General features: G+C 39.0%; 2 protein-coding genes and 1 long non-coding RNA gene across 3 annotated transcripts; 2 read left to right on the top strand and 1 right to left on the bottom strand.

Moving 5' to 3' along the window:
• The first annotated feature begins 10,235 nt into the window (after positions 1–10,235).
• Positions 10,236–20,840, top strand: LOC145428262 (uncharacterized). The gene is made up of 4 exons (XM_080300304.1): positions 10,236–10,712; positions 13,806–14,314; positions 14,881–15,075; positions 19,489–20,840. The coding sequence occupies exons 1-4, from the start codon at positions 10,637–10,639 to the stop codon at positions 19,591–19,593; spliced, it is 885 nt and encodes a 294-aa protein (XP_080156430.1). The 5' UTR covers positions 10,236–10,636; the 3' UTR covers positions 19,594–20,840.
• Positions 20,841–20,849: 9 nt separating this feature from the next.
• Positions 20,850–28,704, top strand: LOC145428255 (uncharacterized). Its single transcript, XM_080300267.1, has 9 exons — positions 20,850–20,988; positions 22,966–23,046; positions 23,269–23,387; positions 23,467–23,539; positions 23,651–23,766; positions 24,098–24,172; positions 25,076–25,144; positions 25,393–25,461; positions 25,553–28,704. Exons 2-9 carry the CDS (start codon positions 22,974–22,976, stop codon positions 27,554–27,556), a joined length of 2,598 nt encoding a protein of 865 aa, XP_080156393.1. The 5' UTR covers positions 20,850–20,988; positions 22,966–22,973; the 3' UTR covers positions 27,557–28,704.
• Positions 28,705–34,340: 5,636 nt separating this feature from the next.
• Positions 34,341–42,355, bottom strand: LOC113019102 (uncharacterized). Its single transcript, XR_003271939.2, has 2 exons — positions 41,514–42,355; positions 34,341–37,929 (listed from the first exon to the last, which is right to left on the bottom strand). It is a non-coding gene; the product is annotated as an uncharacterized LOC113019102 (long non-coding RNA).
• Between the last annotated feature and the right edge of the window lie 13,243 nt (positions 42,356–55,598).

Here is a 55,598-nt window from a genome sequence, read left to right on the forward strand (position 1 = left end):
CATACATTCAGAAGATCATTCTACATGTATATATTCAGAATTTGATTGCAATATATATATAATATTTTCCTAAACGGCATTAGATAGATAGATAGATAGATAGATAGATAGATAGATAGATAGATAGATAGATAGATATTATGTAGGAGTATTTCAGTAAGTGTCATAGTAATCCAGAAGTTAATAAATGTGCAAATCATAGGGTATTAAAATAAGTTTTTTGCTTGTAACAGCATATGGTAAATTTGGTACAGGATGTGCTCAGGATGTGAAACTCATGATCATGGGCCTTATAGCGAGAACAACAGGAAACAGCTCAGGGTGTAAGTGAGATGTATACATACATACTTGTCTAAATGGCAATAACCCACCAACAGAATAATGAGGTACCATCCTTAAGACTGTAATTGATATTTAACAAAAAAGATACAAATCAAGAATGTTTGTGATAATGGAAAAAAAGTTTAAATTTTTATCTTGTCATAAATACACTAGTATTTATAAATAATATAAATACACTACATAAATACAAGAACAACAAGAAAAAAAAACAAGATCCAACACTGACAACCAACCACCATTCAAAAAAGTAAAAATAAACCAAAACATATATCAAGTAAAATATATATAATCTGATAGCCTTGGTAATCTTCAAATGACAACAGAAATCACAGGTTGCAGTTTGTAGTTTGCTTATTCAAACTGATCCAAAACTAGACAGTAGGTGACTCGTTTTCTGCAACAAACATCAAATAACGGTAATATGTTGACCTTTCAACATGACAAGTAAAAGTTTGTGTTGTACTGACCTTTCACTTGCACTTGAGGCTAAAGACCTTGAAATGGCTTCTTGGAGCTCGGGGTCATCTGACAGGTATTCTTCCTCAAACAGGCCAAAGCCAGAATGTTTTGTAAATTATTTAGTTATTAAATTACATATTAATGATGTTGACATAATTACATTATCACAATACATAGATTGGCCTCAGCATTATTAAAGTTGTGTGGGATCATCTTGACAGAGAACAGAACAAAAAGCCTGGAGAACTATTCCTGAACCATGCTTAAAGAAATTCAATAAAAAGAAGACATCGCCATCCAGAAAGCTTGGTTAAGAGAGTTCAAGACTAAAGTTGCTCATATCATAGTTTTGTTCTACTCTAATATACTGCGTTTCCATGTCTGTTTGTAGACATTATTTTGTAGACTTCAGTAAATCACTGCGCTTATTTCCTATTTTTACAGCAAAAAACAAAGAAAGAAGGAGTGGCTCATGACTTTTGCACAATATAGCTCAAAAGATTAAAGGATACAAACATGTACAAAACACTTTACTTGGAGCGACTTTTAGATAGGAATATTTACCACATTTGTCAGAATTTAAAGTTTCTGTGAAATCCTGCCTGCTTGTATGGCTACTCGCAGAGATTTCGCAGGTCTTTCCTCCCCACTGCTGTCAGACTCTACAACAAAGACTTTAACTGATCAAACACACACATCCACACATGTGCAATAACACTAAGTGCAATAATCTTTTCTGGCATCGTTGTATTTTTACTCAGTTGTATATAGCATTTGTATTCTATTTTTATCTTATTGTATATTTTATTCTATTTTATTCTACTGTATATAGTATTTTATTCTATTCTGTACAGTTGTGTACTGTATTTATTCTTATTAATTTTTGCTTCATAACTTTTGCACTGTCCACTTCCTGCTGTGACAAAACAAATTTCCCACGTGTGGGACTAATAAAGGTTATCTTATCTTATCTTACTCTCTCCATCAGAATATGTCTGTAAATTAAAACAGATAATACATTTGATTATACTGACAACAAAATGGCATAGTAAATATTCGTATTATGTTTATGTATTATGTATTAAAACATAACACAAGTGACCATGTTTAAGGGAGTTTAAAATCCGTCTTTGCCTTTTTCACTCTCATTTTATGAACATTCATAAATTTGCTGAAATGCTCAGGATTACTTACTGATTCATTGTCCTCACATAAGATGACCTTGTCAGGTCTGACATAAATTGACTTCTGATGAAACAGTTTTTTCACAAGGTCTCCATTCAAAGTCTGTTTGGAAGTGAGTGATGGCTCAACAAGTTTGGTGTGGCATGCTGGCAAATCTGTAGTCTGGGGTAGGAAAAAAACATAATGTATTTGAAATTTTTGTTAAGGCTAACAGACTACAATACAATACAGTACATTAAAAGGTTTCTAAAAGATATCAATCCAGTCATCCGACCAGTGCTCCCAGATCCTTTTTGGAAATACCCAAAGTTGACCTTTAATAGTATAATAATCTAAGTAACAAAAAAAATCTTTTTATCAAAAAGGATCTAAAGCTTGCCTGCATCCTACAACAACTGGCTGAAAGGCAGTCCTTATTGCCTGCATTAATAATTAGTCACAGTCACAGCTAAACTCCAGTGCAGATTTTAAATTTCCATTTTCAAAAAGCCAAGTTTTTTTGTTACGCCTTGGCACATGTGAAGTTAGATGGTCCTGCAAGACAATCACTTCTTTGGTGAAAGAATGTGACCTGTTTAGCTGTGCTGGAAACCTAATAGAGGATAAAGGCAAAGTAAACATTTCTGCATGTAATATACTCACACTCCTCCAATCAATGAAGTATATTTGATTTAAAAAAATTACACCATGCTGTACACATGTCCAATTTGCATTAATAAACACCCTCTAGCCCCATGGTAGCTAGGATAGGCTCTTGGAATCCTGAATTGGATAAGTGAAAGAGAATGGATGGATGAATGGGTGGATAGATGATGGAGTGGGATGGGTGGGTGGAGAAACTTAACAATCACATAAAAAAAAGTTCTTGAATTCACGGAGTACTTTTGTTGCTTTAAAAAAGTTTCATTAAATTATATACTGCCGAAAAACTATGTATTGTAACAACTGAATGATGTGCTTTGCTTTTACACAATGTTTGCAGATTAAGCTTACAGGACGTGAAGTATTATAGAAATTGCTTGTTTCTACAATTAAACAAATTAACTGTTGTGCACCAATGACTTGTGCACAGTTTAGTCTCCACATCCACATGATGTCAGTCTATCGCACAATTTTTTTGTTTTGTTTTTTTGTGATATTATTGTTTACTTAGCATTGTTGAGCAGTTGAAACCTACGGGCAATTACTAACCTTCCACTAGTCAGTTCAGTGCATTTAGTTCTGTTCTTACCTCTTCTGCCTTGGGCCTTTTCGAGTGAAAGGTCTAAGATTGTAGATGGGACCCGTTGTGGGGGACTGCTGTGATGTGGAAGGCACCTTCTCCATAACGTTAGCTGGATAACCAGAGATTATCTGCCCGGGGAGGTTCACTGCATTTCGTCTTCCACGATGAAAAAGTGAATAAATTTCTTCATAAGTAGTACGGTGCAGCATACTAGTACAAATATTAGGTTGTCCAGAACATGCATTTGCCAGGTTGTTAATTAGCTCCTCATTACTTAGAATTTGAGCCACAAGATTCCGTGCGGACTGGCTCATAGTGCCATTCCTCACAGGTACAAACAAGGAAAACACTAGATGGCGCAAGCGCCTCCTTGACATCAAGTTTCATTCCATACATTCAGAAGATCATTCTACATGTATATATTCAGAATTTGATTGCAATATATATATATATATATATATATATATATATATATATATATATATATATATATATATATTACATAGTAATATAATACATACATAGTAATCCAGAAGTTAATAAATGTGCAAATCATAGGGTATTAAAAGAAGTTTTCTGCTTGTAACTGCATATGGTACAGGATGTGCTCAGGATGTGAAACTCATGATCATTGGCCTTATAACGAAAACAACAGGAAACAGCTCAGGGTGTAAGTGAGATGTATACATACATACATACACACACACACACACACACACACACACACACACACACACACACATATATATATACACATACATAGTGGTAGTATTTTTTTTACAAAGTACTAACTTGCAAATACATCTGAATAGTGGGTGGATGTCCATCCCCCTAAAGCAACTGGGGTGCACCTGCCTTGACATAATAGTTCCACCTGAGGTGTTGCTCCATTTTTCTGTCCTTCTGTACAGTTCATGTGACAAAATAATATACTGCATAAATTGGTCATGTTTCCAAAGTCATTGTGAATATTCATAGTCACAGAAAATCACAAATAAACAAATTAAATAAATTACATTAAATGATTAACACAAAACTGGCCATGTATTTTGGGTGTGCCACATTTATCATTATTCACCAAGAGAAATCTGATTGGAGCTTTATGTGTTATTGTAGATGTTGCTGTATTTAGTGGAGAAGGCGTGCTGGACAACATGAGGGAGACTATTGAATTCCATGTGCACTCAAAGAAGGACATGTTTGAAGAGGCAAAAAAACACCATGTTGGCAGAGTTGCCTGATTTGATGGTTTGTCATGTTTTATAAAGAAATATTATCATTATTTTGTTACACATGTGCTTTTTAGTCACAATTTCATTTAAACCCATTTTACTCTGTGTTAGTGGAATAGGTCTATACAAAACTGTACGTTACCCCTGTGTATTAGTGGCATTGACCTGTGAGTATATTTGATACTTTGCTAAAGCCTTATAATACTCGTGTTACTTCTCTGTCTCTTATGTTAAGCACTTTGGTATACCGCTGGTTTTTAAATGTGCTCTATAAATAAAGTTTGTTGTTGTTGTTATCATCATCCTTTGTTCCTATCATTGCTTTGTATTTTTTAGATTTTACATGCGTTACTGGGGTTATAAAAGCAAATACATGTAACAAATTGTAAGGAAGAATTTATGATCGATCAACAGGAAGAAAAAGTGCTGACTGTTAGTAACCAATGTGGTGGCAGATTTCTTTTCTCATATATTAATCACATATTTAATCATAGTACATCAGTTATAGTAATATCACTTTCTCACTTTACTATAGTAAGAGCACTCCTGTCACTAGTTTACATGCATGTGGAAAGTTAACACAGTGAGGCCATTGTAATGGGAGACGTTAAACAGATAGTGAGACTCCTTCTGCTTATCAGGGATGTAAATCTTTAGGTGATGGGCAAGCAGAAAACAAGGTCATAATTCTCTCCGTGAGAGAGAAGGTATAGCCCCCCGTGAGAGGGGGGGCTATACCAACGTGTACGAGTTTGTGGAATGTTCTTTGTCTGTGTGTCTGTATATAAGATGTAAGGGCGGTGGCCACAATTCAGAGATGGTCCTGGTGTTTCACTGGGATGCTCTCTCCACATTGCAATGTGTTTATTAAACCCACTTCAAATCAAGCTCACTGGGTGTGTTGCAGGTTATTGTTAAATTTTGCACGACACCAACTAGTGGAAAGAGGGTGGGATTAAAAAAGCTTATGCTTATGCTATGCTTTTTGTTAGGTATTTTAGTACCATGGGAGCATTTACTGGATATTGTTTTATAGTGACATTATACAGGAAAACTCTGTCATTCAATAAGGCCCCTTTGTTTTAGTTATTTTTCTCTTTGACCCAAGAATTGATGTGTGAGAATCACAGGCTGGTACAAGGTTGAAATACCACAGAGATCACTCCCTCAGCTACATTAGTTTCTAAATCTCTTAGGAGACGCCTGTTGAAGGCCAGATGGTTTGTTTCAGAATTCACTAATGAAAGAACTCTTTATTTCGTCCCTTGAAAATATGTCGCTGAGATAATCACAATTGTAGCTGAACTGATAAACTATACAAAGGGTGCTTCTTCACCCAAGGGCAGGAAGACGCTCCCTTATCTTGGTCTGTACTGGTTTAAACTGAGAATCTGCTGACTCATGAATTTTTCCCTCTATATAAACTGTTGTACTTGAGAATAAAGTTGAGTCGATTTGGGAAGACAACCTGAAGCAGTCTCTGTTTTCTTGTTCTCCCAAGCTGCTCCCGAGCTCGTACTAACACGCTGAATGGCATGCTTGAATGTTACTTGAGAATATATTTGACTGTGTTACAGATTAAGGGACAATCTCTGCTGATAGGTGAAGGTACAATCTCTGCTGATAGACGCCCACGCCTCGGAGGAAGCCGATCCACGGATTAGGCCCTGGAAGCCGTTTCCTTCACTTTTTTCCCCTTTTTTTAAATAATCATTATTGTTTGGTTTTCCTTTTGTTTTGGAAAACCAAACAATAAACAATACAACACATTACAAATACCAGGAATGTCGAGCAGTTTCATTCATATGGACTTCGTTATCTTCTTATTATTTCCATCTGTCTCTCTCACTCTTATGAAACACCGGATCCGTTAGTGCTCTGGCGCTCAGCCTGGCGCACTGGACCGAACCAAATCATGAAATAAGGAGGGGGGGGGGCATTAGACGCTGACTCGATTTCATTATTTGCTGCCAGAACAAAACGAAATTGACTCCTGTAACGCCCCCAACACGTACCTTATGAAACAAACATGCCTTTATTCTAATAGGTTAATAATAGTTTTTAAAACTAAAAGTAATTGACGGTTTACTATTTTTCTAGCGCTCATGTTATCACTTTTCTCTTATGACGCCTCTGTTTGTTAGTACGGAATGAAGCTTAGAAAACGGGACATAATTGTGCGATTTTATCACTATTTTTGCTATATACGTATATAAGACAGTGTTCTTATTTCTTGTCTTTTGTTTTTAATCTGTAATAATCTGTAAACTTTAATCCATTCGATTTGTTTGTCACCAAACAAAACCGCTTTCTACATGCATCAACACCACTTCTTCATCTCCCCCACCCCCTTTTTTGTTTTCTCAGCTCTGCTTTTCCCTGCACACCCACTTTAGTCTGTCTAGGTTTAGCGTTGTGAGTAGTTTCAACTTTTAATCTGAATTGAATAAAAGTTTATCTGAATATAGAATCAGAGTCACTGCATTTAAGGAGCAGTTGATTACAAAGACCTCATTTTCAAGCAGCACTTTTAAAATTAAATATTACAGTTTATCTTTTAGTTTTAGTTTCTTGCATATGGATAATTTTGTGTGAAAAAATTGGGCCTAAGTAAGTGGCTGAAGAGATTTGAAGGTGAAGTATTGAAATGTGTCCCTGATGGGTACAGATATTGATACTGATGTGATATGTTAACTGTGAAACATAAAATCTTTTACTAAAAGTGCTGCAACATTGTTCTGCAGTCCAATGTAAACATTTTGTACATTCTCCAGAGCCGTGGGTTGTGCCAGGAAGTTGGGGGTGGGGAGGTTTAGGGTGTAAGAGATAAAATGTACATTGCATTCCTCTTGTCATGATCTAATGCGCTCTATAAAGTCTGTGAACTAGCAAACCCAGCTGCACACAGCACAAGAATAAACAGTATAAACTGAAACTGATTGGTCCGCACAGCCAAGAAATCATATCAGATCAAAAATAACTTTTTCATCCACAAAATGGGTGGAGGTGTTAGAACGGAAGAAAAAAGGATTGAACCAAAAGTGTCATATTAGCTGAACTGTTTATATTTGGTTTTTAAACTGTAAATATTTTTCTATCAAACTCAGCTTAAGTCTGAGAAAAAGTACTCTCCTCTCCCTCCGTTCTTAAAGTGCAAAAGTCTTTAAGTATTTTGTCAGAAAATTTTTTATTCTTTTTCCAGTGACATTATGTTCAGTTGAGGTGTTGCTGCCCATCTTAAATTGGGGTTTAGACAACTTGCCTCATTCACCGATTTACGCCCATTCATACAACCACTTTTTCTGTGCTCTTTACTTTAGACTTTCTGAATGCAGGATATTTTATTAAAGCTATTTAGCAGGAGCAAAGCAAAGGATGAGTTAAATAATAATAATTAATGTGTCCTGTTTGTGTCATGGTCTGGCTGGCAGACCGTGCGGATATGGGGGAATGAGGACCCAAAACGCATAGTTCTGCGATGCAAACAGTGCACTTTATTTACAGTGAAGGTAACAGATGCACAATAAATCCCCTTTGCTCCCTAGACTCCCATGTGTGTGTTCCCCTCCGACGTCCGTGCTCGTGCTCCCGGCAGTTGTGTTTCTGCACACCCTGTGCATGCTGCCCTTCTAGTCCCTCGTTCCACTTGGAGTCTTCGCTTAATGATCCCGTGCCGGTGGGAGCTCCAACACTCTCCTAAGTAGCTCCCCCGATGAGCCCTGATCACCAACAGGTGTGTGGCAGGAACTTCAGGTGTGGCCAGTCCTCCTGCAGGGCCACACCCATCAGGCCTGCATGTGGCTGTTCTCCATCCTCCAGCCACACATGTACACACCCTGCCTCTACATATGAGTGGAACACCGAACACAGCATAGTGCAGAAAAACACACATCCCCAAATAACAACAACAACAATAATAATAATAATAATAATAATAATCCATCCTGCTCACGGACCCCCAAGTCCTCCAGAGCCAGGTCCGTGACAGTTTGTGTCCCACTGCTTACTTCACATCTCCCTCAGCAGCCTTTTCCAGCATTACTTTCAACCAAAGGTGAGCAGTTTGAATTTTTAATCTGAATTTAATATCAGTGTCTCTGATTTTATATGCATTAAAGTTGGTCACAAATGTCAAATCTGTAAAGCAGCACTGTCTGGTTAAATATTTCAATTTATCCTAACAAACTTGAAGCATTTTATTATAGTTTTTTTTAGTAGACAGACAAAGTAATTTTAAGCCTCAGTTTTGTACTATATAATGGCCGTTAAGCAAACGACAGGAGCTAGAAAGGTGGCTATCATCATCCATTTTGTGAGGAAACGTGCTCAGATATATATATATATATATATATATATATATATATATATATATATATATATATATATATATATATATATAGTTAGCGCTTTATTATTTTTGGTTTATTATTTATCTTTTCCTTCCACTCTGTGACATTGAGCAGTACAGAATGTGAAATATTTATGTTCACTTTCATTGCAATAAACGACTGTTTTCAGAGGTATAACATTTAAAATACGTAACGCCGGTACATGTATTCTGTTACTCCCCAACACTGGTAATAAAGAAAACCAGAAACAATTTGGTGAATGCATTTAGGTTTTGGGAAGTTTTGCATTAGAGAGATTTGTGTATGAAAACCTGTAAATGGAAAGATGGCAGGATTTAATCTTTAGTTCAGTTTCATTTCCTTTTTATCAGAAACTGAAAGTGAGTCTTATTGTCGTACTCTTTCATTAAGAACATGACACTTTTTGCCTCCAGCAGGCTTCCTGACCTTGCTTTACGTGTGACTTTCCATAGCAGTTATTTTTCTGTTATCTGGACAAGGCTATTTTATTACATATTTTATGTGTTTAATCGTCACAGAGTTAAATATAAGCATCTTTTGACTATGCCTATCTATCTAAACAGCTCTGGAAGAAGGATAGTCATGCATCAACACCACTTCTTCATCTCCCCCACCCCCTTTTTTGTTTTCTCAGCTCTGCTTTTCCCTGCACACCCACTTTACTCTGTCTAGGTTTAGCGTTGTGTTATATGTAGAGATCCACTTTCACTTGCCTTTTGCCAAACAGTCAACTACACCTTTTGCAAAACCGAGTCTCAGTTTGTTTTTGGACTTTTACTTTTTGCTAGATTTTTCTTTTCACCCTGTTCCAGTGTGTGCCTCCCTGCATTTTTTTTATTTACTTCTCTTATTGTCAACTGTCTTTTCTGCATTACTTTAAACCAAAGGTAAGTAGTTTAAACTTTTAATCCGAATTGAATAAAAGTTTATCTGAATATAGGATCAGAGTCACTGCATTTAAGGAGCAGTTGATTACAAAGGCCTCATTTTCAAGCAGTACTTTTAAAATTAAATATTACAGTTTATCTTTTAGTTTTAGTTTCTTGCATATGGATAATTTTGTGCAAAAAAATTGGGCCTAAGTAGTGGCTGCAGAGATTTGAAGGTGAAGTATTGAAATGTGTCCCTGATGGGTACAGATATTGATACTGCTGTGATATGTTAACTGTGAAACATAAAATCTTTTACTAAAAGTGCTGCAACATTGTTCTGCAGTCCAATGTAAACATTTTGTACATTCTCCAGAGCTGTGGGTTGTGCCAGGAAGTTGGGGGTGGGGAGGTTTAGGGTGTAAGAGATAAAATGTACATTGCATTCCTTCTTGTCATGATCTAATGCGCTCTATAAAGTCTGTGAACTAGCAAACCCAGCTGCACACAGAGCACAAGAATAAACAGTATAAACTGAAACTGATTGGTCCGCACAGCCAAGAAAATCATATCAGATGTTCTGTGGCTAAAATAACTTTTTCATCCACAAAATGGGTGGAGGTCTTAGAACGGAGAACTTAAGACCGTTAGAACTTTTCTATCAAACTCAGCTTAAGTCTGAGAAAAAGTACTCTCCTCTCCTTCCGTTCTTAAAGTGCAAAAGTCTTTAAGTATTTTGTCAGAAAGTTTTTTTATTCTGTGTCCAGTGACATTATGTTCAGTTGAGGTGTTGCTGCCCATCTTAAATTGGGGTTTAGACAACTTGCCTCATTCACGCCCATTCATACAACCACTTTTTCTGTGCTCTTTACTTTAGACTTTCTGAATGCAGGATATTTTATTAAAGCTATTTAGCAGGAGCAAAGCAAAGGATGACTTAAATAATAATAATTAATGTGTCCTGTTTGTGTCCCACTGCTTACTTCACATCTCCCTCAGCAGCCTTTTCCAGCATTACTTTCAACAAAAGGTGAGCAGTTTGAATTTTTAATCTGAATTTAATATCAGTGTCTCTGATTTTATATGCATTAAAGTTGGTCACAAATGTCAAATCTGTAAAGCAGCACTGTCTGGTTAAATATTTCAATTTATCCTAACAAACTTGAAGCATTTTATTATAGTTTTTTTAGTAGACAGACAAAGTAATTTTAAGCCTCAGTTTTGTACTATATAATGGCCGTTAAGCAAACGACAGGAGCTAGAAAGGTGGCTATCATCATCCATTTTGTGAGGGAACGTGCTCAGATATATATATATAGTTAGCGCTTTATTATTTTGGTTTATTATTTATCTTTTCCTTCCACTCTGTGACATTGAGCAGTACAGAATGTGAAATGTTTATGTTGACTTTCATTGCAATAAACGACTGTTTTCAGAGGTATAACATTTAAAAGACGTAACGCCGGTACATGTATTCTGTTACTCCCCAACACTGGTAATAAAGAAAACCAGAAACAATTTGGTGAATGCATTTAGGTTTTGGGAAGTTTTGCATTAGGGAGATTTGTGTATGAAAACCTGTAAATGGAAAGATGGCAGGATTTAATCTTTAGTTCAGTTTCATTTCCTTTTTATCAGAAACTGAAAGTGAGTCTTATTGTCGTACTCTTTCATTAAGAACATGACACTTTTTGCCTCCCGCAGGCTTCCTGACCTTGCTTTACGTGTGACTTTCCATAGCAGTTATTTTTCTGTTATCTGGACAAGGCTATTTTATTACATATTTTATGTGTTTAATCGTCACAGAGTTAAATATAAGCATCTTTTGACTATGCCTATCTATCTAAACAGCTCTGGAAGAAGGATAGTCATGCATCAACACCACTTCTTCATCTCCCCCAGCCCTTTTTTGTTTTCTGAGCTCTGCTTTTCACTGCACACCCACTTTACTCTGTCTAGGTTTAGCGTTGTGTTATATGTAGAGATCTGCTTTCACGTGCCTTTTGCCAAACAGTCAACTACACCTTTTGCAAAACCGAGTCTCAGTTTTGTTTTTGGACTTTTACTTTTTGCTAGATTTTTCTTTTCACCCTGTTCCAGTGTGTGCCTCCCTGCATTTTGTTGTTGTTGTTTTTTTACTTCTCTTATTGTCAGAAGAAGAAGGAAGAAGGATAGTCAGATCCTGTTGTTCTGCTTTGTCAACAATGTGTGTTTCTGATGAAATAGTACATGAGAATAATCTGAATAAGTTGAAACAGCACCTCTGTTTGTCACCAAACTCATTGTTGCTGTTGTAAGTGATGTAACTTTTTCTTCTTTGTTATTTTTATTTAATTTATTATTATTCATTTTTGCAAAGTTTTTTTTGTTTTTCTTTCTTTACTTGACCCCTTTAACTCATTTGAACTTTGACATACAGACAACAATGAACCAAGACAGTTTCTACATTTGACAAACATCCAGCCACTCTCGTCAGCCCTTCCTGCTTTTCTCATTCCCTGATCGGCAGATCAGGTTTTACTTTGTTTCTGACCATAGCTGGACTGGCCATTGGGCATACCGGGCATTTGCCCAGTAGGCGGTGATTTTTCGTTTTTTGATGGGCAGATGGTTTTTTTGTTTGTTTGTTTTGTTTTGTTCTGTAACGGTATAAACAATGAAAGTTCATGGATTGGCCAAAGTGTCATGATAAACTCTGGGCTGGACCAATTACAGCCGAGGAGGTTGGATGCACCCTCGATCAATGATCAGCTGATCGTCTTTTCTGTCCCGTCTCTCGTGCTTGCCCACTTTGCGCCAGAAAGAGGAAACCAGCGGATGTCGAGTTAAACAATAGCAGCACGTTTAAGCTTGATCAGCTGTTGTTAGAATTTATTTAATATTAATTTCTAGTATCAGCTGATGTTTGCTGGAGCAACAGCTGTAAAGCTGCTGGTCATGATGTCGGTTTGGATATGTGGTCAGAGGGAAACATGAAGATGAAACCAGGAAATGTCCTTACTGAATCATCAGAGCTGAACAGGTGATGGAGAAACAGGTTTACCTTTTAGGTGACATGAATGAGTTGAAGGGAAGTTATGAACTGTTTCTGAGAGATAAATAACACCAGGATGCTTTGTAGCTGACAGCTGGTAACTGTGCAGGGGCGGATCTAGCTAAGTTTTGCCAGGGGGCCAGGTAGGGCATTAACAGGGAAATTCTCATTTAAAATGTCTGGTTTTTAATAAATAATTATCTGAATCTTACAAACAAAGTTTTCATCTGATGTAAAATGTATAAAAATCCATTATTGTATCTAGTAAATATTAAGTCTAATATATACTCTAAGCTATGGTAGTTTTTCCTTTCTGAAGGTATCATCTGTGCAGTCTACAATTATGTTGAAGAAATTATTATTTAATTATTGTAATGTGTTAATAATTGATTTCTGTGCATTTGTTTTTACATGTGCATTAAATTAAAGACGATTATGTCAATTAAGCATCACGAGGCGGAGGGTGGGGGGTGGTTCCCTATTTTTGGTTTTTTGTTTTTGGGGGGGGGGGGGGGGTAGGATTTGTCAACCCTAGGTTGTTTAATATTTCCGTTAAGTACTGTTTCGAATACCAGAATAGGGAGGAAGGGAGGATGGTGTAGGTTTAAGTTTATTAGATTGATACATATATACCAACAAGACAGTGTACATCATAGTGACAACAGTGTTTGTTTTCATTCAAAGGCTTTGTGGTTTTTCCTATATAACCTGGTGGGCCGGTCTCTAGTCAAAATGCCCGGGCGGATTTTTTGTCCCAGTCCATGCCTGGCTGGACCCAGAGTGAAATTAATTTGTTATTTCTTATCTTTCATCTGAAAAGTGTCACTTACGTTAATACATACAGGTGACTTTGTTTTAGAACTTTTATGGTGCGCTAATTACATTAAATTTCAACATATCATTTTGTGGCAGGTTGTGGTTTAGCATCAGGTGAGGGGTAGAGCGAGTTCAGGTGACAGTGGCAGGGGAGTCTGGGAGAAAGAGCTGATGCCTGCCACGGTGTGAAACGAGTGGCTTCGAGTTGTGAACTAAATAAAAACTATTAGTGAAACGTGACGCAGAACTGTCTCCTTGTGTGTGTCATAACAGAGATCAGTAACAGAGTGATACAGTGGTGCCCAGCTTGCCGCTACGACATGTCAAACCCACAGAATCTACAGCCAGCTCAGGCACTGGCTCAAATGATGGCCAGCATGGCAGACTTGCAGCAGCAGCAGGCAGTACTGCACCAGCGGCAGACGCAGATGCTACTAAACCTTTTGCCTCAGTCTGGGGCCGCTGCGAATCCGCTCCACCTGGAACTCTCTCCAGAAGACCATCGTCGCCGCTTCCGTGGTTGCCGCATGGGACCACAAGAAGGGCCTTCGGCTTTTGCCCAGCAGCTGCGGTATGACGCGGGGAGGTGGCTGCATCCTGGCAGTGGGGAGGCGCAGCTGCTGGAGGCTGTCGTTCTGGAGCAGTTTGTGGAGGGGCTCCCAAGGGAAATGGCGGACTGGGTCAAGTGTCGCAAGCCACCCAATCTGGAGGCGGCAGTGAGGCTGGCTGAAGAACACCTGGCGGCGCGGACGGAAAACCCCAGAAGATCGCAGCCAGGGGAGGTGAGCATCTGCAAAAGAGTGATTTTTGATGTTTTGGTTTTTTAAGTCTAATATCTTTACTTATGTTAGTAAATACACTTTAGTCAACAGGGTTTATGAAGGGGTTGTATATAAAATAAAGAAATGATCTGTCTTCCAAGTATCTTTATGACTTTATGCGTATTTGTACCCATATTGTCATCAATCCAGTTCTTTTTGATTATAGAACTGTGATGTTATATTTGTTATTTCTGATGCCCTCTTGGCTAGCTCTCTCTTGAAAAAAACATTGTTATTGTCAGTTACGTTTTACCCTGATTTGATAGAAATGTTCTCTAAGTTACTTGATATTCGTCATGAGCGATATTTTTTGACAGATTTTAAGTCAACAAGTAATTTATAACAGCTTAAATTTCTGCAGTAAATTTTTTGGCAAATGCTGGAAACCCCTTTTTGGCAGATGATCACTTTTTGGTACCCTACTGGCCCCAAGGAGCAAACTTTCCGTGTCTGTGCCAGTGACACTGACCATCGAGGACCACTGGCTACGCTCCAACAACCATTTCCTCTTTGCTTTCTATCCCCAGGTCCTGGCAGCGACAGGCGCTGTACCTGGCTCATTGGTGGCTGCACAGACACAGGGACAGGTGCGTGAGCAGTGTGGGGGCCTGGGACATTTTCAACAGGAATGCCAGGAGGACGCCATGGAGGTGCAGCAGGTGTACAGTGTTACCGGGATGTCTACACCCAACTCTGGTCGAGGAGGGCTGTACAGCGTTCCGGTAAGGTGCCAAGGGATTGTACGCAGTGGCGTGTCTAGAAAATCTTTGTTGGGGGGGCCAGGTAGGGGCACAGATTTGGAGAAGGGTGGCAGATGTAATTGGCAGATAATGTTTAAAAAAATTCTACCAACCATTAACCATAATTCAATAATCCTATAAACCTAATAACCGAATGAGCTTTTAACTCTTATTACAATGAGATTTTAACCACTACGGTGCAAAGTTTTTAGATACTGTGTTGATAAAGTACAAGAGATACAATCAGTGCTTTGTCAGTGTTTACTCAGCATTCAAGGACAGCAATATTTGCATAGTATTTTTACTGACATGTAGTGCACATATGTTTTGGGCAAAAACATTTTTGAATATTAAAATACGAACATTTGTAACAAACAATTGACAAATTAGCCAATTCCAATGTAAAACTTTATCTGCCTGTTAAAAAAAGAAGATAATCTTCTCACAAACTGGTGTTTGATTTTGAAACAGGAAAAAAGTGGAGAAACAACTGAAAAGACTAACATTTGAATAAAACCTGAAAGCAAGTAAATACTTTCTCTGCTGCCTTATGGTAAACTTTGGTAATATTGATAAAGAGCAACACTGGCTGATGATAAAATACAATCAGCTGGCATGGTGACACTGCCAGTATTAACCTGCAGGGCTGGACTGGGACAGAAAATTGGGAATTTTGACTAGAGACCGGCCCACCAGGCATTAAAGCCATAAAGACTTTGAATGAAAACAAATGCTGTTGTGACAGTCCCATATGGAAAAGAAATAGTAAAAACTTACATGATTTACTCATGAAAGTGGCCACTTTCTCATTACTTTCATATATTGTTTTAGTATCCAAAACATACAAGATTCATTATATAATCTTTCAAGGGATCTTATATCTGTTTTTACTCTTGTATGCTTTTCATACAAGTTTCACACAAGACAGATACAAACTTTATAAGATTTATATATATCTTTTCCATATGTACACTGTCTTGTTGATATATGTATGATTTCTATACATTTTACGTCAGATTAAAACTTTGGTTGTAAAATTTAGATAATTATTTAATAAAAGCTAGATATTTTAAATGAGAATAAGAAAGAAAAGTATTTCTTTGTGCCCCCCTTTCCCTGTTAATGCCCTACATGCCCCCCTGGCAACACTTTGCTAGATCCGCCCCTGCACAGTTACCAGCTGTCAGCTACCTAAAAAAGGATCCTGGGGTTATTTGTCTCTCAGAAACAGTTCATAACTTCCCTTCAACTCATTCATGTCACCTAAAAGGTAAACCTGTTTCTCCATCACAGCTCTGATGATTCAGTAAGGACATCTCCTGGTTTCATCTTCATGTTTCCCTCTCACCACATATCCAAACCGACATCATGACCAGCAGCTTTACAGCTGTTGCTCCAGCCAACATCAGCTGATACTAGAAATTAATATTAAATAAATTCTAACAACAGCTGATCAAACGTGCTGCTGTTGTTTAGCGCGACATCTGCTGGTTTCCTCTTTCTGGCGCAAAGTGGGCAATAAACAAACAAGAGAGAAAAGCCGATCAGCTGATCATTGATCAGTTTCATGATTGAAGTAGCAACAGGAGAGGGAGGGGAGAGAACGAGAGAAGAAGAGGCAGCTGTGCAGCGTAACGACAGAATAAATCCAGCTTTGTGTCTTTTTCCATTCTAGCTAAAGGAAGCTTTAAAGCTTTAAGGAGCCGTTGGCAACTCTACTAACTAATCTTATGAATAAAATAAAGTTCACTATCAGTAACATCATAGCACCCACCCAGCTGTATAAAAACTCCGTCAAGCTGGCTAGAACGCAGTACAAGTTATTGCAACTGAGGGTAAAAAGTCAGCACAACGAAAATAAACTCCACCTAAACTTGGTTTATATCTGACCCAGATAGACTGCAGGTCATAACTTCTTACCTGAAGTTCAGTTCACCTGACACTCAGACCAGCGGCTGCCTCGGGGCTCTCCTCCTGCCTCCCCTTCCCTCATCCACCTGCTGGCCTCTGTGGAAGCTCCGCCATAGCCACCACCAAACAACTGAGTTATTTTTACACATCGACCTGCATCTGGCCAATCCACCACCTCTCATTGTTCATGCCATTACAAAAATAAAAAATAAAAAATAAGTCACCGGGCATATGCCCGGTATGCCCGATGGCCAGTCCAGCTATGTTAACCTGCAACCAAATCTGCAGCTCCATACAGCAATGTTACGACTTAGATTATATCTTATAACTCATAACTCTTATGTTAGCTGCCCTCAGTAGCATACTGTCTGAAATATTCCACGGCTGCAATAATTCTTTAAGTGTTATTTTTTCCTTGGTATTCTAATTTCACCGAAGTTTACTAAACCCAACAAACTTAATATTACTTACCGGGACATTTATTCTGTCCTCATTTTCTTTCACCGAAAAATTGTTTCCTGCAGTGCCGTCTTTCGTGCTTGGCTCTCCTACCTTTGCTAACAGGCATAGCACAGAAGCCGATGCTGCATTCCATTACACTCGGATATCTGAGCTTCACCGTGAAAACATAATCGGACATTTGATATTTGATTGAATTTTATTGTTTTGCCTTTGGGGTGGCACCTGGGGTGGCCAGTCTGGTTGGGGGGGGGGCTGTGCCCCCCCAGGCCACCCCGCTGGACACGCCACTGATTGTACGATAGGGAATTGGGGTTGCACGCAGACTACTCATTGTTGGAGGAGTTGGTGAAGGTTAGATGTGTGTATTAGTGGTGGGCAGGCACGTGCGAGGGGGGGGGGGGGGGGGGGCTTGAGCACCTGCCCCTTTCCTGATGGATTCCCCAAGTGCCCTTTTCTTGAGTATAATTTTTATTTATTTTTTATTTTTATTACTGTTTTTTGTTTATTTTTGTGTGCGTGTGGAGTCCTGTCTGTTCCCCTCAACAATAATATTTAACTATTAATCATAGTTTTGCTAAGTAACAGGATGTGGTTTCCATCAGTCACATGACTACCATTAACCAATGATCGCCCTTGATGGCAGAGCGCGCTGGTTACGAACCGGGAACGAACTCGCAAAGAGCACGAGCATTTTTTGCCGTCTGAGCGGTGCAGAGCTGTAGGAGACTGATGCAACAAAAGCCAGTAAGTAGGTGTACAGCGTACTCTTTAGTCTACAGCACACAGCAGTATTAGCTTATTTTATACACGTTGGTAAACTGTCTTGTGACAACTGACGAATTGAAACAAATGAGCGTGCTGTGTGTGTAACAGCGGGACAAACATTACCTGTCCTTTTATTAACTGCACAAGCAGTGCTGGTTTTAGCCACCAGCTAACTGGGTAACGCTGTCATGGGTCTGTAGCTCTGTCCACCGTTTTAGGGAACGTGTTTTGTATTAAAGTAAGTTACAGGGCGTTTTCCTGCCTTTCTGGAGGGCTTATATTTCACTAAAAACTATCTAATATACATGTCCACATAATTATGGTTCATTATAATTACAGTATTATGGAAAAACACTGTTTTAAAGAAAAGATATTAAACGCAATATATTAGATTTATATTTCAAATATGACAAAATGCTGATTTTACAGCAGCAACATTATTGTATCTCTACAGTTTAAGCATTTAATAGGCTTTCTGCCTGCACAGAGTAGATAGTCAAACAAACTGAATCATCATAAATACTTTATTATATATTTATTACTTTTTTATTTTATTTTAATTACTTTATTATTAGAGCGCTAGGAATAAACAATAAGGATTCTTGATCAGGACCATGATGCAAACATGTGGCCATAGTAGGATATATGCAGTATTCTGGAGACGGTATAAAATATCACTGTATGTGCCTGTGTACCTGTATGTATGTGTGCATATTTTATGTATATAGATTTTTTTTTTATCATTTTTACTCATGATATGACATTGTCCAGACATGCCCTGTAAGGAAACAGTGACAAAGGGAGCTTTTTGAGGCTAAATGCAGTGGATCCCTCTCTGGCTGGAATAAAAAAAAAACAGCACAGGTCACAAGAACACATGTACCAGTTGTTGCATTGCAGAGGTATTCCAGCATAAAACAATGATAAACACACCTGCAATGTTTTGGTTCTATAACATTTTTCTCTTATTGTTTTATTATAGAATAGATGGATGAGTTTTTAAGTGTGGATAATTAAATAATAGTTTATTGCAATAGTAAATTGTGCCTCAGATGGACAGCAAGTGGAGAGTGATAAATGAGATGAGGAGATGGGAGGAAGAAGAGAGGCAAAGAGTGATTCATAGGCAGAGCCTAGTTTGTTTCTCACAGTTTTGTTGCCTTATGGTTGCTGACATGGCACTTTCACCAATCTTTTTATTATTATCTCATAGCATTTGTTTAATCAGCTACCATCTCTCCTATGGACTTTTTACAGTCTCCAGTCGCAGCTCAACACAGCCCGTTCCTCCTGCACTATCAGGAGCAGGATCAGCAGAAACTCCTCAACAGCAACATTGTACCCCATCAGGTAAAACAGTGATATAGTATGATGCGATTCTGTATTAGATTCTTAAAGAATGTGTGTTGTTGTTCAGCCTGGTTCTATGTGCCTGTTTTTAACTTTGAGCACCCGCCCCTTTAAACAGATCTGCATGGCCCTGGTGGTGGGCGGATCAAACCAAAATATAGATGCCAAAGTTTGTTTTGATATTGATAAATAGGAGCATAATGAGACTGATATTAGTTTCTGTCTTGATACATGCTCAATCATCCAGGTAAGTAAATCCCAAGTTTTCCCAACTATATAAAGTGCAAATGTTTATAAGGTTGGGGAAACCTGCAGTTAGCTGAGACTGAAGAAGTCACTTGGATGAGCGATGAAACGTTTCTCCCACTGAAAACAGTCCAGATGAACAGAATTAACTTTTTGGGATACTGGTTTCTGTTTCTTTGTTACTCCTAGAATCATCAAAGAGGCAACCTGGCCGTCTATCTAAGTGCTGCTGCTTTCAAGTGTCATAATAACATTTATTGTGATTGAAACAAATATCCCGAATATATCATAACCCCTTTGTGTTAACTGTAAAAGGGATACTGTGCAGTTACTATATTTAAACTACAAGTAGATGTGATACAGACTTCTCATTATATGTTTTCTGTCCTTGGTTTTAATTAATAATCCAAAGAAAAGAAAATCCCCCAAACACTTACAGGTCATGAAAATTCATTCTGATTTAGCAGTTTGATCCACCATCCACCATAATTATTAAAAACCACTAAACAACTGATGTAGTTGCCTGATGTTGGAATACACATTTTACCCTAACAGCTGGTGGTTGCCAGGGATGGGGTGGTCACCAACTGGTCTCTAGGTCTGTGTCACTGGTGCTGAATTAGGCAGAAACATTGACTCATGGGATCATGTTTACTGAGAGGCAAGAATGCAAAAGTTTTCCTTTTTTTTTTAATCACTGTGCTAGCTGAGAATATATGTACATATAAGTGTGTACATTTTAAAAAGTGCATGTGAAAGTTTTTGACAGTTTGTTAAAGAACAAATTGTTTCTGTACAGGAGCAATGATTTCTTCTATAAATTCAATTATGCATACATGTACAATTTATAATAATTTAACTTCATGTGAAAGTTGAATATTTATATGCTTCCACAGGATTTGCCATCCATAAGTGAAAAAGGTGAGAAAAATGTATCTCACTCTCATTTTAATACATCTAATTTATTTATTTATTTTCACAGTATTATTTTTGCAACATCTAAAATACACCATAATCAGAAGTTTCAATATTCAGATTTTCTTTTTAAATTGTATTATTTTGTTTAAATCCAAATAGGAAAAAGAAAGTCAGAACTTGAGTTCGACGAATGTCAACCATCTCCTAAACGACAAGACAACTGTGCAGCAGGATCACAGTCAGGTACACACATATATGAAATCCTCACACTTATTCCTGCTTTGTGTCACCATTTTTAACTGAGTAGTCAAAATCAGTCAAATCCACAGTAATCTGTCATCCAAGGTCAAGGAAAAAAACAATATTTCAGAATCTCCTCTTGTTGGGTTCAGTTAGGATCGTAAGGAGACTGGCAGTGGTAACTCAACTTAAAGAAGGAAAAACCTTCCACTCAGAATGAGACACTGTCACTATACAGTTGTACAATGAGATACAGAGCATCTCCTGCTCAGTGTAAACATGCTGGGGGGGTACAATTCTGCAGCGCTATGTACATATGGACAGTATTAACAAAGGGAAAAACATATATATATATAAAATATACAATATACAAGACATAAGTAATATGTAATAAATAGTGTCCTCTGGTGGGACATTTGACATGCTGATAGAACCTTGGGAGTACAGTCTTTATATTGGCCTTATTAAAATCACCTGCGATAATGTGAACACCGTCCGGGTGGGCCCGCTGCTATTTGTTAATGGTGTTCAGCAGGATAGAGAGTGCCGTGATTACATTGGCATCGGGTGGAATGTACACAGCCGTGATGATCACTACTGTTAGCTCTCTCGGTAGAAAGAAAGGCCGGCATCTTACCGACATGTACTCGAGGTTCGGGGAGCAGTGACTGTTTATAATTGTCCCGTTGTTGCACCAGCTTTCATGCACGTAAATACAGAGCCCTCCCACCCTGCTCTTACCGGAGTCCTTTGTCCTGTCCCAGCGGAGCAGAGTGCGGCCTGCTAGCTGCACGCTAGCATTGGGTATTCCCGGGTGAAGCCAGGTTTCAGTGATGATCAAGGCACAGCAGTCACGAACATAGCGATTTCCCACTAGTTGTAATTCCAGGTCATCCGTTTTTTGCACGAGAGATCTGGCGTTGGAGAGATAGAGGCTCAGAAGGGGTGGCTTGTGATTGGTCAGTTGATTCTGTAAACTTATGTAATGTAGCAGGTAGATGAAGGTGTCCTTGGTGGAGCAGGATGTGTTGGGATGGTAGGGCATGTTTCAGTAACTAGGGTGGGGTGTGATCATGTACATGGGACATGTGATTTTCCACACCGAAGCAACCTTTGAAATAGTGGTTCAAGGAAAATGTAACTTTGAGTTTGAAGCTTGTGTGGGAGCATCAGTGTCATACGGCCAACACTACTCCTGCCTGTCAGTCTTGACAATGTCCTTCCTATTGTTTTTTTTTTTTTATTCCTGTTGACTATTAAGTAAGAAATGAAGGTTAGAGTAGTTCAGTTGCTTTTGCTTCCTTGTATGAAGAAAAAAGTATGCTGATGGTAAAGTCTCAGGTCTTTAGTCTCTATAGTTTTAGTGCCAATGACAAAAATGCATGCTTTTGTCAACATGTTGATGACAGCAAAGGTGAGTGGAGAGATTAAACAAGATATCACAAATACGTTTTATGTAAATGACATCTGGAGACTAAAACGTTTTGAAACGGTGCCTGTAGCACATTATGTGTATGTAAACTATCAACGCTGAAATTAATAAGATCTAATGAGATCTTTTAGAATATGTTTTTGTGAAAATGTCAGTATGTTTGCAACAACAGTTTCCTGCTAATTTCACATTTTTTGCCCCTTAAAAAACTTTGGCTCTGTAAAAATCATATTATTCCAAATCAAATGAAATCAAATGAAAAATAAAACTTAAACCTTTGTATCAGTGTAAACACATTTCACTAAACTGGAAACTTTAGATATTTAGATGAACTCTACAGAGTGACATGAAGTCGCAAAAGTTGCAGGAGTTCAATTCAGCTAAAAGACAAAAACATTTACCTCCTGTTGTCACATGAAAAGGGTTATTGAGATAAATAGAAACGTAAACCTCTGACACTTCAGAACCACAAAGGAAAGTAAATGATCTTATTTAGTGAATAATACTTTAAATGTGAATAAATCAGTTATTGCTGATTGTCCCCACAGCAAATTCCATGGAGACATCTGGATTTGTCCAGGACAAACTAACTGAATGGGGATTCAGTGAGTTCATGCAGAGATTTAAAGGTATGAGTTTATTATTATTCTTTAATGGAAATTGTTGTATCTGTAATGGCACTAGAACAGCATCGAAATTTACTGATTCAGAAGTCGGTCTGGATATTCCTGTGATTTATGACTTACAATAAAAAAAGTCTTTCATATTCAAAGTTGATGAATATTAATGTTTTGCAGTGTTAGCTTCATCTGACTTTTGAATATTTTATTTTGTTGTTGGCATTATTTCAGATGAAGGCATTGACAAGGAGACGTTTCTAAACCTTGGAGATTCAATCCGAATTAATTTACTGTTTCCTAAAATTGGACCAAGAGTAAAGTTTAGAAAGAGACTCAAAGATTACTTACAGGTAAGGCAGCTATTTTTTATTCTATATCAGCAGGTCTATTGTTTCATTAATGTGTGATGTGTTTGTTTTGATTCTGTAGATGGAGACATGTCATTTTGTCCAGGAAAAATTAACTGAATGGCATCTCAGTGAGCTGATTCACAGATTTGAAGGTATTTTATTATAGTTTGGTTTGGTCCTTCATAAATTACTGCTGTACTGTAATGCCATATTGATATATTTTTTTTGTCTAATTTCAATTGGAATACTTTGTTTTGTTGCAGAGGAGGGTATTGACAAAGAAGCTTTCCTAAGTCTCGAGTCAGGCAGAATCAATACTTTGATTCCAAAAATTGGACCAAGAGTAAAGTTTAAAAGGAGACTCAGAGAATACTTACAGGTAATGTTTTATTAAATGTTACAAAAAAATCCTGGAACATAAAGCCATAAAAGTTTAAATATACTGAGGGTTTTTTTTATAAAAAAAAAAAAATGGCGGTGAAGATCAGTAGATTAATAGTGTATGCAATGCATCAGAGTGGAGGTTGTGTGTGAGCGCTGTGACATTCAGAAAAATAACCTCGCAATACTCGAGTACAAGATAATGTATTTAATGTAACATTTACTGTGCATGTAATGCATTTCACACTGGTAGGTATCAATATAACAAAATTGATCACACTTCTTTTATTATACGAAATACATCTTAAATTTATCCCTCACCACTGCAGGACTTGAATAGAACAAATGATGATTCTGCTGACATGATGGAAACAAGCGCAGAGCAAGAGAACAATCAAGAAATGGTATGATCTCATTGTGCCTGAACATGGTTCATTACTGAGTTATTAATCTTTGATCATTTTTGTTATGTCATCATGTTATTATAGAAAAATTAATGTTGTCAGCGTTAATCTCCTTAAGTAAAGTAAGTAAGTAAAATTTTATTTAAATAGTACCTTTCAAGATAAAATCACAAAGTGCTTCACACAAGCAGAAATGGACATACAACCTCAAACAAACAAAAGCAACCAAAAGCAAGTTTAAACAGATACATTTTTAAATGAAATGACTGAGTCCACAGATCTCGAACTCAAAGGGAGCGAGTTCCAGAGTCTGGGAGCCATTGATACAAACGCTCTGTCACTGTTTGTTTTTAACCTTGTATGCTGGAAAACCAGCAAGCGCTGGTCACAAGACCTCAGGGACCTGCTGGGGCGATAAGGCAGAAGGAGATCACTGATGTAAGTTGGAGCTACACCGTGCAGGGCCCTATAGGTCATGATTATAATCTTAAAATGAACCCTGAACTTGACAGGATGTCAGACTTGACGTCCTGACACCATAGCCGCATTAACGCAGCAAATCTACGTTAGCTGGTTACCGTGGAGCTCCCCATGGGTGAGCTGGACGCCACTAAACAATAACAAGCTTGTGCCATATTGTTAAAATGACATTATGGCTTTAACGTCATTTTAAAGAGATTAATGCTGACAGCACTAATAAAAATACATTTTGATGGATTCAAGGACTCATATCTTTAGAGTAAAACAGGTGTCAATATGAGCAAAGTGAACCAGGTTAGCTGTTTACCTAAGTCCTCTGCAGAATTCTCCAACACAGCTCAACTGTTTTTCACAAACTGTGAGTAAACAACATGAAGGCCTGTGCCTTGTCTGGATAATTATTTGGTATTTGTTTTCACGCAGGAGCCAAACATTTTTCCTCAACATTTGGAATCTGCTTCAGCGTCTGACACAACAGATGGCAAAGACACGGTAAGAAAGGAAGTCAGAAACAATATTTTTAAACTGGTTGAAGATCCAGTGATTTACAATGAGTTTATCTGAAGACAAACATTTTGTCTCCATAATGCTGCAATAAGAGGAGCAATAAATAATGAAGCTAACAAATTCAAACTGCTTCAAATTAGTTTAATATAAATATCTGAAATGCACCTTCATCACGTGAATATGAAATATTAAGAGTATCGGTAGGCCTGGCTGATGTTTTGGCCTTGTTTTAGATGCAGGACCACAACATTTTTCCATTTCAGTTGGAGTCTGCTTCAGCAGTTGACAGAGGCAGTGACACAGTAAGAAGGAATATTGATGTTTCTCCTCAAGTCATGTTGTTATCCCAATATTATTTGTGTATATAAAACACATGTTTGTTTGTCTTTTCAGAGTAATGAACCAATTTGCTCCTGGGCAACAGTGACACAAGGACAAAGTCCAACCACATTTACAATGTTTTACTGTCAAGAGTGTAAAAACTTCATGGGAAACAATCCTGATTCTTGTTGTTCTCACTGTGCCTCAGTGTTCAACAAAGCAAGCAGCATTCAAAATGGAAACTTCTTTCTGTACTCATCCCTGAAAGACCTTCTGAAAGGTATCCTTGAGAACCACAGCACTGAGTTGTTACCTAAAACAGTTAAAGATGAGCATGATAACATCAAAGATGTGATGGATGGGATGATGTACCAGAATCTCCTCAGAGAGGGTAAACTAGCTGCAGATGATCTCACACTGACATGGAATTTTGATGAAGTACCAATTTTTAGCACCACCAGATACTCAATTTGGCCCCTTCAGTTTGTTATTAATGAACTTCCTTACACACAAAGACAGGAAAATATGATAGTTGCTGGATTTTGGTTTGGCCAAGGAAAACCTCATATGAACACATTTCTGAAACCATTTGTGGATGAATGTTGTGATTTAGCCCAAAATCCATTTCAGTGGAGAGACAGCAGAGGCACTCTTCATTCATCAAAAGTCTTCTGCTTGGTTTGCTCCTCTGACGCTGTGGCGAGGCCACTTCTCCGGAATTGCAAACAATTCAATGGAGAATATGGTTGTGACTGGTGTTTACACCCTGGCACAGTGGTACCAAAAGGCTCTGGCTCTATGAGGTCATACCGATATGATGAAACTAAACAAGCATCAAGATCAAAAAATATGTTTGTTGAAAACACCTCAGAGTATGGTGTAAAAGGAATGTCCTTACTTTCCAGACTTCCTTTGTTTGACATTGTGTTTGGATTTGTACCAGAATATATGCACTCAGTTTTAGTTGGTGTGACTAAGCAACTTATTGGATTGTGGCTGAACTCAGAGAACTCCAAGAAAGACTGGTATGTAGGTCAACAGATTTCACAGATGGACTCTTATCTCCGAATGTTAAAGCCTCCATCAGAAATGAGCAGATCTCTACAGTCACTGAAGGGTCGGGACACTTGGAAAGCATCTGAGTGGCGAGCTTTCCTTTTATTTTATGCTGTTAGTGTCCTACCAGGCATCCTTCAGCCTTCATTTCTCCAACATTTTTTTTGTTTGTCGATCAGCATTCACATTCTGCTACAAGAATCAGTCTCCCAAAATGACCTTCAGCTGGCCCATGAGAACTTGGTACTCTTTGTTAGAAACATGGAAGAACTCTATGGTGAAGAAAACGTTTCATTCAACTGCCATCAGTTGATCCACTTAGCTGACTGTGTGCGTAACTGGGGGCCTCTCTGGGCAACATCAGCATTCAGTTTTGAGAGGAACAGTGCAAATTTAAGGGCACTGCTTAGCAACATAAACTACAATCCTCAAAAAATTCAAGACAAGTTTCTCCGTTGGCAGCGCCTGCCGAGTCACCTTCGCTCCCTTGTTTCTAATGGAAATTCTCCGTTAGCCAGCATTTCACCAGTAAATGAAACCACTGATTGTTACAATCTGCTTGGAAATTCACGGCATCTGGATATCACACGATCCATAAAACTAGCAATAGAAGAGCTCTTAAATCGACCTGTTTCATTCAGATCAGTGGAAGCCTTTGACAGCTTCATCAACAGAAATACTGTTTACTCTGTAAACCATGAAGAGACAAGAGACTGTGTCATAAAACTCAAGAATGGCTGCTATGGAGAAATACAGTTCATCGTCAGGTTTAAAGAGAACTGTGTTTGCACATCCAACTGTGTGTGCTCGGCTATTTCAGTCATTGTGGTCCAGCTGTTTTATATCAAACGTGATGCAGAGGACAGCAGGATGATTCCTGACAGTGCATCAAGGAATATCTTTGTGGAAGTGGAAAGGACAACTCAGCTCAAAGCCTTCTTCTTGAGGGATGTTAGGTGTAAATGCATGTATGTGAATGGTTGGCTGGTGCCTTTACCAAACTCATATGAAAGATATTAAAGTTCCAGCACAGCTAAGGTGCTTTCTCTGTCTTGTATATCATGGCACATGGCTGTTTTTACTACAGTGAAAATCTTGGAAAAATGAATGATGATGAAGTTTTTTCAAAGGAGTTTGGAGTAATTTTGTTCATATGTGTGCGAGATCTGTGGCTTACGTTTTCTTTTGGTGTGACAGTGTGGACATAATGTAGTCAGTGTAATGTAGGATTATATCACTCAGTACTGTATGTGTATTATCTGTATATGGAGGAAATTATGGAGTGATTTGTAAACAGCCAAAAGCTTGCCTTTCCCAACTTTGTATTCACTACGTATTTATCATACATGTCAGTTTACCTCTATTCAAACTGAAATGCAAATTATTGTGACACATAAACATTTTGTGAATTAACGCTAAAAATCCGGGGTGAGTGGATCAATGTGGTTTACTGCATCCTGATACAGATTGCTATTACTGAGATAACAGATCATAAAGCTTCATATTACCTCAGATTATTGTGTAATGGCTGATGAGACTTATTCTGTTTAATGCTGCAATGTGTGCAAGTCTATTGAATATAATACAGATTGATTTTCTCAAGAATGTTTGTATCCTGCTACATAAAAATGATTATAATTAGTCTTATTACTTTAAATATGCCTGAAAAATCTGTTTGGCCTCCTTCTTCACTCTGGATTTGTGCTGCTATTCAGAGTCAATTCAAATTTTAGTGTCGTTCCTTAAAAAAAAAAGAAAAAAGGATGTGTAAATACAGTAAATGATGTTTAGAGATTTTTGAAAAATAAACATGACCACTGTTCATATGTGGCTTTATTACCTTATCATAGGCCAGAATTAAATATCTAAGTAGGACCCTTGTGTTACGATTCGGTGTTGTCAGTGTTTTGTTTTAGGCGTGACTGTTATGTGTTTCCTGCTTTACTTTGAAAGTCTGTCTTATCTCAGTGTGTTCAATTTACGCTTCCTTGTCTCGTCAGTTCTGATTTGCCCCAGCTGTGTTTCCCTCCTGTTGTCCATTCCCTGATTGCTCCTTCTATGTATTTAAGCCCTGTGTTTCAGTTTGTCATGGTCGCGATCTTCCCCCCCGGTTGTAAACAGTTTGGTGTTTTGATGTAAATAAATGTCCTATTTTGCTTTGATGTAAATAGCTGTCGATACTTTCGTTTTGGGATTTTGGTGGAGAACCGTAGTAGTATTTTTTTTTTTTTCCTTTTTTTTTTTCTGTGTTGCACGCCGGTTGCCTAGGCTGGGGTGGAACACTTGTTTAATACCATGTTAAACATGTTTACCGGGTCATGAACCATCGGTGAAGCAAACAACAGAAAAGAAGCTCGTATATAGACTTATGCCGTAAGTTGACCTAAAACTAAAAAGAAAAAACAATCTGACATTTTAAATGAAATCAAACATCGTTTAAAAGACACACATGGCAGTGTGGGAGAAAAAACTCAACACTGAATGCTACAAGTGCACAAATATGAAATCAGCGTGGTGCTGCACTGCACGCATCAATTCACACAATATTACAGAAATACTTTTTATATAAATGTCTTATATTGTTTCTTGGTCCCATCAATTTCTTATTCTTCAGTCATTTCTGAAACAAAGTCCACACTGAATGCCTGCTGTGCATCTGTGGTTGTGTGAAGCTACATTAATGTAACAGCATGCCAGAGTGTAAACAGAGATCTTTGTCTATACGTTGAAACAAGGTTGTGCCTGAAAATTGCTACTTTTATGTGACATTTTATGTGAATATGTGACAAATGATGTTAGAATTATAATTAATTATAGAAAAAACAGTTTAAACCTTGGTGGGCAATGAGCTTAGAAAGAAGGATTATCTAGAAAATGACTTCAGGAAATGGTCGTGTTATAAAGTTGTTTTACAATCTGGACCAGTACAGACTTGCCCCTGACAGTTAAACTGTCCTGGGGGCACAAACTGTTTGTCCTTGGCTTGGTTTCAAGACTCTAGGAAAGGAATGCTGAATGTATGTAAATAACCTCTGGAGAATATAATCTGGAAATTGCATAAAGGGAAACACAAAATGAACAAAAAAGTAATAGCATCCCACAGCCGTGTTTCACACCTGTTGGTAGTGGGGCATTTTGGCTTCTGCTGCATCTTTTTAGTCTGTGCTGGAGATTCACCAACCCTAAAGAAGTCCAAATACACCACTGATCACTGGATCTCAACAGCATTAATGCAAAACATGTGTTTCCATTTCTTGTCTTACTTCTTTTTCCTGTCCAGAGACCGATGTGTGGCAGCAGAAAGGGCCACTCTCTCTTTGGGGCACTTAGCTTTCTCCTGTAGGAGTGAATGTAGTTTATAGTTTATGAAAAAATAATCAGAATACTGAAGATGTCAGAGATTGTATCTTTTTTCCTTTTCATAAGTCATTAAAACCAAGTACTAAAACACTTTGATATGACTCAGAGAACTGAAAACTCAGCATAGATAAAAAAGGAAACAATGTATAAATTGGTAACTATAGCCCAAAAGGCTGATTGTGTTCATCTGCGCGTAGTGTTTTCAGTGAGACAAATGTTTTGTCACTCATCCAAGTGACTTCTTCAGTCTCAACTGACTGCAGGTTTTCCCAAACAGTACATTTGGGATTTACTTACCTTGATGATTAAGCATGCATCTGATAATTAAAGCCCTTGAAGAAGAAAAAAATGCAATGAATAAATCATACACACTTAAATATTGTATTTTCACCACAACTAAATTGTCTGACTGTCTGTATAAAATGAACTTACAGCTATAAGCAGTTGATATTAAATATATGCATCACTAAAACATGACAGATAACAAAGCCAGAGTAATTAGGCACACAACTGTTTTTAAGTGTTTTCAATTTAGCTTCTTTTGACTTACATTTAACTATAGCTACTTATTTTTTCCTTTATTGACAATCAGCTGTTGACACAAATTATTTTGGCGAGTGGCAACAGTCAAACCAACAGCACTGTGATGTTTTTGTTCGTGAATATGTAGACACGCTGGTGCGAATGTCTTACTATAGAGGCTGGTTCTTTAGATACAAGGGGAGAGTGCGCGAGTCAGAAACCCAGGGCACATAGATGATGTAAGTCTCATCAGAAACAGCTTATTTCCAAACCAGGGAGGAAGAATGAAAAACAATTCTAAAAACAAGCAATAAAATGTTGTCAAGGTACTAAAATCCCCAGAAATAAATAATCCCAATTTCAAAAAAACATATAAAACACAATGTTCTATGCTCGCTAAACTCCCACCCTGTCCCACAATGTAACTGTCCCACAACAAAGGATAAATGTTTGTTAGGTGTTCACAAGCAGGACCGAAATTCCTCCTTCAGAGCAGGCTCCAGACCAGCCTCGTCCCAGGCAGAAGAGGAGAACCCTCCTATCCCCATCTCATCCTGGAGTCCATTGCTCCACGGCGGCTCCCCTCACATCATCACACTGTAAACAAAAAAACAGGGGCCAGAACCATTCTCCCAGAAGCTGGCCTGGCTAATAGCCATGGTGACCCTCTCACAATACGGCTCTACTCGGTGAGCAACAGTTCATTCATGTGAATTTTCAAAGCTAATTCAAGGACCATCGTGTGGTTAGCAGCATTGACTAAAGTCTTAGTGGTGAAAGGTTTGCATTAAAAGAGTAAAAACTCCAGTTAGGGCATGACTTTAAATACATTAAAGGCAGGGTGCGTCTGAAGACTGCTGCATTTATGAATATGTGACTAAAATAATGTTAGAACTGTAATTAATTATCTATAAAAAACAAAAAATGTTTAAAGTTTTGCGGACACTGAGCTAAGAAAGGATGACTACAATGTTTATTGGTACTATACTGGTACAATAATTACTGGACAAGTACAAACTTGCCCCTTACAATTAATGTAACAGCATGCCAGTGTGTAAACAAAGATCTTTATTTATACGTCGAAAGCAGGTTGTGTCTGAAGACTGCTACTTTTATTAATATGTGACAAATTATGTTATAATTATAATTAATTATAATAAAAAATATTGAAACCTCGGTGGACAATGTACTGAGAAAGAATGACTTCAGGCAATGGGTGTGTTATAATAGATGTTTTACAATCTGTACCGGTACAGACTTGCTCCTGACGGTTAAGCTGTCCTGAGGCACAAACATGTTGTCTTTGGCTTGGCTTCAAGACTCTAGGAAAGGAGTAATGAATGTACAGTGGGGCAAAAAAGTATTTAGTCAGCCACCGATTGTGCAAGTTCCCCCACTTAAAATGATGACAGAGGTCAGTAATTTGCACCAGAGGTACACTTCAACTGTGAGAGACAGAATGTGAAAAAAAAAATCCATGAATCCACATGGTAGGATTTGTAAAGAATTTATTCGTAAATCAGGGTGGAAAATAAGTATTTGGTCAATAACAAAAATACAACTCAATACTTTGTAACATAACCTTTGTTGGCAATAACAGAGGTCAAATGTTTACTATAGGTCTTTACCAGGTTTGCACACACAGTAGCTGGTATTTTGGCCCATTCCTCCATGCAGATCTTCTCGAGAGCAGTGATGTATTGGGGCTGTCGCCGAGCAACACGGACTTTCAACTCCCGCCACAGATTTTCTATGGGGTTGAGGTCTGGAGACTGGCTAGGCCACTCCAGGACTTTCAAATGCTTCTTACGGAGCCACTCCTTTGTTGCCCGGGCGGTGTGTTTTGGATCATTGTCATGTTGGAAGACCCAGCCTCGTTTCATCTTCAAAGTTCTCACTGATGGAAGGAGGTTTTGGCTCAAAATCTCACGATACATGGCCCCATTCATTCTGTCCTTAACACGGATCAGTCGTCCTGTCCCCTTGGCAGAAAAACAGCCCCATAGCATGATGTTTCCACCCCCATGCTTCACAGTAGGTATGGTGTTCTTGGGATGCAACTCAGTATTCTTCTTCCTCCAAACACGACGAGTTGAGTTTATACCAAAAAGGTCTACTTTGGTTTCATCTGACCACATGACATTCTCCCAATCCTCTGCTGTATCATCCATGTGCTCTCTGGCAAACTTCAGACGGGCCTGGACATGCACTGGCTTCAGCAGCGGAACACGTCTGGCACTGCGGGATTTGATTCCCTGCCGTTGTAGTGTGTTACTGATGGTGACCTTTGTTACTTTGGTCCCAGCTCTCTGCAGGTCATTCACCAGGTCCCCCCGTGTGGTTCTGGGATCTTTGCTCACCGTTCTCATGATCATTTTGACCCCACGGGATGAGATCTTGCGTGGAGCCCCAGATCGAGGGAGATTATCAGTGGTCTTGTATGTCTTCCATTTTCTGATGATTGCTCCCACAGTTGGTTTTTCACACCAAGCTGCTTGCCTATTGTAGATTCACTCTTCCCAGTCTGGTGCAGGTCTACAATACTTTTCCTGGTGTCCTTCGAAAGCTCTTTGGTCTTGGCCATGGCGGAGTTTGGAGTCTGACTGTTTGAGGCTGTGGACAGGTGTCTTTTATACAGATGATGGGTTCACACAGGTGCCATTCATACAGGTAACGAGTGGGGGACAGAAAAGCTTCTTACAGAAGACGTTACAGGTCTGTGAGAGCCAGAGATTTTCCTTGTTTGAGGTGACCAAATACTTATTTTCCACCCTGATTTACGAATAAATTCTTTACAAATCCTACCATGTGAATTCATGGATTTTTTTTTCACATTCTGTCTCTCACAGTTGAAGTGTACCTCTGGTGCAAATTACTGACCTCTGTCATCATTTTAAGTGGGGGAACTTGCACAATCGGTGGCTGACTAAATACTTTTTTGCCCCACTGTATGTTCAGCAGTGAGAAAGAGAGATTAAAGGAAGGTTAATTTGTACATGTCTTCATGTGAGTGAAGCCAGCGCATTTCCTCATTTCCAAACTCTAATCATTCTCCTAAAAGATATTGGTGCATGCTGATAGGTCTGGTTATCTGTGTGAGAATGTGACCAAAGCTTTTATCAAGGTGAGCACAATTGGTGTATTTATTTATATATTCTTTATATCATTATTTTAAACTGAAAAAACTCTAAAAATAGGACTAATAATAAGTAAATAAGACTAAATATTGTGTGTACTTTTGTATACAATTTTACAGTAATGAATTAAAGAAACATAGCAGCAGTTATGACATGAGTGAACCACAACCATAAAGTAAATAAACAAATATGAAGCTTTTTTTTGTCTCCATGTGCCTCTCCATAAAACACCCTCACACACACACACACACACACACACACACACACACACACACACACACACACACACACACAGTCACTTGTCTTGCTTAACCATGCTACATTTCCACACAATTTCTCAAGCAGTGTAAGAACAACAGCCTAGCCACCAAATACTATCTGCTTCTATAACTGTGCTACTATCATGGCTTTTGTTGTCCATGTCCTGTGATTTCATCTCGAGTACCGTTCTGTAACGCCACCTCAGCAGGCCAGTCTGCACCATCTGACTAAACTGCAACCGCGCAGTCACAGATGGATTCTTCTTAAGCCCTACAGAACAGCCTTCAACTGCCAGCTATCAGCTTCCATCACCACATAACCACAAAGTAACCACTGACAGTGAGAGAGAGATGTGGGCAAAATGGGGAGGATGCAGAAGTGAGAGAGAAAAAGGTGCAGAATGAGAGGAGGTGAGAAAGGTCAGAAAAAATTAGAAACAAGTGCAAAGTTGTTGGGTCTAAACTCAGACCCCGCTGTATCCAGGACTTATTCCCATGAAAGAAAAGCAAGGCAACAGTGTTCGATCGATTTCTTGCGCAAGGGAGGCCTCTCGTCTGTGACCAGCACGTTGAAATGACCACGCTGGTGGCCTCCTCTCGCCGCCTTTTATTGACAAACTTCAAACAATAGTTTACAAAACACCTCCCCTTGCAACCCCCTTTGGTTACAAAGACAAGGCACTGTATGTAAGTGTGTGTGTGTGGGTGTTATGTGAGAATGTGTGTGTGTGTGTGTGTGTGTGTGTGTGTGTGTGTGTGTGTGTGTGTGTGTGTGTGTGTGTTTGATCAAAGGGTCATAAAACCTAAAAGCAGGAACAACATCCTTGGTCATAAAGAGGGTAGTCTTCCCCCACACCCAATGTATGGTTTACCAAAGATAACACAGTGAAACCATACAAAGGGTAGGAAGCTCTACCAAACATCAAACAGATCTTCAAGTTAGGATGTATCTACAATAAAACCTCCCCCAGCACAGAGTGGCTGGAGAGGTGGTCAGGATCAAAGGAATGGCTTTGATCCTACTGCTTAAACTAAGACTGTACAAATTTAAGAAACACAATGGCAACATTCAACAATTAGACTTAACATTTCCCTCCTTTTTGTCATTGTTCTTAAATTTCAACTTATGCACCCTTTGTTTAGACAGTGTCAGTGTAGATTTCATTCATGCACAGTAAACTACATCCTATACATAAGCAAATCAGTATCAACAGTTCAAAAACAGGAATTAATATCTTCAAAAGAAGATGCCACCAAGGACCAGACAGTAACCAAGCTATCCAGCCTTGTGGCGGATCTACTCCTGTCGTGCAATTCATTATGTATTTCTTCAAGTAAACAACTGAATGTCAAAGGTCAAACAAGAAGAATCATCATTCTCAAAAATCATATGTCACTACAATCCAACTGTATACAGACATAGGTATTTAAACGCATCAGTTGACTTTATTGTTTGTCCATGTGGCTCTCAGCTAACTTCAAAGCTGCAGCCTGGTCAACACCCTTCTTTATGACTCCTATCAACCCCCCAAATCTTCTCACTGTAGGCATCCTGTGGGGGTTAGAGTCAACTTGTGAATTATCTGCATTTACAACTCTTCTCCTGTCCTGTTGTCACCACAGAAAAAGCTTTGTAAAGGAAATTGGATCCAGCTGTTTTGATCTTCTTGGCTCAAAACCTCAAGTGTTCATGATGTAAATGTAGACAAAAGGCTTCTCTGTTTACATCCTTCTTGCAGAAGACAAAAGAATAAGTGATGTTACCATGTTCCATGGTTAATCTCCAACTTGGGCTAATCCATTGTCCTTCGTACACATAGGCAATTGGCCTGTTTCCAGTTCGTTTAACTGTATAATGTCCTGCAACAAGTCATATTCTTTGAGTCAGACGAGCAGGTCTGTCTCACCAGAGCAGTTCACCTTCCCAGCTACTGGTGAATCAACCTTCCATTCAGGTTATGAGGAATTGGAAAGTTGAAAAGTTGGCAGTGTTCCTGGATGTGTTGCTAAAGCAACCAAACAAACTGTCTCGCTCCAAGTGATGCTATCCGGTTGTGTTCTTAAACTGCCACCAGTAGTTGGTTGAAAACCCATGCGGGTACTGGGTGTGATTTGCTCTGTCCCAATGCGCTCCTGTCATCCCACTCAGGGTCCACAGGCACAAGAAGATGCACAGCACATTCCCAGCCATTCTGATGAGTACCTGTGGCTCAGTTGGTTTCTTCACCGGATTGAGACGAGGGGCCCTGGAGGCTTTCCCCCCCTTTGTTCCCGGTCTTCCTGCCACTTACTCCGAGCTGGCCTGGATGTGTGTCACCTTCTTGCAGTGCGCTTGATGTATCCAAGTGTTCCTTCCAGCAATCTTCACTGCTGTGGTCGTCGTCAGCAGCATCCGATATGGACCTTCCCACCATGGACTGGACCAGCACTTCCTCTCCATGGCCTTATCATCATCCAATCTCCAGACTTCAGGCTCTGCTCCTGCGAAGAAACAGAATCATCTGGCAGATCATTTGTTCTCATGACTACTTTACTTTTAAACATTTTCAAGCATCTAATCTGCTAATATGCTCTCTCTTCTGCTTTTCTATCATCACTACAGAAGACTGGAACTCTAAATGCTCTAACATGTGTAATCTCAAAGAGTCAGACCATTCTCTGTTGGAGTAATCCTCATGTACTTATTCTATACAGTCTAACCATGTCCTGCCTGTCTTCCTAAATCTTAACTTTACTGTCTGCAAAAGTTTTTTTTTTAAAGTATTTAATAATCCTAGAGTGAGTATAACGACTGCTCATCTCCCTCCTGTTTGAGACATGGCATAGCCAATGGCTCAAAATAGCAGCAGTCTTATACAAATTATTAGGCAGTACTGGTTTATCACACAGATAAAAAAATCATCCTGCAAGCTTGCTCCCTCTGTAAGTCACAACTATTGTCCTGCAGTAGGTGAGTGGGCCTGCATGTCTGCTAATGCTGTACTGATAAAAGGTTAACACCATGTTTAACTAAAGCTGCCTCTTTTGCGATCTTATCTGCAAAAACTTCCCCTAATGCAACCGGATCTTTCCCTCACATGTGTGCTGCACATTTACAAACGGCAATTCCACTGGTTAATAACGCTGCATCCAGCAGAATTTGCAAGAGTTTGGTGTGTTCTGCAGGTTTCCCTGTAGAGGTTGTCACACCTCGTCTCACTCACTGCACTACAAAGAAATGTACAGTAGCAAATGTATACTACCTATCAGTGTATATTGTCTCTCTACAGCTTTACACGCTTCCGTTAAAGCTAGCATCTCTGCTGCTCAAGCAAACATGAAACATGCTAGTTGTCCTACATAGATAACTCTCTCTCACTGTCAGCTACAGTAAAACGTGTTCTAGTCTGTCCCTCTGCTGTTGTAAAACTCAAATCATCAACAAACCAAACCTTTCCCTCAACGAGTGGCACATCTATTAAGTCATCCCTCAGCTTACACGTCTTCTCCTCGCGCTCTCTACACTCATGAGAAGTGTCCTCCTCCGTTGGCAAAAAGGGTTTGACAGATTCAGAATTCTGCACCACTTTATGGTAATATGTGTGGTTGTGAGAGTAACAGTAACATTAAAGACAAGTGTCTTGTAGGTGACAGAAATGTAAGTTTAGTCTGCAATAGTAAACATCTACCTCGTGTGGAACTAACAATTGCAAAAGGTGAAATAAACTATTGAAACATTGTACAGCTTAAGCTGCTGCACATACTGATCTCACGCATGGAGGTAAAGCACGAGCAACTAGAGCTAATCTTTTAGGATAGTAAGTTACTGGCTTCACTTGTGGAAAAAGTGCTGTTAGTTATTTTACAGTCACCTGGCATTTGTGCTGTTCACAGAACCACAAGTCCATCGCTGGACCTCCTCTGCGCTGTCACTTTTTGGAGCTTGGCACGCTCCCTCAGGTTCCATTTTCCAACGCTGAAAGTCTCCTTGTGACAATCCTTTGGAAGCCCAGTAGCACAGCTCTCTGTGCTGAAGGTGATCTCCGATCCTCCTGAAGACTCCCTCCAGGCCTCAGCTTCCATCTTGTGGACGATCCTCTCAGTCTCTCCTTCTCATCATGGCACCTCACGACATCTACAAATTGAAAAAAATGACACTCCTCTCGCCACACGGCTTTCGCCATGTGTCAACTCCCCAATGAGACATGTACAAGAGTGTTGCACAGTCTCCCTAAAACAATCTCCAGGGTTTGTCCCTTGGAGCAGCTTCACTCCAAGCTGTAACCCTGTGTAAGAACATTAATCAGCACTTAAATGTTCAGCTTGTTTAACTCCCAGCTCCTGTATCACAGAAGACAAAGTCTTAAATTTAAACAACTTCACATTTGCAACCAACTGTAGATCATAAGAGTAATAAAGTATTCAGCATCACAGAGACAAGTATCATTGCAGGTTTATTCTAAACTCATTAATCTCCTACGTTTTCCCATAATTTATTCCAAATTATTTAACATCTCAATGTTATTCCACATTGTAATCAGTGAACTTCACTTATAGGCCATCAAAGCCTCATCTGAACATGGATGCACCACTTGCATAGGTTTAATACTTGTAAATAAACAGCTAATCACACAAATCACTGCAACAATAATAGAAAACATTGTTTAATATTAATTCTGGACCCCACCTCTTGACGCATGGACACTTCTCATGCGTCAACTCACCAAACCTGGATCCCTGTCTTAAAAACTGGCTCCACCAGGAGCCTGCATACTCACCATCATGGCCTGGAAAACAAGATCTGGAAGTAAAATCAAACTTCACACTTATAAACAAGTATATCACAAGGGTAACAAGCATTCAGCATCAGCAAGACAAGTGTCATGTGCAGGTTTTCTCAAATCATTAAATCACTATTGTTACCATAATTCGCCTCAAACATGGATCATCCCATGTGCTCAGTTAACATTAATGTAATCGGTGACTTCCCTTAAGCAAAGTCACTCCACTCATATATTATTATGGGTCCAAAAGTGGCCAGCAAATGAGCCCATAATAAACTATTCCATAAATATCGTAATCTCTTATTTGTTTTACTCATGTCACTTGTCCGCTTCTGCTGAATGCTACAAGCACTCTTAAAGAAAACAAAACCTGTAATAAAGAAACAAACATCCACCAGTTGTTCTGCTAAAAACCACATCATCAAATCACATGAAAAACTGCAATGCTGTAAGAAAAAATGCAAATGTTAGCGCTGCGCAGGTGTGTACACACTTTCTCACAGTAACTTCTGTGAGTACCACAAGCCCATGAATAACACACCTCTGATAGATTCACAAACATAAAAATGGCATTTAAAAGGTTAAACCATCACGCAACCTCAGATGTTGCTATCATCTTTCTGCTCCTGTAACAGAGACACACACAGAGATACATCCACACCTTTGTCAAGTGGGGGTTGACTTCACACAATGGTGTTAAGTCAGTCAGTCAGTTCCCGATTTATTTTAAAATTCTTACTCATTCACTCAGTGATTCCTTCTTTTGCTAATTGTGGAAATTATCGTCGCATTCGTTTCCACGCTCAGCAAAACAACGTCATTTCAAAAAGAAAAATAATTTAGACTGGATTTCCTCGTTGAATCCTTTTGGACAGGAATTTGTTTCCTGATTGTCCCAAATAAGAGCCCATTTTAATTTTGGGGAAGCTCACTTTGCAACAGTTTTCTCGACGACGCTTCGATTCTAATCGTGCAGATCTGCTCAACAGAGATCATCAAACAAAACTTTCAGTGCACCATGAAAGTAACAAAATAAAAGAAAGAAAATAAAAGAAATCAAAGAAAATAAAGGAAAGATAGGCCTTGTTTAAATCATGACACGTGTTCTTCATGCCAGGGGGATAAATCGTAACAAAAGACAAATCAAACAGCCAGTTTAATCTCAAACATTCATCCAATCAGCCATACACACAACATACAGCATAACCCTGTTGTCTTAGCACATAATAAGTTTTAGTTCTCATGTAACTAAATGTGTGCCATGGTAAAACTTCTTCACACACCAGAAACTCACAATCAGCTCACTCAACTCACTCATTTAAGACCTCTCATCAGCATTCTGTTTCCTCCTCTATGATGCAACCATCTGTCCTCCTATAATATTCAGTCCACTAGTCTATGTATCACTTTCATCTTACTAGTGACTTGGACAAGATGACAAACAGAATCTCATGCTTAAGATGCTGTCTGGTCTCATGAGTATCATTGTATGTGTATATGCATGTAGGGTTAGTATAGTTAATGCATTTTCAGTATGTTTTTGTGTTCATCTCTCACCACACTTCCATTATTCTCATCACTGCTTAAAACAACACACATCTCTCTGTTTTTTTTCTTTAACTGTACTTTTCTCCAAAACAGAAAATAGCATTACAGCTGTTTCAGACTGAGAAACACCAAACACTCTTCGTGCTATCATTCATCCACACAACTATTTTATTTCTTTTTGTCCACTGGGCAGGTGACATGCAGAATCACGTCTGCCCCAGCTGGATACCTTTCACACACACCATGACGTCAGACACTCTCACACTCATGGAATTGATCAGGAGAAAAACTTTCTTCATCTTCACACTCTGTTACAGAAACACCATATGTTTTGTTTTTTTTTTTTGTTTTTTTTTTGTGTTGTGTCAGGGATGGATATGTAGTTGTAACGTTTGTGTTCACTAACTTTACTTTCTGTTTCCTACCCTGCCAAGTCTGTCTTGGACTCAATGCTGCTCCTAATATGCCTTTAATCTCTCCTCCACTCCTGCCTCTGCTCTCTCACGCTCTTCTCTGACTCTACTTTCTGCTAACATTCTTGCTCTTCCTAATGCTTTTCTATGGTGTTGTTCTAGAGTAGTTGCAGTGGATTGAGCTGTAGTTTCATCCTCAGGTTTCACAACTACTTCTTGCAATATTGCTCTTTTAACATTCTGTGCTTCTCTCCTCTTCTGAGCCTGCTCCAGCCACAACTTAGCAACTGCTAACTGCAATTCCTTCCTCTGCTTCGCTTTACCTGTTTTACCTGCTACACTTACAGCTATTCTTTCTACCAGCATTTTACACTGAACTTCCACTAATGTCCCTTCAAATCCACATTTCTTATACCAACAACCTACATACTGCGTGCTGCCTGGTAAAACTTTCTGCATAAATTTTACATCTCCTTCTAAGGCAGACTTACACATTTTATTCTCCATTACAAGACAACAATCAGCCACACTCACGCAGACCACGTCTGGCCCGCACACACACAACATAGGCCTATCGCTTGCGTCTGCACGCACAGCTAGCGCTCTCTGTTGAAAACTCTCAAACGCCCCATATGGCGGAGAATTCAACCTTCGGACACTCTCCAACGCCCCAAATGGCGGAGATTCCGGACTCTGAACCTAGGTTCTCTCCACGCCCCAAATGGCGGAGAACTCTCTACGCCCCAAACGGCGGAGAAGCCTGCGTCTCTCTCTCACGCGGCTAGCGCGCTCCCGGACTCACGTTTAACGCACAGCCCGTAGCCGCTCTCTATTGTTTTGGGTCCACGTGCGCTCTCGTGACCAGCGCTCCCCGGGACTCAAACGTTTCACGCAGAATCACGGTGACGCGTATCTAGGATCCCACATTCATTCACACGGTTATAGAGACGCTCTCTAAGGCCTTCTGTACTCACTGTTTGTTTACGTTCATGGGAAGAGTCTCTGGATCCCGTCAATCGTCATCCATCCCGAGGGGAGGTCAGGCGCAAACTTCCCGGCCTGGTGGCAAGCCAAAAACACCAGGGCTTTACGTCAATCATCCCAGACGTTGCGGTGGCGTCCTCTCCCTCTCCTCGGTGGATGCAATGTGTTAGGATCCGGCTCGAAGGACCAAAAAATGTTGGGTCTAAACTCAGACCCCGCTGTATCCAGGACTTATTCCCATGAAAGAAAAGCAAGGCAACAGTGTTCGATCGATTTCTTGCGCAAGGGAGGCCTCTCGTCTGTGACCAGCACGTTGAAATGACCACGCTGGTGGCCTCCTCTCGCCGCCTTTTATTGACAAACTTCAAACAATAGTTTACAAAACACCTCCCCTTGCAACCCCCTTTGGTTACAAAGACAAGGCACTGTATGTAAGTGTGTGTGTGTGGGTGTTATGTGAGAATGTGTGTGTGTGTGTGTGTGTGTGTGTGTGTGTGTGTGTGTGTGTGTGTGTGTGTGTGTGTGTGTTTGATCAAAGGGTCATAAAACCTAAAAGCAGGAACAACATCCTTGGTCATAAAGAGGGTAGTCTTCCCCCACACCCAATGTATGGTTTACCAAAGATAACACAGTGAAACCATACAAAGGGTAGGAAGCTCTACCAAACATCAAACAGATCTTCAAGTTAGGATGTATCTACAATAAAACCTCCCCCAGCACAGAGTGGCTGGAGAGGTGGTCAGGATCAAAGGAATGGCTTTGATCCTACTGCTTAAACTAAGACTGTACAAATTTAAGAAACACAATGGCAACATTCAACAATTAGACTTAACAAAAGTGTCCAGATCTCTTGTGCTTTCTCTCCTTTTTAAATCCACACTCTCTCTTTAAATGTCTGCTTCCTCTCCTTTAAACTCAAACGCACTACTGCCACGGTAAAAAGACAGAGCGAGCCCCGGAGAGCAGCGCCATCATCCCCATCGAAACAGCCAAACAGCCAGGCAATTTGCTAATGAACTTCTTAATGACTGCTAATTAAAACCCATTTAATTCAGAAACACTTATCAAGCTCTAAGGAAAAAAAAGCATGCAAAAATTTCCCAGGAAGACAAGCAGAGTTATGGCCACCTTTGGTATTTGTCAAAACCTTCCTACTCCTTCCCCTCCTGTTTTGCCCTCCTGTCTGTCTCTGTCACTCTGTCCTGCCGGCTCGATTGCCTCTAATAGACGTGCTTTATCTAGGCTGACCTAACCATTGTCAAAGGGAGCAGAATTTGTGAGCTTTTAGAGTGGGCACACTCAATGAGCTAGGGGGTTGGGGGCAGTCACGACTGGGAGTAAGTGGCGGGTGCAAGCAGGTGGGGCGTTGCTTGGCAAGAATCCATCCATGCAATCTCCAGGCCACTTCGTTAGCCACCTCGTACACATCTACACGTTTCTCCCCTCTGTTCTCAGCTAATCAAATAGGATGCCAGCTAAATACTTAATGAGAAGTGAGATATGAGCATTTGAACCATCTGTGGAATGCAGAGAACTAACTGCTAAAATGCAAATGCATCTTATTGTAGCCACTGAAGATTCAAGGAAACTTTTTTTTTATTAGAAAACTTTCTAAAATAAATTCTTCTTTTTCTCTTCACTGTGTTAATTCCTCACACACACAGAAAAGATGGGTAGATACATTGAGAGAAGCTGCAATTGACAAAGGGAAAACAAAACTGAGAGAAAGTTAGAGATAGAGCGAGCCAGAGGGAGTGTGTCCCCTCAGCCCTGGAGGAGAAACCAGAAAGGGCCACTTTAAAAATCGCTTAACACGCTCCACACAAAAGACAGCTCAGGAAACTTGAGCCGTGTTTGATTTGAGTGTCAGGGTGGGAGGTACCAATCTGCAGACATGTCGGGCACAGGTGGTGAAACAATCAAACAGCCCTAAACTTATATCACCCACGGAGATACAAAAAGCTCGGTCACATGCACAAATACAAAAACACTCAGGCATGTATGAAAACATACATGTGGAGACACACATGCACACACAGAATATATATTAACATGTTTATTTTACATCAAATTTGATGCGTCAGAAGACTGAAAGAAGAAGAAAGGACATTTAAAATACAAACTTTTATGGGCATATCTTTGACATTCTGCTCATTCTTATATCAGCATCACCTTTACTGCATACTTATACCTACGTTGCCCATCACCCGTGAACATGCACAGAGAACAAATTCAAGCAAAACCACAGTGTATGCATCCCAGCCAGACTGTAATACACGCCTCTGCGATTCAGGCAAAACGAAACCTATCATATGCTGTCAGGTGTGGTAACTTGAACACCTGGTATTATTTGCTAATTATTTGTAATAATATCTCCTTCACAGCGAGGATTTATATAAGGTCTCTTGGCGATTTATCAATTATTAAAGCTCATTAGTGGTCAGATTGTTTATTTTGCTTTTAGTTTTCTTGCTTTTCAGATGGCCTGTGTTCAGCAAATGGTTCAAGCTTAATTTTTCTTCTGAGTAAATATGGTGTGTTTTGTTTGCATGGGGTTGTTTGCTTTGTGTGCAGTGGGTGGAACAGGACATTGGCTTTAATGTGGTTGGGAAAAGGAGATGGAGGACATGTTCCCAAATCATTTGTACTTTATATTTCAGGGAATCAAAGAAGCTGTTTGCCCATGCAAATATGTTTTTGGACCAATTTTGTGTTCTCCATTCTTTAAGCACCGGTTTGAGCACCGTTTGAGCACCGGCACAGTTTCAAAAGTACCGATTTGGCACCGGTATCGGATAAAACCTAAACGATACCCATGCCTACTTGGCAAGGTCTCCCTTGAAAAAGAGGTTTTTAATCTCAATGGGATCTTGGTTAAATAACAGTTAAATAAAAATAAAATAAAAAAAATCTTATGCAGGTGGAGAAGTTTTAGGTCGTGAAGGATGGAATAAAAGGAGTGTCCTTGCTTTCCAGACTTCCTTTGTTTGACATTGTGTTTGGATTTGTACCAGAATATTTGCACTCACTTTTAGTTGATGTATGTGTCTTTGGTGTAATGCAGAGAACTCCATGAAAGACTAATATGTAGATTTCACAAATAGGCACCCATCTTCACATGTTAAAGCCTCCATCAGAAATGATGGAAACTTGGAAATCATCCGAGTGGTGAGCTTTCCTTTGATTTTATGATGTTAGTATTCTGCTGTCCAGTATTCAGCCTCCATTTCTCCAACATTTATTTTTGTCAGGTAGCATTCACATTCTGCAACAAGAATAACTTTCCAAAAATGACCTTCACATGGTCCATGAAAACCTTGAAACCTCAATAAAAGTATTTGTATTTATTTTAGGTTTAAGATAAAAACACTTTTTTTTTTTTTTTACAACCTTGGTCGTTTTAACATGTTGTTAAAAGAAATACACATATCAGCAAAGTGAAAGAAATTATTAGTATTTTTGGGATAAACACGTTTCTTATTTGCATGAACAAAGAGCCGCTGTTGATATCCCAGAATAGGACAAGTACAAATCATTTGCACACATAATAATTCATTTGCATGCAAGATAAATGGTGGCTGTGATGGTTCTACAAGAGGTCATTTGTTTTGAGAAGAATTGGGTGTGGCTAGTCAAACTAGCGTGCAAATTACTTGTACCTACTCCAGGATATCTACAGCTTTTTCCCTATGCAAATGAGAAACCTGTTTATTATACTTAAAAAAAAAAAAAACTTCTCGGGGTGCACTTTGCATCACTCTCTGGTATGTGCATTACTTTCAACACTTTCTGTAACATATCTAACTCCACACATCTAAACTCAAGTTGCTAAAAAAAAAAAAAAATTATTAATAGAATTACCTGAGTAAAAACACAGTACTTCAGAAATGAACTGGAGTGTTTGGAGTTTGATTGTTGTGTTCAAAATGTAAATATTATACTAAGACACTAAATGAGACTGTAGAAAAAAAAAACCCAGAATACGTCATCATGTGACCTGTGTCAGTGATGTGAGGGGACCACTCTTACATAGTGCAAAATACATATACTAGCAGAAGTTGTTGTAAGTGATTTTACTTTTTCTTATTTATTATTATTATTTAATATATTATTATTTATTTTAAAACGTTTTTTGTTTTCCTTTCTTTTTCTACTTAACCCCTTTAACTAATTGACATACAGACAACAATGAACCGAGACAGTTTCTACATTTAACAAACATCCAGTCCCTCTCATACACTCGTCATCAGACTCATTCACGTCTGTCTTTTTATTTTCTGTTTAATCTGAATCTTATTATTCTTTGTAATCCTGCTTATTGTTGGACTTCTCCTTTTGCCTGCTAACTTCATCCTCCATAACTGACCATTTTCGCATTAACTTTAAAAGCAGATGAGCACACACAAAATTTTTTTGTTCTGATGAATCTTTCCATATATGTAACTGCTCTACTGATCGGTTTAGGGAGTTGAAAGGTCTAGTATATAAAGGAGGAATGGTTTAATGGAAATTACAATTTATCTTTCAGTTTCGATTTTTGGTCATGGGTGATTTTGTGCAAAGAAAACTGACTGAATGGAAACTAAGTGAAAAAACAGAGACATTTGAAGGTGAATTGTTACATTTGTTTTGTTTAACATGTTTCATTTATTGTGGGTACATATATATATACTTATGTAACGCTAACTATGAAACATAAGAGCTACTAATAGAGCTTAAAATGTTGTTTCGTACTATAACATGGTCAGCCTAAATGTTGTCCATGTTTAGAGAGTAAAATATCACTTGTGGATTTTATACTTAATACACAAAATGTGTAAGCAAGAGTAAACTGTTAACACCTTGCTTAAAACAAAGAGAATTAACATGCATTTAATTCATACACCAATGCAGAACTCCTTTAAAAAAGTATTTCTGAACTAATTTTATGAATAATCTTTATTCCTACTGAACTGATGAGGAAAGTATGTATCATCTTGATGATCAAATCGAGAAATTGATCCCAAGAAATCGAGAAATTGATCCCAAGAGCTGGACCTAGAGTGAAATTAATTAATTAAATCCTTTCACATTTGTTACTTTTCATCTGAAAAATGTCACTTACGGTTAATGGTGATTTTCCATCAAATTTGATGTGTCAGAAGACTGAAAGAAGAAGAAAGGACATTTAAAATACAAACTTTTATGGGCATATCTTTGACATTCTGCTCATTCTTATATCAACATCACCTTTACTGCATACTTATACCTACGTTGCCCATCACCCGTGAACATGCACAGAGAACAAATTCTTTTTTTTCTTTTTTTTTTCTTTTTTTTGTGTCCCGTTTGGATCTTTAGCCATCAGAATTGTTGTCTTAAGGCCAAGAAAGATGCCAAGCGGATTTATTTTACCAAGTGGATCATCATGGCCTTGCCATATTGGTCCATTTGATTGACCTTTATTATAATTATGAATTTATTTTATTTTCAGTTGCTACAAACGGGACAGACATGACTGGGGGATAGGACAGGGAGAAAGAATGAAAGAAAGAGAGGGAGAGAAATAAAAACCAAAGGGGAGAAGAGACGGTGAGAAGGGGGGAAGAAAGAAAAAAAAAGAAAAAAGAAAAACAAACAAAACACCTGGGTCACCTGTATGGAGAAAAAAAACAGAAGAGAAAGCAAACAACAAAGAGCAACATAATAAATAAAAACAGCACCATCACAATAAACTAGCTAGAAGTAGATAACAGTAGATACTAAATAATAAACGATATTGTGCAGCACGCAAGATAGACAGCGCACAATGTGCTTTGAGGCAGCAGCCAAGAAAGGTGTAGTCCGCGTCTGTGAACACCCGTGTGTACACCTGTGTGCATACCTGTGTGGATCAGCATGCTTCTATTCCAAAGGTTTCTCCATGTAACGATCTGCTAGGGAGTGTGGGGAGCCATAGCCCCGTCCACCAGGGTATGAAGCAGGCATGGAGGAGATCCAGGCCCCAGATATCCAGAGGCCCCAGAGTACAAGTGTTAGAGTTTGTATTTTTGATTGTCATTTATGCTTAGAAATATTTACTTATATATGCTTAGAGTTTATAATTAGTTTTAGATTGGTAGAGGTTTGATCATACTTAATAGTCTGCAAACTTTGTGTGTATTAGAGAGCACACTGAGGGCACGAGAGTTCGTGCCTTGTCTTATTGTTTTACGGTAGGATTAACGTAGTTGCGTCTGTTCTAGTCTAAGTGCTTTTGTTTATAAATGAACTGCTGGACTTCCTCACGGTGTTATCTAGGATGAGGGGGGGTCTACTCTCTTCCTGACCAAGGATGTTTGTTGTGTGCCTTTGTGCGTATAGGACCCTTTGATCAGCAGTAACACACACACACACACACACACACACGGTACTCTTTGTGTGTATGTAGACGTCATATGTTAATGAACCTATGCATATTCATGTAACCTCAATAAAAGAACAGTGGTACGGGAGAAGGGACGAGAGCAACTGGGGTCAAGCGAAGGAACGGCGCTCTGTCCGGTTTTCTCCCGTGCACGAGTAACATGAAGAACTTTGCCTACTTGTGTCTTGCTTTGCAGTGTAATTATATTGTCTTCAACATTCCAGCGGATGGGTTCAAGCTACAAACCTATCACCAAGGACCCGAGGAGGACCACCAAAGGGGGGGGGGAACCGTGCCACCCTCCTGGGAAGAGCTGAGTAGAGCCCCAAATGAGAGGTCACCCCGCAGCTACGGAGCAGAGGCCAGAGGGGGTTGCAGTGGTGTGCCCGCGGGCTCTGCCGGCAGCCAGCTGTGCCAGAGAGGACCGAGCTTCAGGCCCAGAGGCCAGAGGTCTGAGGGCATCCCACCCCCCGGAAGGAGCCCAGCCGGGCCACAGGCGCTCGGCCCCGCCAATCGGCCACCAGGAGTGAGCCGGTACATACATGAGCGCCCAGCCTCAGACGACAAGGACCACCAACACACCAACGTCTGAGGGCATCAGCCACCGGCAGGGAGTGTGGTGAGGGGAGATAGGCCTCCGTACTTTAGAGGGCCTGAGATGTACCCAGAGAGGTTGAGTCTAAGACCCAACCTGACATATAGACACAGACGAACAGGCACACGCGGAGACAGACGTGCATTCCCACCCCATATGCACAACCAAATACTCGGCACTCACCCAACGTGTAGACAGACACAAATAGACACTGCACAGACAGTCGCACTCCCCAAACATACTCTATATCCCAGGTCCAGGTACCCCCGCCCTCAGAGGGGCAAGCCGCACCTAGACCCAGGAGATGTAACCCTTCTCTCTGGGGTGGAGGCAAGCGGACCACCTCCTTATCTGCAGTACCAGGGAGGCCCCGCATCCCAGACCTCAGTCTGACGGCCAGCACCTCCTCCCAGCTTCCCAGCCCTGACGGCTAACAGAACCGGGGTGAGTGAAGACCTCAAACCTCCCTACGCCCGCTCATATGTAGTGTTGCTGTGTGCTGTTCTAAAGTGCATTTAAAACTCAGGAGAGCATGCACAGAGAACAAATTCAAGCAAAAACACAGTCAGTGTATGCATCCCAGCCAGACTGTAATACATGCCTCTGCGATTCAGGCAAAATGAAACCTGTCATATGCTGTCAGGTGTGGTAACTTGAACACCTGGTATTATTTGCTAATCCTATTTACACTCTGAAAGTGAGCAGTGGAGTGTAAATCTCTGGTCGCATCTGAGCAGGCCTCCAATTCGCACATGTAAGTTGCTGCTAACACTCTAACTTCTCTCAATAACAAGGAACCAGTGATTTGAATATAAGTTTGCTTTTTTTAGGTGAATCGAACCTGACATACTGGAAATCCGCTGCAGTAGATTGCAATTTTGACAACAACTCAGTGACTTTTTAAAAAATAAAACAAAGCAAAACAACTGACTTTTGTTCATTACATCTTCGTTACATATCGTTATTTCTCACACTGTGCCACTGAGAGAGATTGGATGTTGCACTAGAAGAGAAAGGGGTCTTCCCCAGAGGGTCTCCCCCCAACTCAGACATTTACACACATACACACACATACACATTCTGCCCTTAGGCCAGTCTCTGTAATGGGATCCTCACTGTTTTCTGCTGAATAAAATAAATCCCACTAGTTAACATGATTGATGGGCTATGATTCTGCAGGGAGCGTGGAACGTCTGTCTGCACTGAAGCTGTCCTGCTGCCACCTGCACACAGACTGACACACAAAGAAAGATTCAGGGAATGAAACAGAGAGAGAGAGAGAGAGAGGGTGGGGGGAGGGAATGGAATGGAAATATGAACCATTTCAGACTTTCACAGGAAATCTAAAAAAGAACCCCAAAAAGTGGATCTATGACCATGTGAGGGCTCAATCACACTTTCAGACTCCTGATGTGTTTGCTCCTTCCTTACAATGTTTTTGAAAATGAAGGGTGACATCACACATGATACGAAATTTAAATTTCGACTGAATATATCCCACGTGCGGCAGTACAGATAAACTGCTATTTGAGAAGCATGAGAAAAAGAGTGAAATTTCAGAAAAGTAATCTGATATGGGGAGGTAAAGTATGATGCAGCATTGTTCACCGCAAGGATGTGGCATGGGGAACATAACACAAGGCAATCAGAATTTAATCTCCATACAAGATTACTCAAACACTGAGACAACTGACCTGATTAAAACACACACACACACACACACACACACACACACACACACACACACACACACACACACACACACCTACACAATCGGTAAAGAAATATACTTGTCTAACCCAACAACAGAAGAATGAGGTACCATCCTTAAGATCACAGCTTTTACTTTTCATGTATTCAGGGGTACATTTCGTTCTGCTCAAAATATTTAACTAAATTTAAATATGATTTTCACAAAGACTTGACACTTAACCAAAGACACAATGCCTAAGATGAGTAAGTAACAGACACTAAACCAACTTAATTTCCAGTTGACCGGAGAGGTTCACTGCATTTGGTCTTCCACGATGAAAAAGTGAATAAATTTCTTCATAAGTAGTACGATGCAGCATACTAGTACAAATATTAGGTTGTCCAGAACATGCATTTGCCAGGTTGGTAATTAGCTCCTCATTACTTAGAATTTGAGCCACAAGATTCCGTGCGGACTGGCTCATAGTGCCATTCCTCACAGGTACAAACAAGGAAAACACTAGATGGCGCAAGCGCCTCCTTGACATCAAGTTTCATTCCATACATTCAGAAGATCATTCTATATATTCAAGTTTCATTCTATATATTCAGAATTTGATTGCAATATATATATAATATTTTCCTAAATGGCATTACATATAGATAGATAGATAGATAGATAGATAGATAGATAGATAGATAGATAGATAGATAGATAGATAGATAGATAGATATTATGTAGGAGTATTTCAGTAAGTGTCATAGTAATCCAGAAGTTAATAAATGTGCAAATCATAGGGTATTAAAATAAGTTTTTTGCTTGTAACAGCATATGGTAAATTTGGTACAGGATGTGCTCAGGATGTGAAACTCATGATCATGGGCCTTATAGCGAGAACAACAGGAAACAGCTCAGGGTGTAAGTGAGATATATACATACATACTTGTCTAAATGGCAATAACCACCAACAGAATAATGAGGTACCATCCTTAAGACTGTAATTGATATTTAACAAAAAAGATACAAATCAAGAATGTTTGTGATAATGGAAAAAAAGTTTAAACTTTTATCTTGTCATAAATACACTAGTATTTATAAATAATATAAATACACTACATAAATACAAGAACAACAAGAAAAAAAACAAGATCCAACACTGACAACCAACCACCATTCAAAAAAGTAAAAATAAACCAAAACATATATCAAGTAAAATATATATAATCTGATAGCCTTGGTAATCTTCAAATGACAACAGAAATCACAGGTTGCAGTTTGTAGTTTGCTTATTCAAACTGATCCAAAACTAGACAGTAGGTGACTCGTTTTCTGCAACAAACATCAAATAACGGTAATATGTTGACCTTTCAACATGACAAGTAAAAGTTTGTGTTGTACTGACCTTTCACTTGCACTTGAGGCTAAAGACCTTGAAATGGCTTCTTGGAGCTCGGGGTCATCTGACAGGTATTCTTCCTCAAACAGGCAAAGATATTTACTGCAAAGCCAGAATGTTTTGTAAATTATTTAGTTAAATTACATATTAATGATGTTGACATAATTACATTATCACAATACATAGATTGGCCTCAGCATTATTAAAGTTGTGTGGGATCATCTTGACAGAGAACAGAACAAAAAGCCTGGAGAACTATTCCTGAACCATGCTTAAAGAAATTCAATAAAAAGAAGACATCGCCATCCAGAAAGCTTGGTTAAGAGAGTTCAAGACTAAAGTTGCTCATATCATAGTTTTGTTCTACTCTAATATACTGCGCTTCCATGTCTGTTTGTAGACATAATTTTGTAGACTTCAGTAAATCACTGCGCTTATTTCCTATTTTTACAGCAAAAAACAAAGAAAGAAGGAGTGGCTCATGACTTTTGCACAATATAGCTCAAAAGATTAAAGGATACAAACATGTACAAAACACTTTACTTGGAGCGACTTTTAGATAGGAATATTTACCACATTTGTCAGAATTGAAAGTTTCTGTGAAATCTTGCCTGCTTATCTCTCCATCAGAATATGTCTGTAAATTAAAACAGATAATACATTTGATTATACTGACAACACAATGGCATAGTAAATATTCATATTATGTTTATGTATTATGTATTAAAACATAACACAAGTGACCATGTTTAAGGGAGTTTAAAATCCGTCTTTGCCTTTTTCACTCTCATTTTATGAACATTCATAAATTTGCTGAAATGCTCAGGATTACTTACTGATTCATTGTCCTCACATAAGATGACCTTGTCAGGTCTGACATAAATTGACTTCTGATGAAACAGTTTTTTCACAAGGTCTCCATTCAAAGTCTGTTTGGAAGTGAGTGATGGCTCAACAAGTTTGGTGTGGCATGCTGGCAAATCTGTAGTCTGGGGTAGGAAAAAAACATAATGTATTTGAAATTTTTGTTAAGGCTAACAGACTACAATACAATACAGTACATTAAAAGGTTTCTAAAAGATATCAATCCAGTCATCCGACCAGTACTCCCAGATCCTTTTTGAAATACCCAAAGTTGACCTTTAATAGTATAATAATCTAAGTAACAAAAAAAATCTTTTTATCAAAAAGGATCTAAAGCTTGCCTGCATCCTACAACAACTGGCTGAAAGGCAGTCCTTATTGCCTGCATTAATAATTAGTCACAGTCACAGCTAAACTCCAGTGCAGATTTTAAATTTCCATTTTCAAAAAGCCAAGTTTTTTTGTTACGCCTTGGCACATGTGCAGTTAGATGGTCCTGCAAGACAATCACTTCTTTGGTGAAAGAATGTGACCTGTTTAGCTGTGCTGGAAACCTAATAGAGGATAAAGGCAAAGTAAACATTTCTGCATGTAATATACTCACACTCCTCCGATCAATGAAGTATATTTGATTTAAAAAAATTACACCATGCTGTACACATGTCCAATTTGCATTAATAAACACCCTCTAGCCCCATGGTAGCTAGGATAGGCTCTTGGAATCCTGAATTGGATAAGTGAAAGAGAATGGATGGATGAATGGGTGGATAGATGATGGAGTGGGATGGGTGGGTGGAGAAACTTAACAATCACATAAAAAAAAGTTCTTGAATTCACGGAGTACTTTTGTTGCTTTAAAAAAGTTTCATTAAATTATATACTGCCGAAAAACTATGTATTGTAACAACTGAATGATGTGCTTTGCTTTTACACAATGTTTGCAGATTAAGCTTACAGGACGTGAAGTATTATAGAAATTGCTTGTTTCTACAATTAAACAAATTAACTGTTGTGCACCAATGACTTGTGCACAGTTTAGTCTCCACATCCACACGATGTCAGTCTATCGCACAATTTTTTTGTTTTGTTTTTTTGTGATATTATTGTTTACTTAGCATCGTTGAGCAGTTGAAACCTACGGGCAATTACTAACCTTCCACTAGTCAGTTCAATGCATTTAGTTCTGTTCTTACCTCTTCTGCCTTGGGCCTTTTCGAGTGAAAGGTCTAAGATTGTAGATGGGACCCGTTGTGGGGGACTGCTGTGATGTGGAAGGCACCTTCTCCATAACGTTAGCTGGATAACCAGAGATTATCTGCCCGGAGAGGTTCACTGCATTTGGTCTTCCACGATGAAAAAGTGAATAAATTTCTTCATAAGTAGTACGGTGCAGCATACTAGTACAAATATTAGGTTGTCCAGAACATGCATTTGCCAGGTTGTTAATTAGCTCCCCATTACTTAGAATTTGAGCCACAAGATTCCGTGCGGACTGGCTCATAGTGCCATTCCTCACAGGTACAAACAAGGAAAACACTAGATGGCGCAAGCGCCTCCTTGACATCAAGTTTCATTCCATACATTCAGAAGATCATTCTACATGTATATATTCAGAATTTGATTGCAATATATATATATATATATATATATATATATATATATATATATATATATATATATATATATATATATATATATATATATATAGTACATAGTAATATAATACATACATAGTAATCCAGAAGTTAATAAATGTGCAAATCATAGGGTATTAAAAGAAGTTTTCTGCTTGTAACTGCATATGGTACAGGATGTGCTCAGGATGTGAAACTCATGATCATTGGCCTTATAACGAAAACAACAGGAAACAGCTCAGGGTGTAAGTGAGATGTATACATACATACATACACACACACACACACACACACACACACATATATATATACACATACATAGTGGTAGTATTTTTTTTACAAAGTACTAACTTGCAAATACATCTGAATAGTGGGTGGACGTCCATCCCCCTAAAGCAACTGGGGTGCACCTGCCTTGACATAATAGTTCCACCTGAGGTGTTGCTCCATTTTTCTGTCCTTCGTACAGTCCATGTGACAAAATAATATACTGCATAAATTGGTCATGTTTCCAAAGTCATTGTGAATATTCATAGTCACAGAAAATCACAAATAAACAAATTAAATAAATTACATTAAATGATTAACACAAAACTGGCCATGTATTTTGGGTGTGCCACATTTATCATTATTCACCAAGAGAAATCTGATTGGAGCTTTATGTGTTAATGTAGATGTTGCTGTATTTAGTGGATAAGGCGTGCTGGACAACATGAGGGAGACTACTGAATTCCATGTGCACTCAAAGAAGGACATGTTTGAAGAGGCAAAAAAAACACCATGTTGGCAGAGTTGCCTGATTTGATGGTTTGTCATGTTTTATAAAGAAATATTATCATTATTTTGTTACACATGTTCTTTTTAGCCACAATTTCACTTAAACTCATTTTACTCTGTGTTAGTGGAATAGGTCTATACAAAACTGTACGTTACTATTAATATTTCATTATTCAGTATGAGAAGCTTCTAAATACACATCTGAAGAAGTCATGTTTGACTCAAGAGCAATATTTTGATCTATGATAAATGATTACAGTTTTAAATTAGGTACACATCCTGAAGTCGCCGGAGAAAACCATGATGGAATCCACTGAACATTCAAGGCTGAGGAGGCTGAGGAGTGCTTACTCCCAGGTAAACAGAATAGTTTCCTGTGATTACAGTAGTTCCAGTTGTTTAATTATGCTTTCTTACTTTTCTCTTTCTCTTTAGAACTCCTTAAATCGTATGTTCCTGCCAGAGCATTAAGATCATCTACTCAGTTACTCTTGGTGCAGCCTAGATCTCGGCTGAAGTCTAGAGGTGACCGGGCGTTTGCCCTGGCTGCACCAGAGTTGTGGAATAACCTTCCGATTGTGATCCGGGCGTCTGATTCCATCCAATCTTTTAAATCACGGTTAAAAACCTATTTGTTTAATCTCGCCTTTCCTGCTTGTTAATGCTCGCACCTGACTTTTAGACTTACTCTATTTTTTTCTTATACATATTTTTTTATGGCTTGTGCTTTT

Source organism: Astatotilapia calliptera, chromosome 4 (genome assembly GCF_964374335.1).
Source record: "Astatotilapia calliptera chromosome 4, fAstCal68.1, whole genome shotgun sequence".
Taxonomy (NCBI): Eukaryota; Metazoa; Chordata; class Actinopteri; order Cichliformes; family Cichlidae; genus Astatotilapia; species Astatotilapia calliptera.

Bases quoted from the DNA above. Each gene is read 5' to 3' on its own strand.
- LOC145428262 (XM_080300304.1), top strand. From the start codon at position 10,637: ATGTGTCCTGTTTGTGTCCCACTGCTTACTTCACATCTCCCTCAGCAG. The intron at 10,713-13,805 runs GTGAGCAGTTTG...GTGTCATAACAG, and splicing joins AGCATTACTTTCAACAAAAG to AGATCAGTAACAGAGTGATA. The intron at 15,076-19,488 runs GTAAGGTGCCAA...GACTTTTTACAG, and splicing joins GAGGGCTGTACAGCGTTCCG to TCTCCAGTCGCAGCTCAACA.
- LOC145428255 (XM_080300267.1), top strand. From the start codon at position 22,974: ATGGAGACATCTGGATTTGTCCAGGACAAACTAACTGAATGGGGATTC. The intron at 23,047-23,268 runs GTATGAGTTTAT...GCATTATTTCAG, and splicing joins GTTCATGCAGAGATTTAAAG to ATGAAGGCATTGACAAGGAG. The intron at 25,462-25,552 runs GTAAGAAGGAAT...TTGTCTTTTCAG, and splicing joins TTGACAGAGGCAGTGACACA to AGTAATGAACCAATTTGCTC.